Consider the following 72,089-nt stretch of genomic DNA (forward strand, 5'->3'; position numbering starts at 1 on the left):
TTTCAATGTTTACTGGGCAATATTTTTAGCGATTTTTCAATGTTTAACGATATTTGCAAAGCACATAAAAAGCACAAAATAATAAACCCAGATAAGCGGTAAAAAGTCTTCACTGGATGGATGTTTTGCTAAGTTACAGTCAAACCAGCAAAGTCTTAATTATCTCGGAAACTGGATGAGCTCCTATAATTATTTTGGTGACTCTAAAAAGCCCAAAAATAGTACGTAATTCCTCAATAATATTTGTCCGTGTTCGACCACAGTTTAAGAAGTGGATTTTTCAATGTTTACTGGGCAATATTTTTTTAGCGATTTTTCTATGTTTAACGGGCAAGATTTGCAAAGCACATAAAAAGCACAAAATAATAATTCCAGATGAGCAGTAAAAAGTCTTCACTGGATGGATGTTTTGCTAAGTTACAGTCAACCCAGCAAAGTCTTAATTATCTCGGAAACTGGATGAGCTCCTATAATTAATTAGGTGACTCTAAAAAGCCCAAAAATAGCACGTAATTCCTCAATACTATTTATCCGTGTTCGACCAAAGTTTAAGAAGTGGGTTAGCTAGCGTGGCGTCAAACGGTTTTTCAATGTTAACCGGGCAATATTTTTAAAGCCCATAAAAAGCACAAAAAAATAAGCTCAGAAAAGTAGTAAAAATACTTCATTGAATGAATGTTTTGCTAAGTTACGGTTAACTTAGCAAAGTCTTAATTATTTACCAAATGGTCGGAGCACAAAAAAAAACGAAAAGTGGCCGAAAATAGCACAGAATGAGCACAATAATACGAACAAATTGTTTCTCCATTTTTTCATTTTAGCGCCGCTAACTTGATTGAGCTAATTTGTGGTAGGGCAGGGAGACTTTGTTGCCGAATACTGTCTTTCATCCCAGTGGACGAGCATCGCGCTACAATCCGCATCAAAGCGAGATTCTTCAACATCTCGCTCATCTGCGTCCATGCTCTGGTGGATGGAAGAAAAGGGCGTGGCGTTCAAGAATCTCTTATATGGGCGCTTGGAAGACACTACGAGAGCCAAACTACGTACTCGCCTCCGCGTAGAAAAAATTGCAATCGCAATGGACAAACCAGCTTCTTTGGAACTCTCTGCGCTTTGAGACCACCATTCAACAAAACGTTATATGTGAGCCGTGAGCTTACATCTTCCGCTCAATACGCATCGCCGAGGAAGAAGCCGTTGGATTTCAGAGAGTCCGAAAGGGGAACTGGTGCGATGAGGAATGTCACGCAGCACAGTATTTTATTTTTTTTTTGGAAAAAATGGACAAAATCAAATATCTTGGGAAGGAGAAGGGATAGTGAAAAATAATATAATGGCAGTTTAAAGCTTTTGAGATGGAGAAATCAGGCATAATAGTCTCGCTGACCTTCAAACGTTTATTTTGGCTGTTATTGCGTCAAGGAATCCTTTTCCATGTTCGCAATAACCAAAAACCGCATTTTAAATTGTTTTTAAAAAGTTAATTTGTAACTGTTTTTAAGTAAAAAAAATCAAAAAAAAATTATAATTGCACTTTTAATAGTCATTATAAAGGTATAATTTAATGAAAAATTACCTGATCTCAAAATAGAAATTCAAAAGTATATTTTTTGAATTATTTTCTATTTTCGACCTAACACGATTTTTTCTAGTTTTTGCGATTATGGATATGGACTGCGTGATGCAAGAACAGCAAACATATGTACACACATATTTAGAAGCTTTAAAAAGTTCACTGCACACTGGTTTTAGGTCAAAATAATTTAAAAATGTGAAACTTTCAATTTCATTCAACGAGAAAATTTTTCCTGAATTTTTTTCAAAAAGTTTTAAAATGCCGTTACATTTATTTCGCTGTCTCATTCTAGAGGTATTTGATTTTGTACATTTTTTTTTTTCAAAATAGAACATTGTGCGGCGCTGCAGGGAATAAAGATGCCGCCTACAGGGCCACATTGCAAGCAGGGGGCAAGCGGAGCTGTGCGTGATTGTTATATAGAGCTGAAGAAGGAAGCGAGACGTGTTTGTCGTAATAATAAAGAAGGCGTCGAAAGATGAACCCGCCGAGCGTGGAGTTCGAAGCTACTTGCGAACGGTAACCAAGAGGACAACAATCGCCGCCTTGGGTAGTAACTGTAGCCTTGCCGTAGCACAGGGCTCACAGCGGCCGAACACTGAGTTCCCACACAATTTGAGACCACTGCGCTTGAATTGGTCTTCATGTCTTATCGGAAGAAAAGATGGCCCTCTAGAAAAAGTAACGCAATAGCCTATCGACCGACATACCTAAGGGCGCCCCAACTGGCGTACCTAATGGTAACCGTACTGGTGACGCATTGGACCTTATGTACTTTCACTGGTAAAGTGTCAGTGAAGAAAGATGGCTGCACTTAAATCCTCTGTTAATTTCGTTATTTTACGTTTGTGTTTAAAAAATTTACATTAATAAAATCAAAACTAAATAATCTGATAAAAAGTCGTTTTCGTTCAAAGAAAAATACGACATTATAAAACTACTGCAGCAAGGCGTGAAACAGAAGGAAATATGCAGAGAAATGAAAACTAACTAGTCAACTGTCTCTACGATTTGGAAAACAGCAAAGTTATGATGAGCAATTAAAAAAAATATATTCAAATGTAAAACAAAAGTAAAAACAACTTGAGCAGTGCTTAGGTATTATAATAGTTTACTTAAAAACGCGCTAATAACACCGTAGGCATGCTAAAATGCCACAAAAAAACGCCGAGACACGTAAACTTAATTGCCGATCTGTATACCATTTTTCTAGATCTGGTCATTTTCCCAAGATATTTTCATTTTAAGTTTGCATTGCGAATCAAAAATATTGTAATTTTAACGCGGAAAATGTTACTCATACGCCATGTACGATTACGTACACGGCCATGTACGAGTTCGCTCATGTACGTCATGGCGTATGAGTAACATTATTTCTAGCTTCTAACATTATTTAGCAACACAAATTATTGCACATTCTCATTTGGCCATCTACACTTGTATATTTACGAAAATGACCTGATCTGGAAAAATGGCAAACAGATCCATAATCTGTTGTGTCATTTCAAATATTGAGAGTTTTCCTTTAGTATAATTTGGCTATAAGCAATGCGGTTCTGATAGGTAAAGCAGAAGCAGAAGAGTTTGGCAGAAATCTTACAGCGATGGCTGGATGGATGACTAGACCAGCTGGTTGAAGTGGAAGCATATATCAATAACACCGATATAAATAATAAACAAAGTAAATTGGAGGACTTTTGCAATAATCAAGAAACATCACAAATTTTAAATTTTAGGTATGCAGTTTTATAGCCCATTAAATTTTAGTAGGTTAAAGTGCAAATTTCAAAATGTTTGAATGTTATTGTTAATTTTTGTACGAAGTTTGAAATGTGGATTTATGTGGTGCTGGTTAACCTTTGGAAAAAAAATTATAAACAAATGGAAAATAGCCAAAACTGGTCCAAATGTCACTTAACCTAATAGCCGACCACAATCGTATGTCTTCTGACGACCACAAACCCATATTCAGAACAGATAAATGTGCCACTGGAAATCGTTAATGTGAAATGTTGATGAAATGGTGAACCAAAATGTTCCAAATAAAAACATTTATTTTGGGCGAGACGAAGTTCGGCGGGTACGCTAGTGATAACTTATTGTTAGATATCCAAGAGAGAAAGATTCAATAAATAAATAAACACTAGTCCGCATGGCGTTAAAACGCCAAAATTGAAACCTATAAAAAATGTTCCAACTGATTCATTTAAAGTCATTTCTGAGTGCAGAGAAGTCTCGCATGGTGTCGGTTTTTCATTTCATAAAATTTCAAATCACTCTATACCGCTAAAAAGTGCTAACTTCAAAAAATAAAACCTCATTGCACATTATTGTTCCTGAGTTCTCATTTTGGAAATTCGAAATAACGCTGCAGGTCTGATGACCTTAAAAAGAATAAGTGGCAACCCCAATTAAAAATATTATCAAACTAATATTTTCCTTAAACTATTTCGTTTAACAGTAATAATTCGATATTTCATTAACTTGCGTATAAGTAGCAGCAATTCAACTTTTCAAACAGGTGGCAACCCGCTTTAAAATTATTTTCAAACTGAACTCTTTTTAGGCCTTTCGTCTGACATTGTCATATGTACTTCAATTAATTGATGAATTATGTGGCAACTCTCCTAAATACAGTTCGGAAATAAATTATTTTCATACTCATTTCTATTGATACCAACATTTTGACAATACATTTAACTTATTAAATAATTCGAATTAAATTTTTTCGATAGATGGCAAACCTCTTCAGACACCTTAAAAAATGTTAAATGTTCAAACTTAAGATTCCTTAACACTCGTTACTTTTTTTTACGTATTTTAAAATTGCATATAACTTGTGTGTAGTGAAACTAAATTCGACTTTCAAAACAGGCGGCAACCCTCTTCAAAACTATTTTCGAATCAAAATCATCTTAATTATGTGTCGTCTGACATTGTGATAAATATTTCAAGTAACTGATGAACTAAGTTGAATTTGAATTTTTAAACACGTGGCAGCCCTCCTCATTAAACCCTTTTAGATTGCCAGCCATCTTTTTTTATAGTTCTCTTAACTTTCGAAACATTCTGAATTTAACCTTTTAAACTGGTGGCAACCCTCTTCAAAATATTTTCAAACTACTACCTTCTTAAACCTCTGGCACCCACACTTATCAATTTACCTAATTCCTTTAATTTAAATAAACCTAGATTTTCTAAACATGTGGCATCCCTCCTACACGTATTTAAGATATAAAGCCTTTTTAAAACCAATTCGGTTGATACTCATATTGTAACAATTGATTTAACTTTTTAATAATTTTAGCTTAATTTCTTAACAGGTGGCAACTATTTTCAAAAAAGTGAAACCATATTGCAACTCTACAGTCCAGCAGTGAAATCCTGCAGTGTACATTTATTTATACATTTGCATTTCCTCATGCTATGTTTTATTTTTTAATAATTAAAAAAATCATAGCATGCAAATAATTGCCCTAAATAATTAAACAACAACTACCGGAAGTGCTTTATTATGAATTTTTAAGGCTCATAACTGATTCTGGTCATTGTTATCGACATTTCAAAACACTACGGGCACCCATTAACACCTTTGCATAATTAAACAAGCCAGATATTATGGCAAAACCAGAATTAAAATACATTTCAGTAATTTTGCCAATAATTATTTATGCAATATCAATAACAATTTGTTAATAATAAATTTCCGCCGCAAAGCACTCGCCGTCGCTGGCGCGCACGCAGTTCCACTCCAAAAAGCAAAAAGTACACTCAAATACATATACGTAAATTATGGAAATTTTAGACAATTTTCACAGATATTTTCAGGCGTACATTCGTATTGTACACAAACAAGTGTGCATGTGAGTGAGTATTACCGCTAGAATTGCATAGTTCGCAGTGCTTATTAAAATAATAAATATTCATGTGTATATGTATGTATGCATGTGTGTGCTTACTCCTGCTGAACGTATGCAAGGAATATTATTTCATTTTAACATTGAATTGCCATTTTGGCGTTGTTTAGTTGCATCCGACGCAGACGTTGCCAAATCGTGCGGAATTTATGCAAATCACTGAATAGTGACAGCAGCTGTGCGCTGGCAAACGAACTAAAAGTTGTAGTCCAACAACAAAAACACAAACAAATAGAAACAAAAGCTTGTAGCACAGCAACCAACCGTCAAAATAGTTTGCGCCTGCGGTTGCAAATATTGAAAATGCAAAATGGTCAACGCGGCGAGCCAACAAATGTTGCCACTTCATTTTATTGAAATCGAAATTGGGAGAAAACGTACATATGTACAAAGCTGTTGTTATTGCCAGAAGCAGCGGTGGTAAGCAACAATGCATTAGTCAGCAAGCAAGCATGCGCAATAGGGTGGTCCTAAAATAAACTCATTGCATTTTTTGGGGAACCTAAAATATATAAAATTTTGTAATATTAAAAAATCTATATACATATGTACATATAATAAAATTGTAACAGGCCTATGTCTGTGCATTATACATAGATGTTAAAGAAAAATTATTATGAGGTGTCTTTATTAGAGCAACAGAAGCCAAATCAACCATTTTTAGAGTTTTTGTCTGTCTGTATGTATGTTTGTATGCGCATCACTCGAAAAGTAATGTACGGAATCGAATGCGGTTTTCGCCGGTGCATTTGCAAAAGTCTAACTTAAAAAATAGAAAAATAACAGTTAGAGTGTTGCCACCTGTTTGAAAATTGCAGTTTAAGTAAATTGATAAGATGCCGTAAATATTACTAAATACATTTATATTTCTACAAAAAGAGGTTTACGAAGGCTTACAGCGAAAAATATTTTTGTGGAATGTTTCCACCTGTTGCAAAATTTTAACTTTGTTTAATTTATAAGATAAATTAAAGTTTTCAATATGGGTATCAAACTAAGAGGTTTAGGAAGGTGTACTGCCAAAAATATTTTTGGGGGGAGTGGCCACCAGTCTTAAAAATTTGATTCGATTACAGTTGTAAGATAAGGTAAATACTGAATTAAATCAGAAAGTGTATGATATGTAAACTTGAGTTATAAGAGTATAAATAAAATTTCCAGGATTATATAGCTTCGAAAATATATTAACTAACACCCCTTTTCATAAAAAATTAAGTATGTCAAAATTTGTTTGAAAATCTCACTTCACAAAGCTCTTCAAATCTATTTGAGTTTTTATGCATGAAGCCGTAAAAATTTTGAGATGAAGTAACAACAGAAAAATACTTTTAATAAAAAAACTGGGTATTATTATTGGAAATCTCCTGAAGAGAAACAGAGTTTGCCAGTCGAAAAATATTGAAATTAAAGAGCTCTATACCATTTTTACGAAAAAGTGTTTTTCGGTACATAAAATACATGAAAAACTTCATGGGCTTTAAGGCAGTCCTAAATATATTTTTTTCTTAAAACAAAAAAAATACCGGTATTTTTTATTCCATTTAGAAAAATCCTAGTGGTTGAGAGTTTAATACTTTAAACTTTTTTGAACCACCCTAGTGTGCAAACGCACACACATGTGCACATACATAGATACATATGTGTATGTGTATAAAATAATAACGACTGTTGTTCAGAGTTGCAGCTGGCGCAGTTATCGCCCGTCGCTGCTTTTTGGCAATATTGCCAAACAGTTGTTTTTGTGGTTCGATTTGAAAATGGCTAAAATGAAAGAAAATGGAATTTTGCTGTTGGAAATTAGAGAACCACTATAACTGTTATTGAATTTTTAAGTATTGAAAATGAAAATGAAAAAAAAAACATGAAACTAAGTATAGAGGTTCTGCTTTCCAATGCAATATACATACATATGTACATATGAAAAAAAATTAATTCATTAAAGCAATATGCACTTGGGTGGCAGGCTAAAATGTTGCAGATACCATTTGAAACCGGAAATTATTTTGAATATTTTTGGTAAACTTGAAATAAGTACTTTATTCAATGCCGAATATAGAAACAAATTTTGTTTTCAACAAATCTCTATTCAAGCTGCGGAGGTTGTATACGTATGTACATATGTATGTACGCATGTGTATAGAATTGAAATATACATAGATATATCTACATATGTACGTACATATGTATACCAAAGGATTGATGATTGTAAACAAATTTTGAGTATTTTGTTCTGAACAAATAAAAATATAAAGGAACTACATTTTCCAATTTGTTTGCTGAGATTTAAAACGAAAAGATATTTCTAAATACATACATATCTACATACATACGTATGTACATTAGACCGTATCACCTCACAAGCAAACAAAAAAAATTCATGGTATACCCTTGATTTTAAAGTATTTTTGCAAGGCAATTTATGGGCGATCTAAGCCTTTTTAAATTTTTCAGCGATACCTACATTTGGCAATAATTTTTTTTCTAATTTATTCCCGAATAATCAAATACTTCCTTAGCAAAAGTGTAATGATTTATAGAGAGCTTTAATTTACTGATATTAGTGTGGTAGCTTAGGGTGGTAGGAACTAGAAAGAGGTACTTGAGGTCAATGAAATTTGAAACACAAAAAGTTATGTCGCCGCAACAAGAACACTATTGTCTCGTGCTTTAAGATCCGACTGGAAATGCCGAGAAAACTTTAAGCTCAGTAGTAAACGGCGAACTCTATTTTTCTGGTACGGTCTAATGTGCATACATTGGAATTTATGTATGGGATTACTGTCGAAATTTCAATTCGATTTGTGACTGAAAAAATAAATCTAATAAATTTATACGTCATTTTACACAAGAACAACACCCATACACAGCACAGACACAAACAAGGAATAATTGCATAGAAAGCAATAATGTGATTTTAAAATTACGAATTGACATTACAATGTATTACATTGCGGTATTAATTTGATATTTTTCACGAAAAAATAAAACAAAACACGTAAATTTGTCATTTTTTGTGCCTAAAATTGACATTTTCGATTTTACATTTACAATTTTGCATAAATTTTTTTTTGCCAATGAATACAACCTTCGCTTATCTCCAAATATCCGGAACGTAATTAAAATTCGACAAACTTCGGAACTAATGTGATGTCTCGCTTACGTTTCCGAATCAGGAAATATGCTTTCTGAACCCGCGGACTTATAGTTCATTTCCACCAAGCCTGAACAGCAGTTTATGCTTATTGGAAAAAGGAGATTACAATTTGAAGGGGGTTATTGCTCTTATTAAGTACAAGCAAACCGAAAGCAAAAAGTATTTGCACTTTTCTAAGCTCTTAACTACAGTTAAGCTCTTGGTGGAAATGGGCTATTAAATAAGTTGAACCATTTCAAAGCCCATTCCCCTGAAGTAGCTGTAATAAAACCCTTTGACTTCTTTAATGTGAACGGTATTTGGATCTGTGCTCGTTATCACAATCGTTATTGTTATCTAAATCGTTTTAGTCATGCTATCGTTATTGTAATCGATGTAATCGTAAAAATAATTGTACTTGGTTAGTATTTGGAACAGGGACCGTAACAGTTATGATTTTTATAATAAAAATCATAATTTAAGCGCTATTTTAAAATTTTTATTTCTTCGATCATTTTTAATCGATGATTTTTTTCGATGATCTCTAATCGTTTTTTTTTTGTGATTTAATTTTTATTTTTTTTTGATCAAAAGTATTATAATCGAAAAAATAAAAATCATAAAATAACGATTAAAAATGATCGGAGAAATAAAAAATCCAAGTTTTGAAACGAAAAAATGAGATAAATAACGATAAAAATAAAAATTTGTATCCGTTATAATTGGGACTGCGTTTTTACAACAGAATAAAAATTTTTTCTTAAATAAGGAGGTCTGAAAATAACAGTTATAATATAATCGAATTTAAGAATAACGATTATTTTTAATAGAAAATATAAAAATTTTAAAGTAACTTTTAGGAATTATCGTAAAAATATAAATTAATGGTTACGATTTTGCAATTATTTTAAAATAAAAATCCTTCATAATAACAAATATCTTTTTGTTCCCTTATTTGTAATCGAAATCATAATCGAAATCGCACTTTTAGTTGCAACTGTGGTTGTAATTGTAATTGCAATTGAATTTGTAATTTTAATTCAATTGTAATTGTAATTATGATTGTAATAGTAATTGTAATTATATTTGTAATTGTAATTATAGTTGTAATTATAATTATATTTGTATGTAAGTGAAATTGTAATTGTAATTATAATTGCAACGGTAATTGTATTTGTAATTGCAATTGTAATTTTATTTGCAGTTGTAATTATAATTATAGTGTCAAATATAATTGTAGTTGTAATTGTATTTGTAATTGTAATTGTTGTTGTAATTGTATTTGTAATTCTAATTTGTGATTTTAATTGTAGTTGTAACTGCAATTACAATTGTAATTTTATTTAGTATTGTAATTATATTTGTATTTGTAAATGTAATTGTAATTTTAATTCCAGTTGTAATTATAATTGTTATTATAGTTGTAGCTGTAATTGCATTTGAGTAGTCCACTTGCAAAGTGCGCTATGTAAAATTGTTTCGATTTTTAGTTTTTGGTGGAGCAGTATTCATGTCCACTAACAACACAGTGCAAAATCTTTTTATTTTCTGAAAAAATTAGCATCAAATGTTAACTCTTCTTCCAAAAGTCGCTATCATACTTACTTATAAACTTTCAAAAGTATACATCCTCTGATGAACTTAGAAAACTGCTTTAGGTCGTATAGACTATTAATGTTATCTTATGTCATGTTATGTTATGTTCCAATTTTAGGCTCTTATTTATCAAAATTTTCAGGTAATAATAAAAAAGCTTCAATTTAAATGTTACTTGTTGTCGTAGTCGTTTTTTCAAATTTATGGCTTTCTATTATAAAATCACATAACGCTGTTTGCAAGTGGACTACTCATTTGTAATTGTAATTGTAATTTTAATTCTAGTTGTAATTATAATTGTAAGTGTAATTATATTTGTAGTTGTGATTGTAATTATAATTGTAATTGTGACTGTAATTGTTTTAGTTATTGTAATTGTGATCTTTGACATAGTTATTATCGGAATCGTAATCGTTGTGCAATCTTAATCGGTATCGATATCGTAATCGCGATAGTAATAAAAATCATAATCATTATTGGTATGGATATAATAGTTGTTATAGTAGATAATCATAGTCGTAATTAATTTCAAGTTTTTCAAGCTCCTTTGCTTAAAAATGCATTTGGTTCAAAGTGCAAAGTGCAAGGATAAATTCGCGTGCGAGCTACTGCATATTTAAAAACTACTTTAAATTGTATAAACTACCCTACACCTATTTTACTTTTTTCTCCATTCACTGCAAAGCGTAATATTGCAATTTATGGCAGTTTCATGGAACAATTTTCTGAAGTAGGGAAAGTAAGTAATACGTTGCTGCCTGCAACGTCACGCATGCAGCAGCAGCAGCTATGTTTATAAGTACGTCCCTACAAACCTACAATGGGCTTACAAGCCGGCTGCAGGGAGTAAAGTGAAGTGAAGCGAAAAGTTGACACGTAATGAGTGCAGAGTAAAGTGGCTTTTTAGTGTCAGGCAACAAACAAACGACAACGTTGTAGCTGCTGATGCTAAGCTAATGTGGTTGTTGTTGGATTTTGCTGCATATTGTAGGCATTTGACACATTTATGACACAATAGAAGTGCAAAGTAGGCAAATAAAAAAAAAAAAACGAATTGCACAAATATATCTACACATGTTTAAATGTATGACGTTAAGAACTACCAACAAACATATGTTTATACATATGTATGTATGCAGTGACAAGCTGCTGAATGACAGCAAACTTTTTTCAAAGCGTTGAAGGCATTGCAGCTTGCCTTTGCAAACAAATATCTACACATGTTAAAGTATATAACAACAACAACAGCTTGTGCTCATCTTCGCCAGACATACATATGTACTCTTATGTATGTTTGCTTGAAAGTTTCGTTTACAACTAAGCCTACTTATAGCTACATGCATATATATATATATAGCTAGCTTTATAGAAATATTCTCGGCATTTTGTGACCGACTTAATAAGCACTCAACATCTGACAGCAAGTGGAAAAAACTCATGCCTCATTACCAGCATAGCAGCGACAACGTCAGCAGCAGCTCCAGTAGTTACACCAGCAGCTCCAGCACCAGCAGCAGCCCAGCAACGTCAGCAAGCAAAGTCGTCAGTCATCGTTGACAGCAACAGCCAACATAAAAGTACTTAGTAAAGTGTACACGAGTATGAAAGAAAAGCGTAAATATAGTAAATTCAGTACATGATATGGTACATAAATGATTATGATGTTGTTGCTGCTGCTGCTGCTGCTGCTGCTGCTAATGATGATGATTATGACAACATAATACTCGAAAATATCAACATCAGTGCTGCATGACAACATAATTGGGGTCGTTGTGATGAGTCAAGTGGATATGGATGTGGGTTACAGTTAGTGAATAGGGGTGGTGAAACGAAAAGTAATAATTTCGTAAGCCGAAAACTAGGTGACTCGCGCGCGTAAAAGTAAACGTGTTTTGTATGAATTTTTGAATGTAGTATTTAGACGGGTAGCAAAGCAGACAAATACTATGGTGGAATTTTGGTGTGAAAATTTTGAACTATAAAAAAATCCGAATGAGTCTGCTTGGGACGCGCTACGAAAGTGAAGACTCTCTTGATTCAATGCTTAATCGTTCCCTAATTCTAATAGTTGTATCTTTACATCTACTGAACTAAAAACGTAACATAATACCGGGTTGATTGGTCAAATCACAAATCATGGAAACAATTTTATTTGTAATTTAATTAAATTCAGAAATATATTTGAATAACTTTTACCGGCGGGTTTCACCCCGCATTTTTATTCTGAAAAGTTTGGTCGCTTACAACTATGCAATTATAAAATCTCTCTTTGAAGTTGAGGTGAGGTGAGTTGAGGTCAGCTGAGATGAGTTGAACTGAAGTCGAAATGAGTTGAAATGAAATGGCCTGAGCTACGGTGAAGTTAGGTGAGTTCAGTGAAGGTAAGTTAAGGTGAGCTTAGGTTAGTTGGCGTGGGTTGAGATGAAGTTAAGGTGAGGTGAGTTGAAGTAAATTGAAGCTGGTTGAGGTTAGTTAAAATGAGTTAAGGAAAGTAGAGTTGAGTAAAGGTGATGTTAGTGGAATTGTGTTGAGATAAACTGAAGTAAGCTGAGCAACATAATATGGCATAACATATCTTAATATCTGAAATGAGGCTAGCTCCTGCAAAGATTAAGATGGAAATATTGTAACAGATGGCCAGAGTGCACTTGAGATATGGAGAAAACCCTTCTCACCGATTTTGAATGGCGACACAGGTGGCGCGTTTGAAGAAGAAGAACCAAACCAACGTATAGGGACGAAGCTCACGTCCCTTTACTCGACCAAGATGAGATGAGAACAGCAATAAGGTGGCTGAAGAACAACAAGGCACTCAGAGCCGACGGTATACCGGCTGAGCTGCTCAAAGACCGTGGCGAGGAGTTGGTGAGGCGCGTGTATCAATTTTTAAGCAGAATTTGGTCTGGTAAATACATACATGCTCATAAACTGGAATCTCAGTGTACTTTGTCCACTCCACAGGAAGGGAGATCCCGCCGTTTGGGCCAACTATCGCGGAATAGCCTTATTAATATTATATTAATTATTTTATAATCAGCTAAAAGGTAAGACAAATTTCAAAAATCTTGAAATTTTCATAGACTATAACTTACAAGTTCGGCGTAGTTCGGCTGTGACAAAGCATACAGGATGAGCGTACATACTCATAGAATAGACTTAAAAAATAAAATGTTGCCCATTTTTTGTCCAAAGGCATCTATTTTAAACTTAAATGATATATTCAACGAGGAGCTTTATAAAATTTGCTTGAGTGAGATAAAAATGTAAAGCCATAATTTAAGATATATCAACTTGAAATTCGGCATGCGTGCTAATAAAAACAGAGGCTTCAACATGGATATGGAAAACTTGTTTCAACTAGCGTAAAAGGGACTAGTTTCGAACTATCCCAAAAAAAGACTCAGTCTATAAAGGGTGTCCCAGTGATAACTGCTTTTCTTTTGGAAGGTGGTGGAGGAGGTCTATACGAACAAAAAATTGGATGGGAGGTGGGGTCTAAAATGCAACCCTGGGGAGCTATAGGATTAAGAAAGTGATCGAAAGTAGTTCTAGAAAAAAATCTCACGCCTAAACGAAAAACCCAAATAAAAAACAACCAAAGGAGCTTTTTTAGCGAATGATATCAGCTTAAAAAAAATATTTCGGGAGTGTTTTTTTGTATAGTTTTTAAGGATATCTGTGCATTATAAAGTCAAAACTTCAAGAATTTTTGACTCTTGTTTTACTTTGGCGGCAATTTTGGTATAAAAAAGTAGAACCTTTACCTCTACCTATACTTTTAAATATTTTTCTTTTTTTTTAATTTATCATGAAGTTCTCTAAAAATTTACCAAGCGGATGTCATACGAATTTTTGGGGTTTACTCCGGAAAAAATATATCTTAATGCAACTTATTCTCAAACCTAATGGTTTTACTAGTCTTTTTAGGGATAGTTCAGCACTAGTCCCTTTTGACACTAGTTGGAACTAATTGTTCATAACTATATTGAAGCTTATGTTCTTCTCCAAAATCAGGTGATAGCTCCAAAACTTTGGTTAAAATTTGGTCCAAATTGGGAAGGACCTCTCAGCCAAATTGGGAAGGACCTCTAAGATCGGGTGAACAACTGGCGCAAAAGGAGAAGGGCGATTGGATAAACTTTGTGGTCTTGGCCCGAACCGACACACGGTTGAAGTGTCAAATAAGTGCCAGATAAAAAGAAGAATATATCGTAATCCTCAGTTTATCTTTGCATATTTATCTTAATCTCTATCTCGCAATTAACTCGACTTACGCATTATGTTAAAAAAATAGTACACTACTCACTAAATACAGTGATTATTTATTAACCACCAAATTTGTTTCGTTTCATCAATAATTTTTGGACTATATTTACATACGAACACACAAGTGTACATAGAATATGCATAGAAATTTCCATTCCATTCAGTCGTTAACCTTTCCAAATGTGACTATTTAGTACGCATTAATATTACCACTACTCCCATTTGCTGCAGCTATATACTCGTATTGATTGTTGGTAAACATAACCCTAAATTAGCTTAACAATACATTACATTAGACGATTGCGAGCAATCAAAGCAGTAAATCAATAAAGTAATTTCCCCCCCCCACCAATTGAAATGTCGCTCATACGTCATGTAGGCCATGAAGTATTTACCACAAGTGATTGTCAGCAAGGCGATGAGCATTTTGGCAGATACTTACATACATACGTATTGGTAGCGTATGTGGAAAGTATTAAAATGTATGTATATGCATGTATGTGCTTGTTTGTAGAACTAATTGGCTGATTGTCTGTTTGCTTGCCAGTATCTTATTAACAATAGATTATGTTAAGTGTAAATAAATTATTCCAGACTACTAAGTGCAGACCAAAATTGTAAACGAAGTTTTCATTCACAGTGAAAGACTGCACATACATATACGTATGTATGTATAAAGAAATATTAAATACATCTCCATTAAATATTTAAATAAAGCTGGTTATTTGTGTAGTAGTTGTAATAATGTTTCCTCCCATTTTTTTATTGCCTCCAAAGTAATATTTTGGGTCTAGAATTCTTTGTTATTTTTATAAATGACATATGTACATACAGTTGTCCACAAAATAATAGGAGTGCGATATTTTGACCAGTTTTGGCTATTTGTCTTTTGTTTATTTAATGTTTTTTTTTTTTTTATAAAAGCCTAGCTGGCTATACAACAAACACCATATAAATTCAGATTTTACTCTTTGTATAAAAATTATAAAAATTTTGCAATTTTTCAACCAAATTTCAAACTTTTTAATCAGAATCTTTAGAAAAAATTCTGGTATGCAGTTTTGTAGCACATTCAATTCTAGTCTGAAGAAGTGCAAGTTTCAAGCGGCTAAAAAATTCCGTTGATTTTTGAGAATTTTTTTGGTTAAAGGTGTTTCACGTTTTTTCCATACAAAGTATGTCGACAATTTTCTTTTATATGGAGGGCACTGCCAGCAAAAAAATTGCCAAAAATCAACGGAATTTTTTAGCCGCTTGAAACTTGCACTTCTTCAGACTAGAATTGAATGTGCTACAAAACTGCATACCAGAATTTTTTCTAAAGATTCTGATTAAAAAGTTTGAAATTTGGGTGAAAAATTGCAAAATTTTTATAATTTTTATACAAAGTTTAAAATCTGAATTTATATGGTGTTTGTTGTATAGCCAGCTAGGCTTTTATAAAAAAATAATAAACATTAAATAAACAAAAGACAAATAGCCAAAACTGGTCAAAATATCGCACTCCTATTATTTTGTGGACAACTGTATGTATCTGATTGCTTCACTAACTCTACATTTCTTCTATACAAATGCGGATGACTTGAAAATCTATACCACTTGTTCAAAATATACTAGCATATGAGAGACGTTACGATACTAGCATATGAGAGACGTTACGAGCATGGATCGGAAACCCGGCCTTTCCGACTATGCCCAACAGCTCGTTCGTAGTACGGAGCGGAAACTAGAGCTTTCCGCCCGTTTCACAGCAACATAATTATGAAAAGAACATGGATCGGAAACTCGGCCTTTCCGACCATGGTAAACGCCTTTATTGACGCAGAGCGGAAACTAGGCCTTTCCGCCTGCTGAACATAAAGATAGACTGGAGACTAGGCCTCGCCAGCTATCCAACCCGAGGCTATAATGTACGTATAATTAATTAATTAATTGTACAATAAATTAATATGTATAAATGTATAAAGTATGTTTTTGAAAATAAGTAAAAATTAGTAAAGAAAATAAGAAAAATGTTAATGTATAGTATTAGTAGAAGAGCAATCAATTAAATTAAATAAGTTAATAATGTAATTGACAAGATTTTTTATAGATCTTAAAGACTGTCAATAAATAAATAAATAAAATAAACCCTCAGACTGCATTAAGTTGCAGTCAAATCTCAATAATGTTACAACGACACAATGTTTTCCGACATAATCAATTACAACTAAATTTTGGTAAATGCTTTCGTCTAACCTTCTCAAGGTCTAGTTCCATAGTCATTACTACCGACCTCATCGGTGGCTCTCGACTAACCACTCTCAATGAAATTTCCGATCTCGGTGTGATTTTCAACTGCATATAAATTTCTGTTTCATACAGCCAGTTTCACGAAAGAAATTTATGTGAAAGATTATATTTTTTTTTAAATTGAATTCGATATGAAAATTGACAGAAGGGGAAACATCATTGACCACTTAAATTGCTGGTGAAACCGGCAGATGGTCACATTAATTGCATCATCGCAAAAGCCTATTCGGTGCTTGCCTTCATTCACCGTTTTAGTTGAGATTTCACTGACCCATACACACTAACATTATTGTATACATACATACACATACTTCTCTTGTGCGGTCCAAACTGGAATATTCACTATTTTTATTTAGGCCATATTATGACTGTCATATTAATCGACTTAAACGTATTCAAAAGGTATTTGTTCGCTTTTCTTTCCATATAGTGCACGAGTTTTTGCTAATTACTTTAAATAAGTAGTGAGATTGACTCTCCATTCCTTCTTGAGCGTAACAACACTGGTTTGCAAAAAAAATGTATTATGGATGCCACTATCCAATTCCTTTGTAGAATTGCTCGGTGATTCCGAAAATAAAGCTAATTTTTTTTCTAAGAATAAGTTTTTGAGATAATTGCAATTTACCGCTGTTCAGCTTTAAAAAAATGAAAGCTTACAGAATTCTCCATAAATTGTCTATATGGAGCTTTTCGACAAACGTAACAGTTTCTGAGAAATAAATTAGTCATTCCAGATTTTTTGTTTTTTTTTGATCGGAAAAATGAAAAAATTTTAATTTTAACGGTGAAAAAGTTTAAGTTTTAACAGTGGAAAACAGATTCTGTGTAAATTTTTTATATTTATATTAAAGCCTGTTCTGTCACAAAAAAATTAAGCTACCAATGAAGAAAATCAATGGATAAATAAGAAAGGAATGAGTGGTCAAATGAAAATGCGCAAAGATTTTTTTTTATGAAAAAACAGCAGGAAAGACTGTTACGCATACGCCATGTACACCTCTGTGTAAAACTCTTTTCTACTCATATTTCATACGAAAAATCCTTTCGCATTTTCATTTCGCCACTTATTCCTTTCTTATTGATTTTCTTCATTGGTAGTTTCAGTTTTTTTGTAACAGAACAGACAACACAAATGCCAAATAAAACAGAATTTATTATTTTTAAAGTTTTTTTTTTGATTTTTGAATTTTTTTCATCCAAAAAAGCAAAAAATCTGGAATGATTAATTAATTTATCAGAAACTATTAGGCCCATCGCAAATCTATGTATACACGTTTTATGGAGAATTTAGTTGGATTTCATTTGTCGTAATTCTTATTGTTCTTGAAATAGGTGTGATTAACTGGAACCACTTGTTTTTTTAGGCTGAATAACAGTGAATTGAAAATATCTCGAAAACCTATCCATAGGTAAGAAATTAACTTGATTTTCGGAATCACCGAGCAATTCTTCTTAGGAATTAGATAGTGGGATCCGGTGATCAAAAAAAAACAAAAATTTGTGATCCAGCGTAATTTTCATATTCCTCATCGAATCTTTGGGAAGCAAGACACTTTTTTCTTGGAACAAGTCAGAAATCTTATGCTAAAGCGCCAATAATTTCCGCCTTGAAAGAATTCAATTTGCTCTTAAATTCTCTAGCTAAATATTGATCTCGCTGCTTCTATAAATTATACAATTTTAAAGTTGTACTAAATGAATATTTCACATAATGTATAGCTGTATTAAGCATATTTGTTCTACATAACTACATATTCTGTAAGAAATGTTATATATCTAGATTATAAAAAATAAATAGGTAGCAATTTAGATGTTTCTTTTTGGCCTGAAGAAAAAAATGCAAACTTTACCGGCACATTGGAAATCTATTATCTTTGCATTTACACAAAAACTTAGAGTATTACTGGTCTCTCCAACTGTAAATTACATTGTCGCAGACCAAATGATATTATAATAAAATCTGCAATACGCAGCAACCTTACAAGCACTCAATATTGATTACTTTTTCGACAAATTCGAATCCACCTTACGGAATTTGCACTTCTGTCGTAGCCTCTACTCTTACTTTCACTCAGCAATAAATCCCTGTGTCAACGACGCCCACATTTACAGCCTTGACCGAAGCATATTTGTATAGAAAGTTTACAACACAAATCTCATTTCCACATCAAATCAAATTCTCATATGTCAATTTCCATTTGCATTGCAAGTGCTTACATATTAGAAGTGGGACATTGTATGCGAGAGAACAGAACAACTCTTAAATAAAATTTGCAGCTGCATATTTGTAAGCGACAAAGCAGGCCACACGCAAAAGAGGAGGTAACACTCATACAAATATGTATTTGAGTGCATTAGAGAATGTTTAGAAACACATATATGTATGTACATACATATGTATATAAGTATATGCATATGAGGACTTATATGCAAATGATTGCACTGATTGCAGTATGAAAGATGTCAAAAGGAATGTAACTTGTAACTACATTTATGTTTCCCCCCAAAAAAAACAAAAAAAAACGAAAACAATAACAAAAACAAGTAATTTTTAGCAAAAAAAAAACGACTTCAACTCTCATATAAAAAAAATATATATATACATATATATCTCATGATCCGCTGATCGGATCTTAACCAGATTAGTATGGGACTACCTTTCCGATGCAAAAATAATTATCGAAATCGGTTGACGTCGTCCAAAGTTATGCGGTAACATATGTACATAAAAAAAAAAAAAAAAAAAAAAATATTCCGACGATCTGATAACCTCCTCCTTTTTTGGAAGTCGGTTAAAAAACAGTGAAACCAAAAACCAGCATGCACCTGAAAGCACTCTTAGAGAGAGTGTGTCACGGAGTAAGAATGAGTAGTGGGTGGGTGGCGATAGATCTGCTTCTATGGCTGCTCCTACGTGAAAGCACATGAAAATTGCAATAATTATAAAGAGATGTGGAAAAGTGCATTTGCATTTGCATTGCAGTAAGCGAATGTGGGCTGCTGGTGGCATAAACTGAACTGAATGAAATTTGCCTTTGCATACATATGTATTTAGTATACAAATGCATGTATGTTGAGATAACCCTGCAAAAAATTGTGCGACTAATCTCTAAAGAGAGTATTCCGAGATTACTCTCTATCGGGTACAGTTGGGCATTAATTAGTCGCAACTATTTAGTCTCATACGGGTACTAATGGAGATCAATTAGTCTCGACTCATCCCTTGCGGGTACGATTGTATGCAGTACATAAAACTTAAAAATTTTTACAAAACAAGTTTATTTTTTTAAAAGAATTTATAACCAAATGAAAGGCAATTAAATTACCTTTATTTTAAAATGTGTTACCATTCATGATTCTCAAACATTTCTTTTAAACAAGTCTTGGCTAACAACTTTGTGTTTTACACTCGCATATGGCAGTACACAAAACTTTAAAATTTTTATAACAAAAGTGAATTTATTTAAAATAATTTATATATAAAAGAAAAGTAATTAGCATTAACAACAAGAATTTTTAACCATTTACAAGAAAAAAAGCCTTGGCTTACAACTATGTGAACTTCGTACTCGCATAAGGCAATACACAAAACATGGATTTCTTTGTGAAAAAAGTTAATTTTTTTGAAAGAATTTATAACAAACATAAAAGTAAATTAAATTAAATTAAAGTGTTGTTAAGCCAGGGAAATTTCCCTTTTGTGGAGCTATTTACAAATGAAGGGGACATTTCATCGACATAATATTTTCATGCATACATCCTTCAAAGAGATGACGTAACCAATGTCGATAATGAATTATTAATTATACGAATATGTAAAAAACTTTGGAAGCCTGAATTTGAATACTTACATACCTATGTATATGAAGCGATATTTATAATTAATACAACTGAAATCAGAAACATTAATCAGTTCTCTTGCGACAATACTCTATGAAAATATGAGCTAAAAAAATAACGTAAAAAGATACTTATTTTTTAAGTTAATAGCAATTATTGTTAAATGAAGGATTTAGTTGATTTATTTGTATCCACTGCCATACAGGGAAATTTTGTTCCCATAGTTGCAAAACTAGAAATTCGAAACTATCGATGGTTATATTGTTAGTATCGATTGTTTTCCCCTACTGTTATTCCATTTCTGTTATATCGATTATTATTGCAAAAGAGTAAACAGAAAAAACACGTTGATAACAATATTTTTAATTAAATACAAGCCTACAAGTTGGGAAGCCTTTTTTTACAATGATTTATAGATTATGCATACATATTATACTATCGAATTTCATAAAAAAGTCGAAGTTTCTTTTCAATATAATCTTTGACAGCTGATTGTAAGAAATATATTAGGGGTCTTCACGCCGAGCTTGGTACTCGGTAAATAGCTGATCGCTAATTTTTCCTAATGTATTTTGTTTGTGTAAAAAAGAGCAACACCTTTAAAACAACCTCTTTTGAAAAATAAATAGGAAATGTATATTATTTGGAAAAAGAAATTATTTGCTTTTACCAGAAAAGTTTTTTATAAGCCAAAGTTCAATGAAAATTGTGGTGAAAATCGAAATTGTGGCGAATACTGCGGCAACGCGAAGCGAAAAACAAGAAAATGGTAGAATGTTCGACGAAAGAGGTAAATAGAATATTCGACAGCAAGAAATGTCAAGTGGAAGAATTCCGCGATACGTCGCAAAAAAATTGTTTAAATTATCTCTGAATTGGCATCAATACTTTTCTAAACGGTGAGTAGTTTCTGAGATTTGGAATTTTAGCAATTCTTCCGATTAATGCTATGAGCAAGTGACCAAGAAGCTGTGGTGTCTGCGGCTGCGCCACTTGCTAGAAGTGAACACATTGCAGAAGAGGCGAGTGGTGATACACCAGGTTGTTCGTCAGCCATACCCTTTCGTTCCAGTTTTGCACACTTGTATATAGTTGCATATTTAACAACTCCTTTTTTTATTATATTTAGTTTTTATAATTTTATTAATGATTACTATTTTTTCCCCAATTCTATAAAAAAGTACTCAACCAGAAACGCGACACCGGGGGCTAAAAATGCAAAACAGCCAAAATGTAAGTTTATGTTTTTTTTTTTAATAATAATTTTGAAATATTTTGAAAAATCCAAGTTCTTTTAGATACGACTGACTTGAGCGCATCGAGGAAAAATGAAATCGAATTAACTATAGGTAAACAAATGTTTTTTATATTATTTTATTATAGAATAGTATATATTTGAAAAGGCTTACAGTTACGAGTTGTCAATGTTTAACCATCAATATAGTACATCCCTCATTCGCTCAATTTATTTCCCTTAGAATCAAGTCGCATAAGCAGTGCACGGCAAATCAGCGCATCGAACGAGTACACTATAGGTAAAAGTATGGTTCTATATCTAAAACAAAATTTAATTCTTAATTTTGTTGCATTGTTTAGAATCACGGCGCGTAAGCGTAGCAGCCACGATAGAAACTCACGCAGGTAAACATTGGAAAATAAATAAATAAATAAATAAAAACCTTCTTTCTATAGAACCACCGCAAAACGTGTACGAAGTGGTGTGCTGCAGTCACTGCTCCACGTTCGAAAAAAAGCTCGAAAAACTTGAGGGCACCATTGAGGAGCTTCGGCGGGTGGTAGAATCCCAAAATGCCGCACTAATGGACGCTATCGCAACACAGAAGGTCGGGCAACAGAGCAACTAGTTCGGCAGGAGTTAGAAAATGCACCAGTTGTAAAATATTTTCCATTAAATAATCTGGAAGAACTAGCACAACTGGAAAGCAAACTCTCTGCTGCTAACCGAGATATTTTCGTATGTAATTTAAAAAATTTTATTATTAATTTTGTTTTTGGCCGGCAAAGGCAACAGTTATTAAATTTTGACGAACTTAAGTCCGGGTTTCAATAAAACACACAATTTTAATTACATTTCAGTCTGAAGTCGAAATTTATAGAGAAAAGAAAAAACAAAATTAATGTATTACGTAAAATCATGTTTTAACCGCACACTGGGTGAGAATTTTTAAAACGGCTCACTTTTTTCAGTGATGTGGAAATTAAAAATTTTTATTTGTAAATAGCTAGTCCTAAAGGGTTGATAAAGTGTTTTTTCAAAATATTTTTTGGTTTCTTTGAATATTTATTTGAGAAAAACTAGTTTATTAAACGGCTTCCTGAATAACTGATGAGCTTTTTTTTAAATAATATATTTAAGGTCAGCGAACATTTTTTATAACGTTTGTAACTTTTTTGTTGTAAACAAATTTAATTTTTTTAATGACTTTAATCACATTTGTTTAAAACAAATATGTATAAAATCGTTATGATTTTTTTTGCTAGCTTTAAATATATTATTCTAAGTTCATCTTTTTTTATAAAATCCTTAAAATTTCAAATCGTTTAGTGTACTAGTTTTTCGTAAATTTATATTCAAAGAAATAATAACAAAGTTTTTTAAATTGAAGGTAAAACTATTTTGAAAAACGACTTCATCAGCCGTCTTCAAGATGATTAGAATTAACTATTAAAAAATATATATAAATTTCGACATCCCGGAAAAAATTATCCGTTTTACGAATTCTCACCCTTCGCCTTGGTTTCCATCCACATAAAATGCTCTAAGCCTGAACTTACAAACTATGAATTTAAGTTTCTTTCCGTTTTTCTTCGTTGAAGAATATATTTACTACCTTACACTAATGTTATTTATGTTAAGTTTTTGCTATTGATATTAAAATGATATAAAACTTGATGAACTTTAACTACTTTGATATATTTCTGTGGACTTTTAACAAAACAGCTTTTGCGATTTTTGGAAAGTTTATCATCAGATTAAAAGATAATTAACTTCCGTTTAAAAATTTTTAGTTTTTGTTAAGCTATTTTAATTTTAAACTATACCCAAGACTAATAACTAATTGGAATATTGTAAGAGAACTCAAAAATATTGCTTTAAACAGAAAGTGACATAACAGATAAGTTGTTTTTTCAAATGTCTACAGATTTATTTTTTGCTATAAAAGGGAATTTATCCATGGGCATAAAAAGCGACTAATCTACTTTTGTACCCGTGCGGCTATAGAAGCGACTAATCTACATTTATACCCGTTCTGGTATAAAAAGGGTACAATTAGTCTCTCCATAGGACATGCTCGAACAAATGCGATCAATTCGTTCCATACAAAGAGACGAAAAATAGTAGTAGTCGCATGTTCCTCGGCGATTGATCCCGGATGCATCCGGGATTGGTCGCATTTTTTGCAGGGAAGTATGTACTTGTATATCACTGAACGCAAGCACACTTGCAAGCAGATAAACATGTTTATGTGCTTTTCTGTTTGCCAACTGCTGCTGCTGCCACTAAAATTTGTGGTCAACAGCAACAACTGAGTGCAACACAAAAATATATATATGTATATGCATATGCAGCTGCCAGCAATAGAGCAACAGGTGTTTGTTCTACTTGTGGCAGGTCATGCGCTCATTTTGTATTCATTGCTGTTGGTAACGCCAGCACATACATATGTATGTATGTATGTATGTATGTATGTATGCATTTACCTAAATACTGCTGATGATCATCACGATGAAGATGATGTACTAGTTTTTGTTACTGCTGTAACTGCTGTTACTGCAGCAATAACAATTTGCAATTGGGCGTTGGTAATGTAGCGCAAAGAAGCTGAAAATGAAAGTTACGTGATAGTGTAATGAAATAAAAAATGTGCTAAGCAATTTGCTATGGCGCAGTAGAAGAGTTCAAATGAAGGCAATCAGGATGATTTGGGTGTCATTTGGTCACTGCGTGATTGTTTGGTAGAAAAAAAAAATATCAGTTGAAAAGAAGTGTTTGGTTGGGGCGATTTGCTTTATTAGTAACAGGAAATAAATTTGATAGGATGACAGTTTTTTCTGCCACTTCTTGACCGGCGGTCAATAGACGTTTCTCTTCTGTTCCAACTGACCTTATGTAAGAGTATTGTATACTTATGGTCTTATTCATAAACAATAATTAAAAAAAAAAAAATTAAAAATTTTATTTATTTCCATTTAAGTAATATAGGTTCTAAATATGAGAAAAATCTGACTATAAATACGGATTTTCCAAATATCTCGACTCCTGCACCATCTATCGGGCAAAATTTTTTCTGGAGTTATTCCTTTTCATGTACATAACCAATTTAAAGAATCACACGTTTCATGTCTTCCTTTATTAAAAATTAAAAATTTAAATTTTGCCGAGATTTTGTAATTAGATTTCCTAAAAAGGTTTTGAGTATGTAGTTTTGTAGCCAGTTGAATTCTAGTAGAATAAAGTACAAGTTTCAAATGGCTAAAAATTATGGTTGATTTTTTAGAATTAAAAAAAAACAAGTAAGAAAGTCTAAGTTCGGGCGGAGCCGAACATTAAATACCCGGCGCAAGTATTAAATATGTTTTTTCACCTTTCCGAAACCTTCCGCTAGATGGTAAGCCGGGGTGTATCAATTTTGAGTAAATTAGCGTCCTTAAATTTCGAAATATTGCAGTTTCAAGCATATCTGAAATTTACCGTTATATGAGAAGCGGCCGTTATTTTAGTCCGATTTCAATAATTTTCAACGTTTTGCTTATATGTGGCAAGCACAATAACCACACCGAGTTTGGTACAAATTGGTAGAACGGTTACCGATATACATATATGTGATCATAAGTGGGCGGTGCCATGCCCATTTTCCAAAATTTTACCATAAACGTATTTCTTGGTAAAGAATTGTTGCAAGTATCAATTTTGAATAAATTAGCTTCAATATTTACTGATTTATCGAAGATTTTGTATTTCTCTAAATTACCGTTATATGGGATGTGGGCGTGGTTATTGTCCGATTTTAAAAAGTTTCAGCCATTTGGTATGCTGTACCAGGGCCAACAACTGTGCCAAGTTTGGAAGAAATTGGTGCAGCGGTTACGAAGATATACACATGTAACCATAAGTGGGCGTGGCTACGCCCATTTTCCAAAAATTTATAATATTCTTATTTTTCGTCGAAAAATTATTGTAAATATCAATTTTGAGCGAATAATCTCCAGTAGTTACTAAAATATCGCAGTTTTCGTATTTCTGAAAATTACCGTTATATGGGAAGTAGGCGTGGTTATTGAGCGATTTTAAAAATTTTCGGCCATTTAGTATGTTGTGCGAAGGCCAACAACTGTGCCAAGCTTGGAAGAAATTGGTGCAGCGGTTACCAAGATATACGCATATAACCATAAGTGGGCGTGGCTACGCCCATTTTCCAAAAATTTATAATATTCTTATTTTTCGTCTAAAACTTATTATAAATATCAATTTTGAGTGAATTATCTTTAGTAGTTACTAAAATATCGCAGTTTTCGTATTTCTGGAAATTACCGTTATATGGGAAGTGGGCGTGGTTAAAGTCCGATTTCGCCCATTTTCAATACCAACCTACCTTGGATTAAGGGAAACCTACATACCAAATTTCGTTAAGATATCTCAATTTTTGCTCGAGTTATCGTGTACACGGACAGACGGACAGACGGACAGACGGACAGACGGACAGACGGACGGACAGACAGACATGGCTTAATCGATTTCTTTTTTCATCCTGATCATTTATGTATACATTTGTCTATATCTATCTCGATTCGTTTTGGCTGTTACAAACAACCGTTATGTGAACAAAATTAATATACCCTTGTGCACAAGTGCGCTCGGGTATAAAAACTCGAAATTTTTACGAAAGTTCTTGAATATTGCAAAAAGTTGAAAACTTGCATTTACACGGGTTTTGTTAAAGAATGAACTATATTTGTATAAAAAAAAAATAACCAAAATAAAAAACAAAAATAATATGTTAAAATTTGGCAAAAAGTGGAGCGTCTATAATTTCTTTTACCACTATATGCATTTTTTGTATATTTGGTTGGACATACACATATTCACATTGTACTAAAGGTATGTATATAACAAAAATAAAAAATAATTTCCTTTTTTTTGCTTTTTTTGAAAGCTCATTTTGCCTTTTTTCAAGTTTTTAGCGCCTTAAAATCCTAACCCTTTACATAAGTAATATACATTCAGCATATGAAGCATTTCGGACCAAAAATACGGCTTTTTAAAATATCTCGACACCTGCGTCACCTAGCGGATTAATTCCTCTTTCATATTGCATTGTCATCGGGTTCTTAGCTAAGTCTTAAGCTTCACGTATCGTTAAAAATCACGCTTGTTAAAAATTGAATGTAAGAATTGATTGTACACAGGTGAAATCTAAAAGAGATTTTAAAAATAAAGTAGCTTTAAAAAGCTTTATAAAGAGATAGGAATATTTATTGTACTTTTCGGGATTCATCGTGTTTTATTTTTCGTCACTTTTTCGGGAAGTTTCGGGAATTTATCTGGATTTTTCGGAATTTTAATTGGCGAGGCTTTCCGGCTTGTTTATGTATACTTTTTTGGGATATTTTCAGATTTCTTCAAAGTTTTTCGAAATTTTTCGGCATTTTTTCGGAGTTTTTTTTTAGTAAGTTTCAGTTCTAACAACAATCTACATCTTAACTTTACCTTGTGAATGCATACTCGGTGGGGTTTTTTGCTAAAGACTATTTTTTCTGGAAATATTTTAGCAGGGTTTGCAAACTGAATTTTCAAGTTTTATTTTGAAAATTTTTAAAAATGCTTATAATTTAAAATTATAAAATATTTACTTAGTTTTTATAAAAACATGATTAGTCAGTTTAAGACGAAATAGCTTTCTTAAGAATTACATACATACATCCAGAAAAAAAAAATTGTACAAAAATGTTGAATATTAAAATCAGGTATTGTTTCAGATGCTTTTAACGGATTGCTTTCCTTTAATAGAATAGGAAATATCTCCAGTGGACATTTTCTCAAAACTAGAATCTGTACAATGTTTCCATACACGAAGTTCAAGCGTTAGACAATTTTCCGCTTGGCTTGACGAATGATTAGCAGTCTTGATAAATTTTGATAGGGTATATCGAAGAGTAAAGTAAAAAGTGTTGAAAATAACACCAAAGTTACAACAACTCCGATGAATTCGAACGACTGTAAGAGAAAATGAAAAACAAGTAAATCAAAAATAAAATAAAACAACGATTGATTCGAGTCCTTCATACTCACCAAATTCAAAGGATTGGCATACAAATGCGATTGGCTAAAACCTGTCAACGCAGATATGAAAATTGGATTCAACATAAACATTGCATAAACAACTTTGTTAAATTTCTGAAATACAGTGGACTCGAAGAAACGAAAAAACCAACGTATTTGGCCATACGCGTTACATACAATTAAAATACTACACGCCAAGCTGAAGATAATCCGCTCCAATAGCAAAATTGAAGTGGCTGCCAGCGGTGAAAGATTCGTATAGGGTGGCTTCAATATACAACCGATCACTACTAGCGGCAGTAAATAGCCAAAAAAACCCTGAATACTTTTACTCAAAGCAAATGGTAGTCGTCGCTGCTCTACGAACCACCAGCCAGCAATGCTGCCGCAAATGTAAGCCAAAATGCGTGACAAAGGATTGATGTAGATTTCTGTCAAATAGGTAAACGTGGATTCGAGTGTGTGATCGAAGTTCAATTTGAGGCCGATGACGTAGGTGTACAAAATATTGGCGATGACGAGCGTGCCAAGACAGAGTTTGGTACGTCGCGGGTGTCTGAAGAAGAAAGTAGAATACGAATAGTTCAAATTTGTTATTGCATACTTTAGTACAAACGAAAAAAAAAAACAAAGTTACTTACTTGGCATATGAGAAGAGCAAAACTGTGGCCAATAATGAAAATTGCATGTCGCATGCCAGCGACCAGGTCCACATACCACAAGCATCATTGAGATCGTAGAAATTTTGTATAAATAATACATTTCGCCACCAATATTTTGCGCAATTCACTTGAATTTTGTGCTCGATGTGGAATAAAGTGGTGTTTTCGGACATTGCCGCACCAATGTCAGACATGGCGATGACTAGGAAATACATGGGAGCCAGTCTGGGAAGCAAATAAAAATGGTTAGGTCTTAGGGTACAAATATTTCTACGTTTGGCATTAAATGTGGGCATGCAGCAATGTCGAAAGACTAGATAAATCTAGCAATTACTATGTTGGTACTCAAAACTTCTCAACTCAATTTTATTAAGGCCACATTTGATTTTATGGTACAATGCAAGTTGGTTTTTATTTTTAACAAGAATAGGCTTAGCACCATTTATTTTTAGGGGATGAACACATTTCACCTAATGGACAATACCAGATCTAGTTGCCAACTTCCACCCGGGGATCCTTGCCCATCTTAGGGTACAAGTGTTTTTAGTGTTAGTGTTTTTTTTTTTTAATTTAAGTATATGGTACTCAACAATTCTACATTTTGATAAAGCTACACCTAATTCACTATTATACGAGTTGTAATCAAATACGAAAAAAATTCCAACTTACTTTTATATGGGAAAAAATCTGAGTTATTTCTTCTGTACCGGGTGGGACAAAAAAAAGAACCTCCTTTTTGGAACAGATATATTTTATGGAAACTCTGCGAATTTATTTCACTTTTCCGTCTGAACTGGATGTCTTATATTAAAAAAAAAGAACCACGAATACTAACAAAGTAAAATCTACGACAAATATTATTGTTTTATTATGAAAAAAAACCGAAATTCCTCTGTAACGGGTGGGACACGTACGAATTTTTATATGAAACGGAGCTTTTAGTGTGGTCCATATTTAAGATTATTTATTAGAAAATATGTATAAGAAGCCAAGTAGAGGTTCAATTCACATTTTATCTTAAATTTTTACTTAAATTTTTTCTGAAAATTCTGAATGACGAGTTTAAAAGCTTTGGTGTAATTGTTAAAGTTTATTTAACTTTTATAATTTTTGTACGAAGATTGAAGCGTGGATTTATATGGGCTGGTTGTGTAATGTGCTAGAATTTTATAAAAAATTATAAACAATAAAACAAACAAAAGAAAAAAACCTAAACTGTTCAAAATGTCACTTTTACACAGTTTTTAAATTTGAATCTAAATAAAAAAAAAAAAAAAAATTGTCGAAATTATCTGCGTTTTGGTTAAGTACATTTATTTTGCATGAAATACGTAAAATCAACATGAAGAGATTCCGGGCATGCGTAGTTCGTTCCTAGTAGAAATAGTTACAAACCGGTTCTTGTGTATACGCTCGTATACAAAAAGATCTGACACTTCTAATCAGATTTGTAAGAAAAATTCCAAATATGTAGTTATATAGCCCATTCAATTTCAATATGACAAAGTGCAAGTTTGAAGTAGATATTTGGTATTTTTTTACGCAGGTTCTTCCATAAAAAGTATGTTCGACAATTATTTTTTGTATAGAGAAAATGAGCAGCACCTTCCTCTAAAAAAATTGCCAAAAATCAACGCGATTTTCTAAAATTTAATGGTTTATATAACTGCATGCTTATTTGTATAGGAGCGTATACACAATAAACAATTCGACATATTTTTGGGGTTACCGATGAGAGTTAACTTAATCAGCTGATCACAAGGGTATATAGGTAGTGGGCGAGTCCACGTCTTCCAATCAAACAAACAAATAAAAGCCTGTAAACCCACCTCTGACAACTGTGCGACCCGTAGCTGTCACGGGAGGGACATGCTTTACTGTTTAAATATTCTTATCGAACTATGTAGAAACGAAAATGCAATTATGGTAAACATTATAAAATAAAAAGGCCCGCCATTGAAATTTTAGTTACTTCCCTTACATTTTTATATTCTCTAAAATTTATATGTAATACGTAACGCAACAAAGAAGTGAGTTATTTTAAACTTTCAGACATATTGCCATGCTTTGTGATCGTCAAGACGAATGTAAAAAAAAATATTTTTAAAACAGTTTTTCAAAAACCCGCATTTTTTATTGGTTTTTATAGAGAAATAAACAAGGATTACGATGGTATGATTTTAAATCAGGGCTGCAAACCACTCCAAAAAACGGGGCGGTTCGGTTCAGTGGTTCGAACCAATTAGAAAAGGCTTCTACCGGTCCAAGAACCGGTTCATGAGTATTTCTGAAACGCGATTTGGTTCGGTTTAAATGGTTCAATTGTTTAAATGCTAAAGGATGCTAATATTACAAAAATATGATAAATCTACGTACATACATATATAAAAATAAAAAGCTTTTTTTTGAGATAAAATTCAAATATCAACATGTATAGAGGTGGAAATTATTTCTTTATTTAATGTTTATTGTTTAAAGTATCTTCTATTAAAATAAAATAGATCGAAGTTTAAAAATTTATGCAAAAGTTACGAAAATTTTTCAAAGCTTCATCTAACTTGCAAACTTTTTAATAAGAAATTCTAGAAAACAATTTTTAAGTTTTAAGTTCATTTTTGGCAACTTTTTCATGGACTTTCATACATACATGTATGTATCTTCGACACGTTTTTTGTATAAAAAAATTAGTACTACACTCAACAAAAAATTATTTAAAATCAACGCGAAATTAAAAAAATTTTAACAAAATCTTGGCTTAATGTTGAAACCCTCATTTTCAGTAGGTGGAGCTTACTCTAGGCCTTAACCTCATATGTACATGTATACCTCTGGCAAAAATAATATGAGTGCGATATTTGACTATTTTTCTGTCGTTTCTTTAATGATCATTATTTTGTTTATAAATGTATAGCTCCTTATATAACAAAAACCATATCCAAATATCAAGCTTTGTACGACAATTAGAAAAAATCTACAAACTTCAACAAAATTTCATTGTGGTTTATATTTTTTAATCAGAAATAAAAAATCCTAAAACCAACTCCGATTTTTGCTCTTTTTTGCTGGCGGTGATATGCAGTTTCTTCCATATAAAAACATTTCAAGCATTTTTTATATGGGCGAAATTAAAACTCATACAGATGCCATTTACAGATGCAGTTTTACCTTAGGGTTGCATTTTTAGACAAAGTTGTGTATAACAAAACTTGAAAAATGCTTTAGTGGATTTTGAACCGAACCGAACCATTTTTAGGATGTGGTTTTCGGTTCGGTTTAAACATTTCAAAATAAAAATGGTTCGGTCGAAGCCCGAAAAAAGCGACGGCTCGGTTCAAAAACCGGTTTGTAGCCCTGTTTTAAACCCCTAATTTACTGGTCTTCACTATCAGCCAGCTTCACCAAATTATTTATGTTTAGTTTTCGAATTTTTGGTTTCACCAATCAATTTTTAATTTTGATTTTAGTGACCTATGCTCTTCACTTAAATAAAAATTAAATCAGAATAACCACACTCAGAGGTGTTACACGTTTAATCACCTGATCATTGTGTATCTGCTGATTACTTGTATACCAGCCCTGCTTTTACAACACAGCGTGCCAAAGCTTTCAAAAGCTCTCAGTACAAATGAAAGCTTTCGCTAGCCTAGTCTGTTTTACAACCACTTTTTACTCACTTAAATAAATAGTTTATTGAAACTGAAAATTATTTAAATGAGAATTAAATACAAAACTAAATTAAAGTTAATTTCCACTTAAATAGTTTGGTGAAACTGGCTGTGAGTGAATCAACTTAAATTTTTATATTTTTTTGTTTCAATTTTTATATTTTTTTTATCAAAAACCTTAACCTCAATTACATTGTGCTTGAAGAAAAAAATAAACTTTGAAGTTGTTCCAAAAACACCACACTAAAAAATTATTCAGGGTATTCATCTAAATGCCTAAATGTGTAAATCTCGTAAATAAACCGGTTTTCCACACAAAATTAAGCAAGTTTACGAGGTTTACGTGCTTACGAGGCATTTACGCATTTAGATGACTTGTCCTATTATTTTTTATTGTTTATTTATTTTTTATGCTGATTTTTTTTGTGTATTTTTTGATTTTCTCTCGCTTATTTTTTTAACCAAAAACTTTTATAAAAAAGTGAATAGAGGCTAACAGCCAGTTTCACCAAATTATTTAAGCGAAAATTACTTTAATTTTCGAATTTTTGGTTTCACCAATCAATTTTTAATTTTGATTTTAGTGACCTATGCTCTTCATTTAAATAAAAATTAAATCAGAATAACCACACTCAGAGGTGTTACACGTTTAATCACCTGATCATTGTGTATCTGCTGCTTACTTGTATACCAGCCCTGCTTTTACAACACAGCGTGCCAAAGCTTTCAAAAGCTCTCAGTACATAGGAAAACTTTCGCTGGCCTAGTCTGTTTTACAACCACTTTTTACTCACTTAAATAAATAGTTTATTGAAACTGAAAATTATTTAAATGAGAATTAAATACAAAATTAAATTAAAGTTAATTTCCACTTAAAAAGTTTGGTGAAACTGGCTGTAAGAACGGATATTGTATTTTATAATTTTGAGCATTCTTGGCTGTAAAGTTTGCAACCAACTCCAGTAAAGATCAGAAAATGTTTTGTTTTTTAAGCCCTTATTTTGAAAAAAAATAAAAGATCTCTCGAAAAGCAGATCCACTTATTGGCATGTGACAACGTTAAAAATAATAATAATAATAAAAATAGTCAAAAGTTATAAACAAAGTTGTACAATATATCGCACAAATGCTGGCAAAGGGCTAAAGATTCAACTTACCTCAAATAGCGATGAAATAAATGGGCTCCAATTAATTTTAAATTTTGTACGAAATTGTTCTTATGTATCACCTCCAATAATTTCGCGTTCCGAAAATGATTGTATGCTTGCAGGAAGCCGCTTTTGCAAGAGTTTTAAATATAAAATTAAAATATTTTAGTCTTAAATACTCGCAATAATTTGTAGTACCTGAGCACAAAGAATATATCCACGAATATATCTACATTTCCGATCTGCACTTGATAGTTGAAAAGCGTCAACTTGTTTCTTGTACCATTGCAGAGAAAAACCAAGTAATGATAGAGGATGACGCATAGAGTGCTACCAAAACGCAAACCATTCAGAGCGGCAAATGTGTGAGCCGATTTAGGCGGCGCAAAGATGTGCTGCCAATTCGCTGCGATATCAAAACAGGTTATAAAGCTTTTCTCCTCAAACTGTTGCTGAATAACTGCTTGTGAGTTGGAGTCCACTGTGGAGTGCGAAAAATTACTAGAAGGATTGCCTATGGCAGCTGACGTTTCAGTTGTCTTTTTCTTGAGTGCTTTGGTACATTCCGACCTTCTGCTAGACACAGCAACAGCTGTTAGACCGATTGTCACAACTAAAAAAGCGCAGCATATATAGAACGACGGTCGCATGAAGATTGCCGCCTGCCAATGCAGATCCTTCATGTAGTCATACTGTAAATGCATTTCGAACAGCTCATTGCCAGCGAATAGTCCTCTACTCAAGTAGGTTTGCATGAGGCGGCGAACATCGTGCTCAGCGCAAGCGCTTGGAAAACAAAGGCCTACATGAACGCGGGGAGCAAAACCAGCCATATGCGGATCTACCTGCCAGCTCAAGTTGTGACGCAAGTAGACAACGCGAAAGTCGGTTTCAAAGGGCGCTACAGAGGTAAGAAGCGCCTGGTTCATTTGATGCGGCAAATAAGCGGACATTTGCATGTGCACTTCATGTCCGACAGCGTTGCAGACCTCTCGATTACCCAGCCAGAAGTTGTGACCGAATGTGAAGCCTGGCTCGAGAGTGGCTGAGGCGTCGAACACTGTGAAATGAATGGAAATTAAAAAAAAGTATATTTTCTTTATAGGGAAACTCTGGCTATGATAGTTGGAGGTATGTATTTTGTAAGGCAATTGAAAGACAGAAAGATAGTTTGAAAGGATTTTGTTTATTCTGGCACGAAAGCCTTAGAACAAAAAGCTCCCTTGCCAACTTGCATGGTGAAAAGCTCTTTCGACAGAAATCACAATAGCCGCAATGGTCCAGTAAGCAAAACACTGACGTACTCTTCGAGAGATCCGGGGTTCGAATCCTAGGGCAGCGGAACTTTTTTGAATTTTTTTGATACAATTTTTTTCTGTTAGCACATTTTTTTAAACTTTGTACCACTATGTGTTTGTTGGAAAAGATGATGTAAATAAAATTTAAAATAAATTTTTAGGTTATGCATTAAAAAAAAATATATATTTTTTTATTTGATTTAATGTTTACAAATTTATTTTATTAAGTTTTTTCGTTATTTTTTAATAAAATTTTTTTCTTTTTGAATTAATTTTCTTTTAATTTATAATATTATATATACATATACTACATATATATATATTTTTTTTTAGTTTATTTTTTTACTTTAATTTTCCTTCCTTTTTTTATTCACTCTTCCTTTCATTTTTAAACTTTATTGTTACACATTTTTTAATATCTTTTAATTTTTAGGAACTAAAATTAATTAAATTTTCTTCTGATTTTTAGATTTCAACTGTTTAACAAATTTTTTTTTGTTAATTTAATTTTTTTCTTTCTTTAATTTAAATTACTTATTTTTTACTTAAATTTTCTTTAATTTCAAGATTTTATTGTTATAAAAAAACATTTTTTATAATTACATTCACTTTTTATAAACTTATTTCATTTAGTTTTTATCTTTTAATTTTTTTCTTCTCTTTTTAATTTTCTTTTGATTTTTAGTTTTATTGTTTTAAAAAGAAACATATTTAATTTAAGTTCTAGCAAAGTTATTGCTAAAGGACAAACAGAACAACGCTTAGACCTTTTAGTTGGCAGATCATTCAGTTAGTATTTCAAAAGACAGAAAAGAGATTTCAAAAAAGACTGTGGTGAATTGAAAGAGCGTTGCCCAAATTGCCCTGTTAATCTTGGAAAACACTCACTTTTCAATGCCCATGCCTGTTTGTTGATCACCCCATGCTGGAATAGTTGCAAGTGGGCGTGGCAGCGCTGTTCAATCAATTGGTCATTACTCACAGTTGATAAGCCGTATAAGATGGATGTGCGTTGAAAAGTTTCATGTAAATTGTGCTGGGTCATCGACACTGGCTGTGATGTATTTGCTTTGAAAATGCCATTTGCGACGGCGAGCGCGATTATTTCGCACACAAATAATATTTTTACTTTCAGCTTATGCATTTTGTTTGGAACTTCACTGCCACTTCACCACTAATTCGCACACACGAAATAATAGCAATTTATATATTGACGGCTTTCTTAAAAGCTTAGCTTTAAATTAAGCTTGTAAACTTTGAATATGCAAAATATGCAATTCCACGCAAAAGCTTAAATTTTCGGCCCTGATTATCACAAATAATTTATGAAATTTTTAGTTCTTATATATTTTTTCATATATATTTTACCTTAAGTATTTATGACACTCGCACTACCACTTTGTCTCACTATCTCGCGCAAACAAAGCATCACTCATTGCGTGCATCGTTTTTAATCACATTTTTATGAGGTGCATTTAATCTTCGGCAAAGTTGCTGCTGTTTGAACTTTAACACCTTAAAGCTAGCATTAGTGTGTATTAGGGTGTGTCACAAACTTTTAGAATTTTTTTATGGAACCTCCAAAGTTTCAGCATAGTTAGCTTAGCTTTGCTTGGACTAGCGTCGCTTGGTCGCTCTTTATTTCTTTCTCACCATTTGAGCGAATGCCATTTTTACTCAGAAATAATCGAACAGGTTTATTAGGTGACTCATTTCAAGTCAAGTTATATGAAGCTAAATATGCACAACTGCGTCTTAAATAAAATCGGATTTATCCTAAGTTGGAACTTTATTATCCTATCACATGCAGTGGAGAGCTCAAAGACAAAACATTAAGTAATTTGTGGCACACCCTAGTGCGTAGATAAACAAAATTCACAACTCTTATAAGGAAAAATTCACAACTTTTATACGGAAAAATTCGCAAAAGACCGCCAGCAAAAACATGATTAAACATTTATTATATTAAAATTTGACAGGCTATGAAACTGCATAACTGAAAAATTTTCGAAAATTCAGACTAAAAAGTTTGAAATTCCGTTACATTTTTTCTAAGTTTAGTATAAAGTTTGAAACTTTGATTATGTGATTTTGGGTAAGGCATGAACAGTAAATTATTTAACAAAAAAATTTTAACATAATAAAAATTAAAAAAAATATTACCATGTAAACGGAAGTTTCAGCACTGTGTGTGTTAGATTCTGGAAAATATAATATAGAACGATAGAAAAATAACAGGGTTACCCACACCGTTTTGGTAAACTATTAGTTGGTATTCGCTAAAACTTTAAACTGTGAACATCCTTTTTGGCTTATTTGTATTTGCTTCGAATACCTTTGATGAAATATTAACGCATGAGAATGGAAATTCTTAAAATGCACCAAATGAGAGCGAGAAATGTAGGACTACTCACACCCACGCTTGTTACGCTGGTGAGAATATTCCTGTCATGAGAACTTACGAGAATTCTTATATGAGAGCGAATACCCACTGTCATTGCTCATTATACGGTGACAATGAGAGTGAGAGTCTATTCTCATGAGAATTATTCTCATCGTTTACGAGAACCTTAAGCCAATAAACCCATGGGACTGAAAACTTATTTGAAAAAAAATTTAAAAAATAAACGTTTGTTTAAAGTGAAAGAGCTCTGAAACAAACATCATTCCAATAGAACATTAAATGTTTATCATAGAAGGCATATGTCATGTTATTTAAGATTTCATTATATCATTTCATTGGCCGTCCTGTGTGGAACGTCAATATTACTTAAAGAAATTAATATTTTTCCGTTTAATAATTAATTCAATTGACTATATATGACTCGTCTATCCAATATTTTAAGTAGGGCTAAATGACACCAATGTACAAAGTTTCATGATGATCGTCTCAATAGATAAAGCGTGAAAGCGTAACAAACAAACAAACTCACTTTCGGATTTATAATACTAATTAAGGAAGTAAGGATGTCTAAGATATGGCATCTAGTATAACTGTACAAAATATTTTCAAGCCAATACTTTCCTTTAATGCTCTGGGTACGACTTTATCGACACTATCTGTGCTAACGTTGATAACAACACGTTTGTTATCGGCGTTTTGCTCGTCGCTCTACTGTGTTCGCTGCCTAAGCAACAGAGACCAAGAAACCCCTTTTATCAGTTGGTGGTCACTTGTTGTGTCACTCGTACATCTAGCGAAACGTTGGTGTCCTTGTCGTGGGGCTAGATCTTAAGTGGTGACATGGGGCCCTTAGGGGTTTCCATGTCGGCATGAACTAACAGGGATGCTCCGCATGGGAACCTGTGTAGGACATTTGCTTACGCAGTTTCCGATGTGGAGATTACCGTACCAACGAGCCCAGGGGGGTTCCGCATTGCGAGGCTACGGGTGTCACAATCCCGGGTACCCTAGTCAAAGGCTACCAATCCTGAGTCGGTCAGAAGCTCAATTGGTAGAAGAGTCTACGACTTTCGGAATACATACCTAAGACTTTAAAAGAGGAACCGCGGGCGAACAGATGCCCCTGGAGTGTGTTCGCTGGCTAGATAAGCAAAGCCAGTGAGACGAACAAGGTCGAAAGACAGGCCAGATGCACATGTAAAATCATATAGCTAGGAAGTGCTGCAAGGAAGAATGTGGCTCGTCAAGCTGCTTGAGTAGGTGTAGAAAACCTGAAAAGGAGCAAGTCCATGCCTATTGTACACCCGGGCTGGAATTTGTTCCCCAGTAAGGCTAGTAGGACCTGCGAGGGTAGCGAGATGAGCAGAATGAATCAAGTGAGTCAAGTGACTTGAAGAAGGGTTAAAAGTCGATTTTCACTCCGGATAGGGACACCGGGGTGAAATGAGATTAGTAAGTCTTGTGAGAGCAGCGAGACGAGCTGGATGATAATGCTGAAAACTGTTGTAACTGTGGAAAATGTGGAGAAAGGGTTGAAAACACGGTGTAAATATTTGAGGTAAACCGTGGATTGGTGAATATGTGATAAAAGCAGACCTTCTTAGTTGTATGGTTGAGCATGTGTATTCTGGTATGTTTAGTAGGTTGCGTGACTCGAGCTGGTCAAGCAAGTCTGGCTGGTAAGCACTACTCCAGTCTGTTCACTGAGGTATGGCCCTTCGGGGAGTATCGCGGTGGCTGTGGTTTAATACCAAAGGCGGTAGAACTCAAAAAGGGTTCGATGTGGAGTTGCAGTGCAACCGGGTGCCGGGACCCAAAGAACGGCAGAGACTTTAGGTAGGTTTCGGCCTCACCAAGGTGGTTAGTGTGTCCTCCCACACTGCCTTTGGAATTGAAATGCTTGCATTTCAGGGCAATGATTAAGGCAAAAATTAAGCCGTTGTGCCAAATGCGGGTACCGTGATTAAAGCCTTTTGGCAGGTAATCACGTAAAGCCTATATGCATCTGTGTCACTCGTACGTCTTATCACACTCTCTGTGTTTTTGTTACAATTTTTTGTTCTATGTTCGAATGGTCTCACTTACATCTATGTGCATACGCCTTTAGATAACCCTCTTCCCATGAAAAGTATGTCGCTAAAAAAAATATTATAAAGGTAAGAAGAAGTTAATGATACTTTTTGCTTTTTTAATTTTAGAGCTGGAAAATAAATCGTAATTTTCGGAATTTTTAGAAACTTTTCAAGATTTTCTCCGGACTTTTTCGGGACTCTTCATGTTTTACTTTTCGGCTTTTTTTCAAATACTTTGGAATTTTTTTGGGATTTTTGTTTTTAATTTTTTTTCAGGAAATCTTCGCATTACATTTTTCGGGTTGCTTCTTCTCTGACAATATCAGGAAATGCTTTGTGATTTTCGGTATTTTTAGAAAGTCTTGAAGATTTTCTTGGGAATTCTTGCGGGGTTATTCGTGCTTTAATTTTCGGGATATTTTTTAAGAATTTTGGGAATTCTCAGGATTGCTTTTGTTTACGATGAAGCCAAAAATGCCAAGTACTTAGGTTTGAATGCAGTACTTCGTTAGGTAAAAGTAACTAAATACTTAACTACTTACTACACCACAAATACTTAACTACTTACAATATGCATTGCTGACTTTGGAAAAGCTATTTTAATCGCTTTTACAATGACTAATCAACTTTAAGTTTGTCTGGTAGCCTTTAGATTATAGCCACATACATACATATAACGATGGTCCTCTGCAATATCTACACAACTCAATATTTAATATTTTTCAGTAGAGTCAATTATTTTATTATTTTCAGTCATTCTGTAGGAAAAATTTGTAAGCTTTCAAACTATGACTTTTTTCTAAAAACTACTAAATTTCTTACTGAAACTATGTAATCAACAACGGCACAATACGAAAGTGTCGTTATTTCACATAAAAGCATCACTAACCTATCGAGAGTTTTCGACTTATGCCAATATTCACGATAAATGTGAGACATGTGCCACTGTTCAGTAGTAAGGGTTCCCTACTTCGGTTTGTGACAAATGGCAAAACTGCGCCCCTGTCGTTTTGGTAACAACTAAGCCTATGTCGATTTGCCACAGAAAAATATGACTATTTATATACCTAATCCGCTATGTAACTCAAAAACATGAAATTTTGAGTTGTGCTGTCATTGCAGGATACCATTGATATGTATACATACCTGTTTACTGCTAATAGCTGTTGCTTATTTTGTTATTGTTTAAGCAAATATGAATATTCAGTTTTTAAATATTAAAAAAGAACCATTGTAATCGAATTGATATTGAAATTGAAGTTGGCTAACAAGTTTTTGGATGTACATAGATATCTACATGTGCTTAAGTAAAGTGCTTCTAGTTAGCTGAAGCAAAAAAAAATTAAATTTGTGACACTTAACCCTAGAATACCAATATAATTGTGTGTCACTTAATAAATACTCATATTCATTTTAGAAAAAATACAAAATTTCTATATGAATTTAAAACCTTTCATTTATTTAAGAAAATAAATCAAAAAATTCAATTCATAAATTTTATATTAACAAAACAAAATTCATATTAAGTTGGAACACATTTTTCATCGTTGTTTTAGGGATAATTTAAAAATATAATAAAAACATTGCAGTACAGACGAATTGAAGCAATTCATATTAAATTATAAAGGCTGCCCTATTTTTAAATTAAACAAACAATTTTTAAGCAAAAAAAAAACCGACTTCAATTCTGATATAAAAATTTAAGCTCACCGTTAATTTCTTCGCGATCCAATGATCCGATCTAAACCAATTATAGAAATCGGTTAACGCGGTCCAAAATTAGGCGGTAACCTACATAAAAAAAATATATATATTCCGACGAATTGATTACCAACTCCTTTTTTGAAGTCTGTTAAAAAGATGTGAGTACCAGATACTCATGAAGTTTGATGCGTAAACATCTGCTTATGGCTTAACAAAGCATTAGGCGATCCAGTTACATGCATAAGTAAGTAGGTTAGTTTAGAAATTAAATATGCATTTCATTGTATTCCTTTAGTCGGAACCAGTTCTCGAATTCTTTTTCGAGAATAGTTCAGGATTATTTCAAGATCATTTCGTTACTAGTTTCCAGCTACCCCTACATGATGCTGAACTACTCCCAAAAATGTCCTGAAATAGTTCTGAATTGGTTCTGAAATTATCTCGAACATGTCATGCAATGGTCCCGAACTGGTCTCTCACTACTGCCGGAATTGACCTGAACTTGACCCGAAATAAACCCAACCTAGTTCCAAAATACTCCTGAATTAGTTACAAATGGTCTTGCAGTAGTCCCGAAATTGTCCTGAAATAATCGTGGACTAGTGCCGAAATGGTCATGAAATATTTAGTCCTGACCAGCTCCCGAAATGATGCTGTAATAATCCTGTACAGGCTCCGAAACGGTCGGAAAAGTCTGGAACTGGTCTCGAAATAATCCTGAACAAGAGTTGAAAGATTCCGAAATGGTCCTTTATTCGACCCAAAATGATCCCGAACTAGTTGCAAAATAGTTCTGAGCTAATCCCAAATTGAGCCAGAACTATGCGCGAAATGTTCCTGAACTAGGATCGAAATGAGCCAGAACTGATTCGGATATAATCCCGAACTAGTCCCGAAATATTCCTGAAATGATCCCGAATTAGTACTGAACTAGTCCCGAAATGCTCTTGAACAGTTCCCCAAAAAGTATCGAAATGTTCCTGGAATAGTTCTGAACAGGTCAGGAATCGGTTGCGAAATGGTCCTTAACAAATCGTGAACCAGTCCCGAAATGCTCCTTAAACTAGTCCAGAAATGTTCATTTTTACACACAAAAACCATTACAGATTTTCCGCTGAGTTAACGCAAATCTTACCCATACCGAGAGCTAAGGCGTTTTCAAATCAAAAAGAAATTAAAGACTTACATAAATATTTTATTATAATGACTTGTGTATGAAAGTCACAAAAATTTTTTATTTTGTCAAAAACGCCGGTAATCCAGTAGCTCGTACAGCGCTTATCTCAGTTGGAATGAAAGCTTGCTTTCTTCCTTAAAAGCGATTGTGAAGTATGTATCGCGAAAAAACCAAAATCGTTGCGCAAACTTTAGTATCCTAGGGTTAATTAATACTTTTAATAAACCACAATTACACTAAACAAACTCAGTCAATAAAAAATTATAAATTACATAAAAACAAGAAATAATCAGCTTTTCAGACTTTTCAAAGCTAACGACCTGCACCACGCTGATCAATTTGCTATGAAAATGCAGCAAACAATAACAAAAACAAACAACAAAAAAAAGTGAGCAAAATAAAAGCAATCAAATGCGCAATAACGAAGTAGAGTTGCTCGATGAACTTCTATTCATTCAATGTTGTGGTTGAGCGTCGAAGACTGAGCGGGGGAAAATGTCGACTACTACGACTACCGTCAACTGCTTCAACCTGAGTGGATTAATCTTCCCATAGCATCGCAGCGACCCCGGCAAATTGTTGCTATTACCGAACAAATGAAAAACAAATACCAAAAAAAAAATGCAAACTTTTAGTTATTTAAATGTGTTGGTGTTTTGTTTTTGGTTTTACCAAATTGAAAATTGAGTAAAAGTGTTGCGTGGCTTAAAATTGTTTACTCTGCGTCGATGTGGATTTGAGAGGAAATACAAAGAAGCGAAAAGTAAATTTTATTTTGAAGTTTATATGTAAGTATAAAATAAAGTTAGCTTAGCGTGAATAATGACACAATTCGTAGCGAAACTGAGGTAGATACGGTTACTATACATACGGTGGCGAGAATGTAAATATGGAAAAGGCATTTTAGCAAGTTTTGACTACTTCTCTTTGTTTAAAAAAATGTTCATTATTTTTTTTTGAAAATATAGCTTACTATCTAAAAAAAAACATGGCAATCAAAATTTTCAGATTATCTATGAAAATTCGACGAATTTTAACAAATGTTGATAAAAATTTTAAACTTTTTAAATAGATTTTTTAGAATTTTTCTGAGCATGCATTTTTGTAGGCCATTAAATTTTAGTAAAAAGTGCAAGTTTAAAGTAGCTGAGACTTACCGTTGATTTTTGGGAATTTTTTGTTTGCACATTTTCTTTCATACAAAGTATGTTCGACAATTTTTTTGTATTGAGAAAATGAGCAACACCTTCTCAAAAAAAAAAAACAAAAAAAAAAATTGTCAAAACTCAACTGTAAGTCCAAGCTGCATAAAATTTGCACTTTAAATTAAATGGGCTACAAAATAGCACACTCAGAATGTTTCCAAGAAATCTCTGTATGTAATTAAAAAGCTCAAAATCTTATGAAATTCGTTTAATTTTTGTACTAGGTTTGAAATTTTGACTTACACGGTTTTTTTTTTAGATAACGAGCCACACTTTCATAAAAAAGTAATAAATATTTAAAATCGAAAGAAGAAATAGCCAAAGAATGCTAAAATATCTCTTTCCTATTTATATTTTCGCCACTGTATATATTTAATTGGACTAAACCGGTGATTTCAAAAGTGGTCCAGGGTCCACGGTAGACTCGACTAGTTGTAAGTGGGAGTCCACGAATATTTATCTGGTAGGCAGATAATACACTACAAAAAATTAAGGAGCAAAAAAAAACATCCAAAATTTTCGGTGATTTTGACAGGCTGCATTTCAGTGAAAAATGGTCATATTGAGACTTAAAAAATCAATTTGAAGCTTTAATTTTCAGATTTTTTGGCTAAACATTTTTAGGAGCTACGGTTCTTATGTAATCCTGACAGAAAGCGCGAAAAAATAATTTTGCAAATCTTTTGTTTTTGTTTGGTCCACGGGTTTGAAAATATATATTTTTTTTCAGTTAGGCCAGCATATGGTTTCGATAGCCTCTTTAGTTAGTTTTAATTTTTTTCTTTTTAAATCTCCCTTAATATTTTGAGAAGTGTACTTTAAATATACAGAGATCGCAAAAATTCCTCATGGAGAAATAAAAGTTCCAACTTCCTCCTCACTTCAACTCTATTTAAGAGCAACAATTTTGATTTCCTCTTTTGTGAAATAAAACAGAAAGAGCGCTGTACAACTAAATTTATCGCAGTTTTTTCGCCACTATATTTACATCATGCTCCCGTGCCACTCAAAATATTACCCCTCATAAAAGAGCGTCATGTCTCTTTTGCTTATCTAGTTTTCATTACTCATTAATTTTAATCGTTGATATATGTACTTATTATAACAGGTTTTGTTCCAAATTTTTGCACTTGTGCCAAAGCCTGTTCTGTTACAAAAAAAAAAAAACCAAATTACTAATGAAGAAAATCGATGAATAAATAATAAATTATGAGTGGTCAAATGAAATTCTCCATAAACCATATATACATCACTTTCCGATAGGACTTATAGTTTCTGACAAATTAATTAGTCATTCGAGTTTTTTTTTTATTTTTTAGTGAAAATATGAAAAAAATCAAACATTAACAGCGTGGTACTCAGGCGTACGTGGCGTATGAGTAATTTGAGGTCATTTGAAAGTCAAATTTGTTGTCGCTGAATTCGAATACAGAGATTCTTCAAGGTCATCTAGAGGTCATATATAGGTCAAATTCAGAAGAATTGTATTGAATTTTCAGGTTTATTCAATGAATTTTTCTCTACTTGACCTTCAAATGACCTCGAACCTGACGTGAAAGAGGCTAACAGACCTCGGTTTCGCATTCAGGGCGTCGAATAACATAGGGATATAGAGGTTTGGTTCAATATGCAGATTTTATTTTGTCAATCTGTGTAATTAATACAAAAAATTTTTCATGAAAATAATTGTGAATATTATATTAGAACAAATTGTATACTTTGATTTGTCGCCTAGTGTATATTGGCAAATTTATCAATAAATATGTCGATAAAGAACATTTTGAAATACGTCTTTATATATATTTTGAAATGGATAATTTCTTAAAATTTTGAAAAGCAATATCGATACATATGTCGCTATCGCCGAGTAATATATCGAAAACCTTATCGATAAATTTGAATATATATAAAACTATAGATGGTTAAATTTATCGATACATACGTATGTTTATCCAACATTTTTATACCCGAGCGCACTTGTGCACAAGGGTATTATAACTTTGTTCACATAACGGTTGTTTGTAACAGGCAAAACGAATCGAGATAGATATAGACAAATGTATACATAAATGATCAGAATGAAAAGAGAAATCGATTAAGCGGTGACTGTCTGTCCGTCCGTCCGTCCGTCCGCCCGTCCGTCCGTCCGTCTGTGCACACGATAACTCGAGTAAAAATTGAGATATATTAACGAAACTTGGTACATGCACTTCTTTTGGGCGTAGGACGGACGGTATTGAAAATGGGCGAAATCGGACAATAACCACGCCTACCTCCCATATAACGGTAATTTTCAGAAATACGAAAACTGCGATATTTTAGTAACTACTGAAGATAATTGACTCAAAATGACATTTAGAATAACTTTTAGACGAAAAATAAGAAAATAAAAATTTTTTGGAAAATGGGCGTAGCCACGCCCACTTATAGTTACATGTGTATATCTTGGTAACCGCTGCACCAATTTCTTCCAAACTTTGCACAGTTGTTGGCCTTGACATCACCTACGAAATGACCGAACATTTTTAAAATCGGACTATAACCACGCCCACATCCCATATAACGGTAATTTAGAGAAATACGAAATCTTCGATAAATCAGTAAATATTAAAGCTAATTTATTCAAAATTGATGCTTGCAACAATTATTTAACAAGAAGTACGTTTATGATAAAATTTTGGAAAATGGGCGTGGCACCGCCCACTTATGATCACATATATGTATCTCGCTAACCGTTATAGCAATTTGTACCAAACTCGGTGTGGTTATTGTGCTTGCCACACAAAGGCAAACTCTTGAAAATTGTTGAAATCGGACTAAAATTACGGCCGCTTTTCATATAACGGTAAATTTCAGAAATGCTTGAAATTTCAATATTTCGAAATTTAAGGACGCTAATTTACTTAAAATTTATACACCCGGCTTAACATGTAGCGGTAGCTTTCGAAAAGGTGTAAAACATATATTTAATACTTGCGCCGGGTATTTAATGTTCGGCTCCGCCCGAACTTAGACTTTCTTACTTGTTTTTAATCGATAAGAGAAAGTGTTGGCAAGTAAATTGTTCACAATATTCTAAAATTGATGTCTTCCTGAAATTTGTTATAAGCTATCGACAAATACATACAGTGATCCACAAAATAATAGGAGTGCGTTGTTTTGGTCAGTTTTTGCTATTTGTCTTTTGTTTATTTAATGTTTATTATTTTTATACAAAAGTCAAGCTGGGTATACAACAAACAACGAATAAATTCAGATTTCAACCTTTGTACAAAAATTATTAAAATTCTGTAAATTTTCACCAAAATATCAAACTTTTTAATCAGAATCTTCAGAGAAAATTCTGGTTTTATAGCCCATTCAATTCTAGTTTCAAGCTGCTAAAAAATTCCGTTGATTTTTGGCAATTTTTTTTGCTGGCACTGTCCCCATATAAAAGAAAATTGTCGAACATACTTTGTATGGAAAAAACGTGAAACACCTTCAACTGAAAAAATTCTCAAAAATCAACGGAATTTTCTAGCAGCTTGAAATTTGCACTTCTTCAGACTAGAATTGAATGGGCTACAAAACTGCATACCAACATATTTTCTAAAGATTCTGGTTAAATAGTTTGAAATTTTGGTGAAAATTTGCAGAATTTTTATAATTTTTGTACAAACTTGAAAATGTAAATTTATATGGTGTTTGTTGTATTACCAGCTAGGCTTTTACAAAAAAATACGAAACATTAAATAAACTAAAGACAAATAGCCAAAACAGGTTAAAATATCCCACTCCTATTATTTTGTGGACAACTGTATGTCGATAACTTCGTCGAGTAAAATATCGAAGACATTACCGGTAAATATGGAAGGATAATTGGAAACTTTTGTTAGTGAATTCGAATTCGTTATCGATAAATATAGTTATAAATTTACCGATACTAATATTTGATTTTATTTAAGAGCTGGTTTATTAAGGCTCGTTCCTGCCCAAAAGAATTTTTTACCATTTTTTAATGGCTGGATATTTTTCAGCAAATATTAGTAAGTGTTTATTTTATCATTTAATTACCGTTGTAAATAAAAGCGGTTATGCAGCAATTGGTCCATTGCTGGAAAATTGCAAAATCCATTTCTACAAGAAACTACCAACGCAATGGACAAGGCATAAAATACGTACATATGTACTTAAAGGACACTTGTTTTCATGTCACGGCCGAGCAAATTACTTCCAACATATCCAGAGCTACACACAGGCACACTCATTTAATTACATGCATCTGTATGAGTATCTACGCATATACACTCATACATATGTATGTATGTATCTGGCTTAAGCAATATCTACAAAATTAATTTATTCCATTTCTGTTGACATTGCCGCCAACAACAACAACAACAACAACCCGAGCTGCATCCAAACACGTATGCATATGTAGGCCTATAAAGTACAAATATGAATCCGTAAATACTGCCACTGCTTATCCTCGAGAAAAAGATGGCCACAAAGAGTGAGTGAGTACAAGAAAAAGGCAACAAAGGCAACGAACAAGCGACAGAAAATTGCAAATTTCGTATTGACATGCCGCAGTGGACAAGGATTCATACGCATACGGCAATGATAAGAACAACAACAGATATGTAGTTACAAAAATAAGGGAATGCAATGAGCGATCACGCATATAGATGTATGTACATTAGAGAGTACCACCTTAGAAGCAAACAAAAAATTTGTTCTTTTGGTCGAACCTTGGGGTTGCCTTTTTAGATTTTTCGGTGACACCTACACACATTCGGCAATACATTTGTTTTAGTTGTTCTACTGGCATAATCGAAATATGTACTTAGTCAGCTAAAGTTTAATGATTTGTAGCGAGCTTTAATTTACCGACAATAAGATGGTTCGTTAGGATGATAAGAACTGAGATTTGGTGGGTAAAGTACAGGGTACTTGAAATCAATAAAGTTTCGAACAAAAAAAAATGTATCCTCGAGACAAGATATATTATACTTTGAGATCCGACTCTAAATGCCAAAGATATGACGAAAAATGTAAAAAGGCAAGCCCCAGGTTCGGCCAAAAAAAGTACTTTGGAATTTTTTTGTTTGTAAGGGCTAACTTACATATACATATACATTAGGGTGATGGCACACCGCTCAATGGATGTGTTTATTTTATTGTTTTCATTCTACTCGACTATTACTGTGGGTATGTGGTAAACATTTTGAAAAGTAGGGTTGCCAGATATTTAAAAATTTTAAATTATTTAAAGGCTCAATAAAATAATTAAGTTTCTTTATAAAACTAAATGCAGTTGAAGAGATTTAGAATTTTTTTACGGGGTTGCCACATTTCTAAACATACAACAACGGTTATAAAAAATTTAAGCTTATTCAATACCACAATATGGGTATCTATCAATGGAAGGGTTTATGCACTCCCAGAAAAGGTTTTTGAAAATACATACTTTAATTCACATATAGTTTTGGATAGGATTGCCATTTGTCTATAATAAAAAATTTATTAAATCATGCTACATGCGGTTAAGTAAAATATGAGTTTTAAACAAAAGGTGTTAAAATAAAGCTTTAACCCATACATATTTCTGGAAAGAGTTGGCACCTATCTAAAAAATTTAAATCAGTGCGATATATCGTCAATGGGTGCCAACCCTATTTAAAAACATGTTAGTCCAAAGCTTATGCGTACACCTTTTGTGTGATACTAATATTGTGGTATTAAATAAGCTTACATTTTTAATAATAATTGTTCTAATTTTTTAGAAAGGGGGCAAACTCGTTCAAAAATATTTTTAAATATCTTCAAAGGCTTTTAGTTTTGATATATTTTTAATTATTTTGTATATTTTAATTATTATTTTTATTATTTTGATAATATTTTTAAATTTTCAAATATCTGGCAACCTCATTTTCCAAAATTTTTTACCACAAACATTCAGAAAACATCGAGTAGAATGCAAAAAAGAATTGAATACATACATTGAGCTGTTCGCACGTCATGTGGTTTTGAAAACATGAAATAACTAATTTTTGTATATAACATATAGCATTATCGGTTGTTAAAATACACTAAGTAAAATGTTTAAGTTAAATAACCATATTAGTGTTATTTTTTGCAGACTTCTGAAGGGAAATAGTCTTATTTGATCAAAAAAATATTTATTTCTAACGATTTTATAGCAATTTCACGAAAAAAATTTATTTTTCCCATATAAAATACATGGGAAACTTTAAAGCACCAGCGGCACGGGTATATATTAATCGATTTCAAAATAAGAAAATACGTGTCTCCTTATTTTTAATATTCTTCAGACCTTCAGATGAAAAAAAATTTGGACCACCATAATCTACATATGTATGTACGTATGTATGCCTTCATGGCCTACAAATTAAGTTTGCCCTAAGTTTGGTTGTACACAATTTTCGGTCTGCCCGGTAGACCAAGTGAGCTGGAGTGGCACAGTGGTAACCGCATTAGCAAATGCCTTACAGCTAGCCGCTGATGCGGGACATATAGCTATGGACATATGTATGTACATCCATTCGTGAACACACTATACATACACAAACCCATTTGTGTACATAAAAGGAAATTTGGCTCCTCATTTGCCTGCTCGAATCGATTCCAAGGCCGTCATCAATGTCAGCACTGACAGCTCGAAAAATTGGTATTCTAACGTTCACTCGTGTGATGTGGCCTGTTTGTTTGTGTGTTTGTTGTGCCTGCGTGCGTGCTTGCTTGAATTAAAGGCCTAAATGCAGCATGTGGCACGTTGCATGTTGCACATTGCAATGTCATTATGAGGATTCTTGGTTTTCCCTGGGCAGCTATGCCTATGGCCGCATGCGCTTGGTGGCGATTGTTGGTCATTCAAATTACCAATGCAACGCTGTATCTATGTGTAGTTTGCTTCGTCGTATGATTGGAATGAATTCTGTGGACGTTGTGGTCGTAGATCAAATTGAGTTGTTGTTGATGGTGGTGTTGGATTGCTTTTTTCGCTTGACGTCAAATACATATGTATGTATATGCATATGTATGTGAGCTGGAGAGATTTGTGTTTTTTTTTGAGAATTTAGGCTGTTTAATGGGTACAAAGCTGGTTAATGAATGTCAAGGAAGCTGATGATATATTCTTACATAAGCTCTAAAAAAGCTATGCTCTTTCATTCTAATAGCTAAGTAGGTAGTAGTGGCTGCCGCCTGGAGCGTGGCCCCCTCCTGAACCACTCCGTGGCACTGATGAATCTCTTGTCAAAAATAACGGCCAGAAATTTGGCTTTTTAAGCAAGACTTAACCCAATGCCGTTTAGCTACAGTGGAGTTATCGAAGTAAATTCATACCACTCTGTTTGAGTTTACGCATAGGCCACAGCGGGTGGATACATTCCTAAACGTTCGCTACATCTGCTAGTATAGCGTTTGCGAAAACTTTCCCCTGATTGCGATTGCAAATTCATTCGCTTATGTAACGACTTTTATTGATTGATCGTGATTGAAAAAGTATATCATGCGCCATTTCCTGGTGGCCCCCTGAGCCCCTTGAGTTGATAACCAGTTTGAGAGAGTTGTGAAAAAGTATGAAGTCCGCCATGCTGAGGCGACGGACATTTTGTATTTAAAATTGTACTGAATATACATAATTGGATTGTCATTAGAACTAATGCTGTGTACCAAATAGGTCAAAGGCAGGGGGGAATTTCAATTACTAGATTTGACCCCACACGCGGGTGAGAGGTATTGGGTTAAAATATTCCACAAAAATGTGCGCCATTAAATTTTTCTATAGACCTTTAAGGACAATATCAATATTAAATGAAGTCTTAAGCAGCATTTTTATGAGACGATTTAATTAGCGATTCAAACGCGATTTAAACAAAATCGCCAGTGTAAAGTGTGTTTCAAATTTCTAGAAAGCGATAAAATCGCTTTCAAATTTTCAGGCGATGCTGAATCGCTTACAAAGCCGCCTCATGTAAATGCTGCTTTGTACGAGATTTTTCAAATAATTTATATCATCTCGCATACACTGTACAAGTAAAGTAAAACTAGTAAACCCGCGTGGCGTTAAGACGCCAAAATTGAATTTAACATTTTTAATATTCAAAACCTAACAAATACTCGCGATTTTAACCAGAGTTATAAGCGATCCAGTGCGGAATTTCATTTAAATCCGCATTGCCGTTTCTGAGTAAATATAATTCCCGAATGATTCTGTTTCTATAATTTCAAATCATCCTGTACCGAAAGAAAAGTTCTAATTTCAAAATTCAATTTGATTTTGAAAATTGGTAGCAACCCTCCTTGATACCCATTTTGTAATAAATGATTTAAGGCTTTGAATAATTTGAATTTGAATTTTTTAAAAGGTGGCAACTCTTTTCGAAAAGGTCTAACCTTATTGCACATCTACAGCCCAAGCGTTTTAAATTGGCAACTAATTTTTGACCGGGACAAAAAATTTCTCGCTGTACGGCCAATATACTATCTAGAATTCTTCCACTTTCACAATTGACATATCGTAATCGTGTCTTTTGATTTGTAAACATCTTAGCTCTCGGTATGGGTAAAATTTGCGTTAACCCAGCAGAAAATTGGTAATTGACTTTGTGTAACTTAACAGAAAATTTGTCTCTGGAACAGGTCTATTTTAGTTTCGAGAGTAGTTTAGGATTACTTCGGGACTAGTTAGGGATCATTTCGGAATCGCTTCGGGACCTGTTCAGGACTATTTCAGGACCATTTCGAGACTAGCGCGTGATAATTTCGCGACCTGTACGGGGCCAATTAGGTGATATTCCTCGCCCATTTAAAGATAATTTTGGGACTAGTTCTGGACAATTTGGAGTCTAGTTCAGGAGTACATATTTCAGGAAAATTTCGAGCCTGGTTTGTGATCATTTTGGAATGGTTTCGGGACCTCTTAAGGACTACTTCAGCACCATTTCGGGACTAGCTCGGGATACTTTCGGAACCTCTTCAGAAACTGTACAGAATCATTTCGGCACTAGTCCGTGCCCATTTAAAGTCAATTTTGGGACTAGTTCTGGACCAATTTCGAGTTTAGGAATACATATTTTAGGAACATTTCGGGTATAGTTCGGGTTAATTTTAAGACTAGTAGCGGGCCAAGACGGGACTGTTTCGGGATGGCGTTGGGACTAGTAAGGGACAATTTCAGGACCGTATCGGGACAGACAAGATCACGACTCTTCAGAATCGCTTCAGGACTACTTCAGAACAATTTTGGGACGAGTTCGGGATTATTTCGGTATAATTGAAAACTACTCACTTAATGATCCAGAAATAGTACTGAACTATTCTCGAAGTGGCTAAGAAAAAGTCGTGTAGTGGTCCCGACAAAATGAATCAAATGAAATTAAATTAATTTCTATGCTAACCTATTTATGTACATATGTAACTGAATCGCCCACTGTATTGCTATTCCTAAGCCCTGTGTATGGCTATATAATATGCTAATAATTATAATTTTGGCCATGGTTTACAAATCAAATTTTCTGTGAACTTGGTACGCACGCCTTTTTCCATTCTTCTGATTTTGTTGCACAGTGTTATAATCAAAAAAAATTTTACCTTACACCTGCTGTAGTTTTATTGTCAAACATTATTGAAATTCGTTTTTGTAACATTCAACTTTTGTTATTTAATTTTGTGAAAATTTTTAAATTTTGTAAACTTTATCTCTTTATTTTTTTCGCAAGCTTCGTTTGCCCACAACTTGAAAATGTTGCCAACGTCTTCGAATGTAACAGCCGGAGATGGAGATAAATGTGAAAGCCAGAACAATTTGAAAATAGCAAATGACGATGAACCCACCACCTCATCAAGCGCCGCTAATTCTGTTGCTCCTAGTTCTACTCAATTACCGAGCAGCACAAACTCTATGGCTTCCCAATACTCCAATACCAGTTTCTATGATGGTCGTATGGTGACACCACCAGATATGCCTTCCGACGAAGAGCTGAGTTGCTACAATCCGAATCAACCGCGCTACTGTCTTTGCAATCAAATTTCTTATGGTAACATGATTGCTTGCGACAATGACACTTGTCCATATGAATGGTTTCACTTTTCATGCGTTGGTATTAGGCGCGCGCCAAAGGGAAAGTGGTATTGTCCACTTTGTATGGCATCGATGCGGCGTAGTGGCAAGCGAAAGCGGCAATACGCTTAGTGCTGAGGAGGGTGGCAAGTGATTGATGGAAGAGAATGGAATTTGGCGATCTGTTTTTTTGTGTATTTGGTATTTAGAAATGAGCAGTCTATTTTGAATAACTATTTAACCGGATTTTTAAATAAAATGTGCTTATTAAAGGATTAGTTTTCATATCGGCTTTATGATAAATATTTTTTTACCATTCGGCCCGCGGGATTTATTTCCTTTGCGAAAGAGCAATAATGGCCGCGTGCTTTATTTCCCAAAGAAAAGGAAATAACGCCCGCGTGATTTATTTCATAAAAACGGAAATAAAGCCCGTGAGTAGTATTTTCTCTGGCCTTATTTTACTGAAACATTCCAATTATGTATACAGGCATATATTTGCATCAAAATGGAACGTATTTTAAACGAATTGCTCTCTATTTTTGCATACAGTGTAGTGTTGCGTTAAATTCCCTTCTGCAGTATACGCATATAATCGAACGGTATTTTGGCAAATAACTGATAAGTGAATTATTGGAAATTAAATGTAAATTGTTACTGTTTTATTAGCCTTCAATGCGATGCGCATATAGCTTCTCAGCGTCTTAGGTTTTTCAGTGGTGGCGGGCAAACGCGGACGGCCGCGGCAAAAGTCTTTCGTAAGACAACCGCCAATTCTGGCAAATATCTTGAAAGTACTTTTCTGACTTTCGAAAGACTAATTGGAAGATTTGCTAACGAGGAGATCTTAGCGGTTTTCTGTTTGTCTTTTAACAATAAGTTTTCTAAAATATATTTTCTTTTTAAAACAATAAAGACTTAAAATTAAAAGAAAATTGAATTGACAACGGAAAAAAATAAAAATTAAATGAAATTAAAATTGTTTTTAACACTTAAGTCTAAAAATTAAAAAACAAAAAAAATTAAATTAAATTAAAAAAGAAAAAACCAAATGAAATTAAATAAATGTTTTACTTTTCCAAACCTATATATGTATATCTAAAATTTAAAAGAAAATAAAATTTAGCAAATGGAATAATGTGTTTCTAAAAGTTTAATCAAATAAAGAAATTATCTTTATAAAGCAATAAAATCTAAACTTATTAATAAAAAAAAAAAATAAAAAAGACAATTTAAAAGACATTAAAGTAACAATACTAAAAAAAAGGAAAAACCAAATAAGTTCATAAAAATTAAATGAAATAAAAAAATATTTTTCTTTATTATGTATGTCCTCCACTCTACTACTTGTAAACTAAATTTACACAAACTTTTTATTTTCAAAAAATAATAAAATCTAAAAATTAAAAGAAAAATAAATTAAAAAATGAGAAAAAATAAGTTTCAACATAGTGTAATAAACAAAGTGAAATCAAGATATAATATACTTATTTTCGATAAGCTTATTTGACAACAGTTTTGTCATTGCATTAACCCATTTACCAGTAGCAATATTTTAAATGTATTTGAAATTTAACAATTTTTTATTGTAATCCCAATAATTATTTGTTTTAGAAAATAAAGAGCAACAAACAAAAGATTGCATAAAAATACCAGACACTTGCTGTTTGTGCAGAAGTTCCCACAAAAAAGAGGAAGGTATGTTTATTGTGCCGAAAGATGATACACAGAAAAGGGAATCGATGAATGCGTGTGGTGTTCAACTGACTGCTTCATCCAAGGTTTGCGCCCTGCACTTCAAATCGAGTGAAATTATTCAAATGCCAAGAGATGCCTGATGCAGTTCCATCATCTCAACTTGCATGCCTTATTACGTGATATTTAACTTTTGTTTCTTGATTGGCTTAGTAAACGTCTAAGCGATTTTGTGCAAATTCCTTAAAGCGCCCCAGTTATTTTTCTTTTCATATTACTGGTTACTGAACTCTTACTCTATTCGCCTGTTTTAAAACCGGTATGGACATATGGAATACAATTATGGGGCGCTGCAGCAACCTCTAGTATACATTTTCCCAAGGTTCCAATTAAAAAATCTTTAAATTATTGTGAACGCCCCGTTTTATGTCACAAACAATCAAATACACCATGACCGTGATCCCTACTGGTTAAGTTAGGATAGGTTAGATTGGTTGACTCGCGCAGAGCGCGGAGCACACGTGATCTGGAAAAGCCCGTTTTGATACCACTGGCCGAAGCCATTTGTTTATTTCCCTCCATTAGTAATTGAGCCACTGAGTGCGCTTGGCCAGGGGGGGACAATGACAGAGATAATGTTCCATGTTCTCCACCTCTTCCTCGTCTCTGCAACTGCGACATAAATCGTTGGTGGGGTATCCTAACCTTTTTCCGTGTGTGCCCCATCAGACCGTGTGTGGTGATTACCCCGAATAGTAATCTGAGAGAGGAGCGCTTCAGCCGAGTGCGAGCTGTGGATCGCTTTACATCAATCTGTGGGCATATATGCCTCGTAGTATGGCAGGTGGTTTTCACAGCCCATGTGGTATTTACTTCCTCGATGAGTTCCGCCTTTAGTCTGTGTTTGCAGTAGGTTAAAGGTATGCCCGCATTCTGAGCAGAATTGACTTCAGATATTTCCGTCACCTTTTCCTTGTCAGCTCGTCGGCTAAACTGTGTCCAGGCATCTATACAACAGTTAAGGAGCATTTTGATACCAGCAGTTTGAGAGTCTTCCTGCATTCTATGGCTACTTTGAACGTTGTTTCGTTAGATTTGAGAGATTTGATAGCAGCCTGGCTGTCAGAATAAATAGCGATAGGCCGTCATAGAGGGGCGGAAGCTATGAGCCGAGCCGCCTCAATTATGGCGTTTATCTCTGCTTGAAGAACGTTACAATAATTGTCCGGTAAGCAAAAATTGAGATTTAGCGCGAGTTCATTACAGTGAATGCCGCTACCCAATCGTTTCTTAAGCTTGTAACCATCTGTATATACATATAGCCGCAGACCCTAAATTTAAGTCTGTGGCTCCTTCACATTCGTTCCTCTCTGGGATTTTTATGGAGAATTTGTTGTCCAAACAGAGTAGAGGTGTGGTATAATCTACCTGTCGTAGATTATGCGCTAGAGTTTGGAGTACTTTTGCGTGGAAGAATCTGAGCTCCCTTCACGACTGTATCGTATTTAACCTGGCTGCACTGCAGCTGGCCCGAAATTTGCCGTAGAGATGCACAGGTGGAAAACTTAATATTATTTAAAAAGATTTGGTGGGTGTAGTGGGCAGTGCTCCCATAACGAGCATGGCAGCCGTCCTCTGCACTCGTTCCACGTTGGCTCTGGAGAAAGTGTACGGTCTTATCACAGCTGTGTACATCCAGTATACTATCTGTGGTTTAATTCCTAATTTTTGACTTATAGGCGCCTTACTGGCATACAGGACGGTACTTGCCGTCCTTGCAGCGGTCTTCAATGTTTCACTTTCAGTAAAGTTTCTTGTCTATAAAAAATCCAAGGTATTTAAGCTCGGTTGAGAGAGTCAGTACATATGTATGCATTTTTCGAATGCACTTCTGCGCGGTTAAAAGTGATCAAGAATTGCTTCAATAAAAATCAAATATAAAGTTATTTTGTTTCAAGCATTTTGCTTTGAATTCGACTAAGTGGAAATTATATTCTGGATGTTCCATTGCATCAAAACATTACTGGCTCTTGTACTAAGTAATCAACCTTTGCCAGTTGTACTTTCATACACAAAATAATTCCAACCGCATTTAAAATAACAATTTGCATACAAACATACGGAAAAGTTAAATAAATTCCAAATGTATTCAAGTAAATTCCCAATAATAATTTTACTCAACTGGAAAAATCCTCAAATCGGCTTTGCAATTGCAGCCACTGTTGCTTTTTCATTAACTAACAGCCTTTTCGAATTATTGTTTCAAGCGAAAAGTTTAATACCAGTTCTTATAGTTAGATACATATATACAGACATACATACTTAGCAACAAATGAGAACAATACGCAAAAGCAACAACAATGCATAAATGATTTCTTTCATTTCTCCAAAAGCTCTCAGGAAAAGTACTTTGTGCTTTGTTTCGTTTTTGGTTTTACCGTTGTTGTAAATTTCGGGCAAAATCTTATGGCAACCATTTTGTTGTCAATTTTACATATTGCCTGCGCTCCGCTCCGCTGCTGCATGCTGCGAATTTATTATTGTTGCCATGGTTTTGTTTCTGCTTATTATTTGCTTGTTGGCTTGCAGTATTTTGTTCTTCGTTTTTTTTTTTTTTCAAATTTTCTTCTCACTCGATAAGTTGTAATCCTTTGCAAAAGTTCAAGCGCTCTGCTGCTGATGTTGCAATATTTCTCATTCTTCATATCTGCACTCCTCCTACTTTTTTCATCATTGTTTCTTTTGTGTGGCAGTTAGTCATTGTTTACACATGAAGTGCTTTTGTTGGCATGCATTTTGCGCTGTTGTTGTTGTTGTTATTTTTGTATACTTTAGCTCTTCATTCAGTTCGCCATCAGATTTGCTTTTCTGCATTTTATTTGTGGCGCGCGCACACACACGCCGGAGTTGCCTGATTTGTTTTTTTGTTTGTTTGTAGTTTTGAGCTTTTGAGCTCTCCTTTTTCATACGCACACACATGTATGCACATGCACACACACCGATGTGCACACACTCACGTATTCTTGTGGCAAATGCTTTCACTGTTTTGAGCTGTTGCATGGTCGAGTGTTGCAACAATGCAATTTGCATATGGCAAACCAGTTGCAGCTGCTAAATTTGTGGCAACCTGCTATGCGGTATGTGTTTGTTGCATGTACATATGTATGCATACGGTTGTGTGCGTATTGGCATGCGTTGGCAGATTGCTTTGTGGCTGCTTGCAATTTGCTGTTTTGCGGTTGACGCGCAAGTAAGAAAACAATTTTCTAAGAATACGACCACAAATGCATTAGTGTGCGGGTTGTTGTGTGTTTCTTATTAATATGCAGATATTATACTCAGGCGGAATTGAGTTTTCAACAAATTAGCTAGCATTTATATAATTTGTGGATGTTGGAGAAAAAAGGATTCGAGATGCCTAAGAACATGCATACAAACATATATGCTAAGTAATGTTTAAATTTTCATCTATGTATGTATACTTAAGAACCTTCCAGAAACTGTCCAGGACTTTGCGGAATTTGTGTTGAAAATTTTCGGAGTATTTTACCTTTTTCTCCAGAGACTTCAATACATTTTTTGTTTTGTTTTCTATTCTTTCCGTAGCTTTTCAGAATTCTTCAGAAACTTAACGGAACTTTTAGGAAAGACCGTAAAATTTTTCGGAGTATTGTGTGATATTTCGCAAATTTTCAAAAATTGTTTTGGACTTTTCAGAATGCTTCAGATGCTGTTTGGAATTATCTTTGCAAGGTGTAGGAGTATTCAGGAGTTATTGAGAAATATTTTTGGAGTTTTAAATGATTTTCTTTTAAATTTTTCCGAATATTCGAAAATTTTCGTAAACTTTGTGTGGATTTACCGGCCTTTTATCGGCGGCTCGTTGGAGTAGCGGTTCGGAGCATTCTCCGACTTTTCGGAATTTTTCAGAAACCTTTTATTTTTTTTAGGATTTTCTCGCAATTTTTCGGAGAGTTAGAAAGTTTTCGGAATTATTCAGAAACCGTTCGTAAACTTTGAAACATCTTCCACGATTTTTGGGAATATTTTAGAGACTGCCCGAGACTTAGCATTATTCCCTTTGCCTATTTTTTTTTTAGAACGGGGTTTTGGAGCACTTTGAGATTTTTCAGAATTTTTAAGAAACTTTCCGGAACTTTTTAGAATTGTAGGTGTGTCGGAGTGTCGGAATATTCAGTAACTTTTCGGAATTATTGAGAAATTTTTCGGAATAATTAACGTTTTCAGAATCTTTTCGGAAACTTTGAGACACCTTTTCAAATTATCCTGGATTTATTTGTTGCTCGTAGGAGTATTCTAACATTTGTCGTAATGTTTCAGAGTTTTCGTTTTTCTTTTTGGCAATTTTTCCGAGTGGGATTTCGGAGCATTCTCCGACTTTCCGAAATTTTTCATAAACCTTTCAGAATTTTTTAGGATTTAATTTCCAATTTTTCGGAGTAGCCGACAGTCTTCGGAATTCTACAGAAACTTTTCTGGAACGTTGATAGGCCTTTCCAGATTTTACGGGATTTAAATATTTCAGAAAATGCAGTTTTTTAGGATTGTCTTTGCGAATTTTTCGGAGTATTCGGCAGTTTTCGGAAGTCTTCAGATACTTTTAGGAAACTTTGAGACAGCTTTTCATATTTTAAGAGATGTTAATATTTTAGAAAATGCGTTGGCCTTTTTTGAATTCTTATTTGGAATTTTTAAGAGAATTCGAAATTTTTCTAAATTCTATAGAAACTTTTCGGATATTTTCGAGATTTTTTCTGCAATTTTTGAGACTCAAAGCTTTTTTTGCAATATTCTTGGAAGCTTTTCAGAGTATACCGCGATTTTTTGAGACGTTTTAGAAAGTGGCTGGAATTTTCGGTGTAGTTTATGGGAGTACTATGGGTTCGGAAGGTTTCAGAAAGTGTTAGGTATTTTATTGGCGAGGCTTTGGACCATTCCGGTATTTTTCGGAACTTCGCAGGAACCGCTCGGGATTGCTTTTGGAATTTTCTTTTCAGATTTTCGGATTAGTCCAATTTTTTCTGTATATTTTCGAAAGGTTATAGACATCTTTCTATATTATTGAGATATTTCGGAGTTATGCAGAAAATTTTCGGAGTTTTTCGAGATTTACATTGCATCTTTTCAGAGTGTTACGGTATTTTTCGTAATACTTCGGTGTTTTTTGGGTTTTACTTCAAGATATTTACGAGTGTTCAGAGATTTTTTTGATTTTTTTCACGAATTGCTTTTCGGGATATTTCACAAACTGTTTGGTGCTTTTCAGGATTTATTTTTAGGTTTTTATTAGTGTTCATGGATTTTTTCGATTGTTTTAGAAACTGTTTGGCTTTTTTCGAGTTTCGGTTTTTCGAGACCTTCCGGACCTTCGTGGGAATTCTTGACGTCGTGCGGCACCATTCCAAATTGTCGGATTTTTTTTAAATATTTTGTGACCTTTGAGGGGTTACTTATAACCTTTAGAAAATTTTCTTTCGGAAACTTTTCAAACATTACCGGGACTTTCTAACAGGGTACGGAGAATTATTGAAATATTATTTGTATTCACAAATAATTCTTTACAGCAAACATTTGGCTCGAATTGAACGCTTTTTAAAATTCTCTATTATAAAAAATTCTTTTTATCATTCGAGCTAGAGAGCACAAGCGCAACCACTTTGAGCAAATAAAAATACGAACAAATTAAAAATGTCTGTCATATAACTACGAGATATTCAACATAAAAAACAAAAATTCGTTCGCAAATGATTCAAATTCATTCTTTCTTCTATTCATTCGCAATATGCGAGTAAACGTGAAAAGGAACATTTGTTGATCTATGCTCAGCTCTTTTCAAAATAGAATTTTGCTTTCATACGGAGAAGTGTATTTTCTTATACGTTATTTTGAAAGTTGTATATAATTTAAAATTACCGAAATTTGGCTATATCTCGAAAACTGTTCTACTATCTTAATATCTGACTTCATACCTGGGTTCAGCGGAAATTGTTAAATATGAAATGATGGTCAAATGCCAGAGCTCAGAACTTTTTTGAAAATTTGTTATCTAGTGTACATAATTATGGGTGAGTTCCTAGTTGCATGTTGTTTTGTATTGCTGCGAAATGTATACACAATATTATACAAATCCAAAGGAGCATGCAACTTGGAACTCGCCCTATACATATGTAAATATGTAGATGTTTGAAATAATTTTAATTTATAATATCAAGGCATATTTAACAAGGTAGAAGTGACCACTAGCTCGAACTCTCTTGTAGCTAGTTATAATGTCAAAAAACCGTAAACAAACAAATTAACCCTATGAGGTGCGCGTGATATGTTTGCTACAAATTAGCATCAATTGAACCTCATCATGGTGAAATTATACCAGGTGTAGTAATAAGAGCGAGATGAAAGATTTGACCCTATCTTATTTGAAAATTTGCCTTTAAAAATTTATATATGTAAGATAGCCGCGTGTCAGGAAAATAAAGCGAGAAAGCTTTTTTATTACTTCACCTGCTTATAATTTCACCAGGGAAATGCATCAACATAAATGTATATCAGTGTAAATCTAGGTCCTGACGCGGTTGTGTGCGCATAACATTGTAAGAAAATTTTCTTACTCAGTTCTGAAATTCCTTGGCTTCAGGCAACCAAGTCTTCTAACTGCGCAACTAGGCGTCTTAAAGTATCGCACCACTTTCCACACAATGCAACGCTCGTAGTTCCTGCTCCTTTTCATTTTTGTATATGTATGTATCTATAAATGCATGTGGTCGAAAAACAAAAAAAAATTGCACACAATTCAAAACTATCTCAAAGCACAATTGAATTTTTAATGAAAATTAGAAAATGCCAACTTGAAAAGGATTAAAAGTTATTCATCATTTGACATTATAGTCGGTGTTCAAAAGAGAGAAATGTCAAAATCATTTCTACCTTGTTTAATATGCCTTGTATAATACTGTGCTTTGGAAACAAGGGAATTAAAATAAATAAATTTTCTTCAACTTATATTTACATACATACATCGCTAAATAGTGATAAATTCGGGCAAATGTTTGCGGAAGAGAGCGAATGAGTCAGGTTATATTCATTCGTATATAACAAATGAAAATAAATACATTTGAAGTTAATGAGAATGCAAACAAAATTAAAAAATACATTCTTCCGAATAAAACCAAAAAAAAAGAAAACAATCGTAGCCAGGCAACGAAAACAAATGGTTGTTATAAAATTCGTTCATAGATCGCAAATACAAATGAAATGAATTAATTTTAATCATTTGAAAACGAATTTTTCTGAACCCTGATTTCTAATATATATTTTTCTAATTTTCGGGGTTATTTATTTTTATTTTTCGGGATACTTATCTATTTCGAATTTCGTCCGGTACGGTTGGAAATTTTAGGGATATTGTCAGGTCTTTTCGGGGCTCTTTCGATTTCTTAGGATTTATTACGTTTTATTTCACGTTTAACGGTTTGAACGGAGTAAGAATTTTTCATGATACTTGCTGATTTGTTTTTTTTTTTTAATTTAGATATATTTATTGATATTTTATTGAGATTTTTTTTCAGAACCGTGTGGGAGTTAGAATTATTTCAGGACGTTTTGGGATTATTTGAACCTAAATGACTTTTTTCAGACCTCCTTCTGGTTTTGTAGTTGACATTTGAAGATTTTTCGGGAGTTCTTTTGAAATCTTTCGGGATTTTTCAGAAATGTTTGCAAGTTTTCGGGATTATTTCAGGACTTTTGGGATCATTCCGACACTTTTCTGTATATTTTCGGAATGTTTTGAATTTTTTCCAAATTTTTTTGGAATTATTTCGGGCTGATTGAGATTTTTTAGAAATGTTGAAGATTTTTTTCGAGAATTTCCTGGATTTTCTCTTCGCGGTATATTTCTCTGGATTTTTTATAATTTATTTCAGAATTCTCGCTTGTAAATTTCGGTTTTCTAGTCAATTTTTGTCGTTCAACCAAAATCGACCCATATAAATGGCAATTCAATGAATGCTTTGTTTAGTCAAATTTCCATTCGACAGAAATCGACCCGTGTAAAGCCTGCTTAAAGGGTAGAAAAAGAAAATCGGCCATCTTTTTTTCAAATTTCAAATATAAAGGCTGAATTTCTTTATTCATTCTGAACGTTTGGAATAAACTTTTTTGTTTACTTATTCTTTAGAACGTTCCTGATGATATGTTAACGTATATTTCAAACGCATTCTGTTTATTCCGGCTGTGAAATGGGATTATCCGGAATGTATAAAGAAACGCAGCCAAAATAAAAAATATTCCAATGATATTTTTCCACGGAAAAGCTTTCATTGAAAAAAGTTAATCTCAAAAGTAATAAAAACAAACTTATTTAAGTAAAGGCAAAAAGCAGCCAAAACGGAAATCGAAATGTTCGAGTGTTTCTTTCAGCTAATCCTGCTTTTGCATATCGTATTGCTGCCAACTTATTTCTATCTTTCATGGAAATTCAATTTTTGGCGAAATCGCGGACTACGCACTGCCTTGCCGTTGACAATATTCGGCTCTTTTCCCAGCATTTTAACGCGAAATAGAAATTTGATTTATGAAATCGATGCGATTTACGGGTAGACGATTAATCATTTGTAATACTTATTTGCAAACGCAATTCCAACTTTTTGCTGCATCTTTCACTCACAGGCGCTACAAGCATCGCAGTCGCATGGTGGGCATTTATTTCGTGCGTCAGCCTCAAATCCTCGTGGTTGACATGCGTTTGGCACACGAAGTGCTCGACGTGAATTTCCGTGCCTTTGAGGTGACAGCGGCGAGTAACTGGATGCGGCAACGCAAGGGGAATAAATTGGACAAATTAGCCAAGTACAGTGCAATGTGGAGCACAGGCGAGCGGTGGCAAAAAAATCGCAGTGTTGCATGCGCGTCGTTGACACTTTGTCGCGTGAGTGAACGAATATTTAAATACAAAGAAATGTTTGGAAAGGAAATAAGTGATAAATTTAATATTACAAATTACAGCTAAAGCGCTACTATGAAGTGTGGCTGGGAAGCAACAGACATTTGGTGCAATGTTTACAGCAAAAGTGTGGTGGCGCCAAACCGGAAGTTGTGGACACTAACGATGTGAGTTTGTGTCATTGATTTGCTAACTGATCTAACTCCTTTGAATTCCTGCCAACAGCTCGTTAAACGCTATGTTGCCGATGCACTCTGTCTCTTCATTTGGGGTGTGGATGCGGGTACTTTGACGCAGGCGAAGAAGAAGAATACGTTTCTCGCAATGACGCAACATATCGTCAAGCAGACGCGCAGCCTAAACAGCTACTCCTTCTTGTCAGCTGTTATGCCACTGGTTTCGAAACTCTGGCCGTTTCGTTTGGTTTCTAAAACGGTGGATAATTACTTTGTGCAATTCACCGCCGATGCGCTCGAGTGCCATAAGGAGTCGCGCAATCCCAGCGACGTGCGTACACTCCTCAGCTATTTGTATGAACAGCGGCACACAGGACGCATGAGTGGTGAAGCGATGACGGGACATTGCATGGCTATGCTGGCCGATGGTTTTGAGGAGATTTGCAGTACGCTGATTTACACATTTTATTATGTGAGTAAAATGAGAGCAATGGAAGACAAAAACACCAGTAATTCACATTCACTTTCAGTTGGCAAAAGAGCTGCGCGTGCAAGCTAAACTGCGCGCTGAATTGTTGCAAGCGCAACGGCATGAAAATTTCACCGAATTCTCTTTTGAAGCTTTGATGTCACTCAGCTATCTCGATCATTGCATTTTTGGTGAGATTATGATCCATCTCTTTATCGCCCTACTCAAATTCGTTTTACTTATTCGTTAAAATTTCAACATAGAAACCCTGCGCCTGAGTCCCACAGTACCTTATTGTCGGCGCATTTGCACCACTGCTAATGTGGTGCAGCTCTCGAAGTGCAAGTCCGTGCAAGTCGATGATGGCATGGTGCTCTGTGTACCGGTTTTTTCATACCATCACGATCCCTTTATCTTCTGTGAGCCAAATTCATTTATACCAGAACGTTTCGAAAATGTTGCGCCGAAGGAGTTGATGGAGCGACGAGTTTTTCTTCCATTCGGCGCTGGACCGAGAAGTTGTTTAGGTAATTTCCGTATATGTATGCATGTGCGTATTTTTTAGCATATTTTATGTGAAAGATTTTTAGTTTCAGTAGTCGAAAGAAATGCGATACGATTCCAAACACGGTAAAAGAATAATCGAAAAACGATATTGAATTGCATTGGTTTCGGTTTAAGCTTCTTTATAACAGCTATCGTAAAATATTTATCGATATACGATTTGGGAATATATCGATATATCGACTAGTGTTTCTAAAATGAAGCGATTAATTTAAAGACAAATTGATCTACAAATTAAATATAATAAAAAACTAAAATCGATGTATACTGGCCAAAAGAAATCGATATCGGTTACCACATATCGACAAAAAAAATTTTTAATTTATCGAAATGTGTGTAATGATAGTAACATCGAATAATTTAGCGACAAATCTACCGATAATTATACATATAAAAAAATCTATAAATCGATACGATTTAAAAATAATGGATTATTAAAATAATGTTTTCAGATGAATTTAAAGGTAAATAAATGGTTAAATGTATGACAAAAACGATTAATGCACGCTTTCCAATATCAAACGGTATTTCAATTTTTATATCGATAAATGCACGTAAATTTTGTATACCGATAATTGTGAAATTACCGAAATGTATCTCGTTAATCGCACTTAATTTTTTCTTAAACAGCGATTAATTTAATGCTAAATTAAAATATATATATATAACAAAACATAATCGATTTATGCACTCCTTCTGTCAGTAATTAAATTTCGATAAAAGTTTCTATGATTACTCGTGACCATAAATAAATATTGAAGTTAAGATAGTTGCATCGATAAACTTGTACACAAACTAATTAATTAGAACCTTAAAACAGCTCCACTGATTAATTTTTCGATAAATAAATCGATAAAAATTTAAATATAGATTCCCAATTGGATATCGATAAAATTTTATGATTATGATGGCCATAGTGATCGATATCGATTATTAGTTATCGATAAAAAATTTTAATTCGTTGGTATAAACAACTAAATCGATAAATAAAGTAAACAAAATAACGAGTAATTCATCAAAAAATATTTATCGATAAATTCACATAATTTTAAAACGGCATATTCGATGAATATATAAATATCAGCAATATTATCTCCTTACACACAGCGATAACTAATGTTATAACGAATATCAGCAGGATATTCGTATAATGCCAAATTTCCACTAGGCTTAAATTAAAAAAAAAAATGTGCACCATTTATGAAATTCTATGTGGGAACAAACACAATGGGCCATATGAATAAAAACTAGGTAATTGATTTTTCTTAAAATATCAGACCATTTACTCGATTTATTCAAATTAATTTAAGTAAAAGGTCTAAAATTTTGACAAAAAGCAATTGCTTAGTTTTTATTCATAATTTGACTTTTTATAGAAATGTTCTCTGTCAATAAATTTTTTTGGCCTTTAATGATTATGGGAAATCTGTCCATAGATAATTGTGAAACAATCTTTTCTATTTTATTTGAATGAGTACATACATATGTATGTATAAATAAATATTGTACAATGTCTTACTTTCAGGCAAGGATATGGCTATGGTGATCATAAAATTGGCTGTCGTATCCGTAGTATCACAATTTTCCATAAATACTTGCGCACAGACACAAAATGGCAATAACCGTGAAGCAGATTCATTTCTACTCAATTTAAATGAGAAAGTTATGCTGGAGTTTAAACAACTATGAACTTAGTTAAATTTATTAGTTACATACGTATATTTAAATCATTTAATTTACTGCATTGATTTGGAGCAAATTTAGCATTTAATAAATTGTTTTTTCCCTATTAAGTTTTATGTTACTTTTATTGTAAAATAGTTCGAAAACACTGCCTTGGGTACCCTGCAAACCAAAGTTCCCGAAATCTTAAGGAAATCGTTAGGAGTATCTCATTTCTGTAACGATTTTTTTACGAATTTTCAAAGAAAATTATATGAAGTGGTTGACACGAACTCGTAAAGAAATTTCTGTACGAAAAATAAAGAAAATTCTGGAAAAATTCTAAAAGATATTCTTCACATAGCACCATTATTTTCGTTGCTTCACAGATTTTCTTCCGAAATTTCGTAAAAGAATGGAAGTGTGCGTAATTTATTTCATTTTAGAATATTCGGCAAAAACTATTAAATCTTAACGAATTTTTAAAGTTTCTTTACAATGCAGAATACTCTGAAAAAATGGTTTGCAGTGTAGAAGAATTTGATTTGAGTGTGGATATTTGCATTTCCTAGGAGACTCGATTGTAAGCATCCAGATCCGACTCTGAAAGCAGCGCGGAGGGACAATGCACCATCGCAACAAATCGAAAGCGCCACACGAAAGAAAGCGACAGCAATCGGCTCGAGGGCAAGACAACCTCGCCATTATGTATACAACAGCGTGGAAGCTCGCGTAGCAGGCTTAAGATCATTGGAACCTCACCAAAGCGACAAAACCAACAGCAATACACTACCATCGCAGAACTGACGGCAGAGGATCCACGCCACCACGCGTACAGCACTTTGCGGGTACGAGGGATAGAAATGAAGTTCGCCAGACCCTACCTCACCGAAAACAAGATCACCCATATGAGAGAAAAAAGAGGTTTGACAGGCAGAAGACCTGGTGTCATCGCACGCACTAATGCACAGAGGAAAGGGACAGGCTTTTCTTTTTTAAATTAAATTTTCTTCAAACTTGTAGATTTTATTATTTATAAAAGGAAGATATTTTTCGATTTCATTTAAAATTTAGAAATTTTATTTATATATATTTAGCCTTTTTTAATTTTATTTCGTTTGCTTTTGTTAATTTCATTTTCTTTAAGTATATATATATTTTTTTAAATTAATTTCATTTTTAGGATCTTATTTTATTATTTGTTTTTTTTATAAACTATGTTTTTTTTTATTTTTTTTAAGTCTTGTTTTTTTAATTTTGTTATATTTTTTGTTTCTCCTTTTTTATATATTTTTTGTTTCAAATTTAATTTTTAGATTTTATTGTTATAAAAAGAAAAACAACTTTTTTGAATTTTGATATCTATTTTGTGTATTTAATTTTATTAAAAAAAACTCATTGCTTAAGGCGAACAGCATAACTCTAAGACCACCTCGTTAGCAGACCTTTCAATCAGTTTTTTGAAAGACATTAAAGGGCTTTCAAGATACTTGCTAGAATTGACAATTGTCTAAGAAAGACTGTGGGGAGTTGAAAGACGGTTGACAGAATTTGCAATTGTCATTCGAAAGACTGTGATGAGTTAAGAGACAGTTGCCAGAATTGTCTTGTTAGTGTAGTCACTTAGAGCAGCCTTGTACCCTTCCCAATGATGTGACCTGTGACCAGGGAACTTTACGCTTCATCAGCGAGAAACAGGACTCTTATAAAAGGATTCCAGTGGAACTCTGTTGATTCCTTGCCTCCTAAAGTCATCGATTGAGTTTATGCAAGTTTTTTTTTGTCGGAACCAACACTGTATTCGTGTTTTCTGTTAATCTGACTTAAATAAATCTATAGAATCTTGGGCATTGAAGAGCTCAAGCATTCGTCGCACAACACATCACTGCCAAAAGTCGCATATCCTTGCGAATATTGGGGCAGAAGCGCAAAAGTGTTAAGACGCCTGATACAGTCAAGTACTTGCGCCAACGTGAAGTAACCAGTCAGAAATTCCACATGTTGCTGTGGTTTCATGTGCTCAATGAAAGCAAATACAAACCTATACCTTCTGAAATTGAGCGAAATACGAATTTTGCCTCCCTACAGCTCCTCCTCTCGAAGCCTTTTGTTTATTTTTGAGCGAAATATGCATTCACACTCCTCTGACTTAAGCTTCGATGGGCGAAGGTTATAACTCGTTGCGGACCAAGGAATGCTTAGTGAGAGCAACCTGCAGCCAAATTGTCAGATGTCCGGGATGAAGAAAGTTGGCAGCGAGTGTAATCCTGCACTCACAAAATTTTTGAAAAGGTCCATGCTTGTTTTTCGCCGGCAAAAGCCTTTGCTAAGCGAAACTTTATTATAATTTTTACAACTCAAGCTGTGCTAGTATATCTCTTGAAAACTGTTCCAATTTCTAAATATCCGATTTAATATTTGGTTTCAGATGCAAGTTAAATTTACAGTGGAAGTAAAAAAAATTTCATAATAACCAAAGTTTCGTAAACTACGCATACAGATATGCTTTCTGTTCAAGAGCTCATAAAAAGCTCAAATTAATTTTTGTACCATGGTTTTTCCTTTATTTAACAATATTTAAATTCATTTTCATACAAATAAAGTATTAAATTTAGTGCACTTGAATAATTTCTGTTATTTTAAATCCTCCTAGCTGACCGTTGAAGAGTTAATTGCACGACTTTTTATGTGCAACAATGTTAATGAGATGTTGCAAGGTTATATAATGCGCATAAAATATAATACACATAAGTACGTTTGGGAAAACAAAGCGCTGCAGTGCTATCACAAAAGTAACAGTAACCCAGCAGTGCATGTAGATTGGTTTAGTCAGTTTTGTTTTTGGTTATTGAAGCACTAATTATATATTGCTTTTTTTGATATAGAAAAGTAATTCAAAATTTACGTTTTTGGAAATTTCATCATACAATTAAAAAGCTTGACAACGATCATATATTATATAATAAAATTATAGTTTAAAAAACTAAAACCTCGCTATTATAATTTCCATTCGTACTGTCATCAGGTATGTAACTTGAGAATAGAAATCGCTGCATCTTTTAGGCGCATCAATATTACATACTTACATCCCGAGCTAATAAAAGGGAGGTAAAAATGGCGAATATTTGTGTCTTTCAAATATATATTTGTAAATTAGGGTGGTCCTTAATTTTTCACTCGTAAAATTTTCGCGGGGCAGCCCGTAATATGATTCCCTACCTTAAAAAAATCAATCCATATTTTTTAAACTATTTTTTTTTTTTAAATTTTAGAGGTCGCAACCATAGATCTAACTTTCGGGACAAGACCTTGAATGGCCACTGTAATTATGAATCCGCCATATAAGCTATACTAACTACACGAATATAAATGCTCATTTAAAAATTTGTAAAAAATTATAAAAATGCAAAAAACATTAACCAAAATTTCAAACTTTCCTTCCTTCCTTTTCCTTTCCTCCTAAATCCTTCAGCTTTCAAATCCTTCAACTCTTTTATTGCTTTTATTCTACTCAAGAAGGACCGTTCAGGAATCAATTCTTAAAAATTTTAAGAAATATGTACAATAGACTGCATCACCAAAAAAAACAGTTGCGGTTTTCCGCCAGCATTACCAAATTTATTATATTTTAAAATGTCCACCAAAATATTTCGGAAAAATATTAAGATTTACGTGAGCTGGACTGATTTGAAAATACCTTCAAAAATGGAGTTTTTTATGAATAAAAATAATTTCTTAAAAAACTTTTTGAAAAAATCTGCATAAAAATATTTTTAAAAAATTAAAAAAAATTTTTAACAGTCTAATGTATGTACATACATACATATGCAAAATTCATATTTTTCCCAGAAACAATTTACTAGATAAAGTATCAAAACAAAAATATCTAAATCCTCTTATTTAAGGCCAAATTAGAGTTGCCATAACCATTACGCCTAAGCCATAACGTAGCAAAATACTTCAGAGCTGCTTATGGTTATAGAGAAAAACTAAAATAAAATAGATATCTACCATTAGGGTTATGGCTCTGGTGTTATAATTTGTATGTATTTGTATGGCTATGGTATGGCACCACTAATTCAGCCTTTACTTGGCAATTCGACAATCATTCATCTTTTTTGTTTTGTTTTTAAAGCCATCACTTCGTTAGATGCAAATTCCCAATGCATTTGTGATTTATGACCTAAACGAGTTGTATATTTCATTAACAAAAACAGAAAAGGCACACTGGGGTATGCATGCATACATGCATCATAAGCAGTATCTATGTATGCATGTGTGTGTCCGTTATTTATCTGCAACGATAGTTGTTTTTCATATCATCATGCCCTTTGGCCACAAATACCGTTGCCATGACTGATTGGCCGCTTAATTGATGCGCGTGTTGAGTGCAGGTGACACTGCAAAAACAAAAGTAAAACAAAAACACATACACACAAAAACAACATTGTGGTTGGTTATGACATGTGCTGTGTGTTGTAAATTTATGTACATATATATATGTTGTCGTTCGACTTTTTGCCACGTGTTGCATTTAATCATATTTGGCCGATAGGAGGAAGCCTGTGGGCGATTGCCATCGATTTGCATGCATACTCGTACATATGTATCCAATACTCGCGTGCAATAAGGTCTGTGTGAATGCATGTAAATAGGTAGGTATGTGTTTGTTGCATTGGTAGCTTTTAAAACAAGCATTGGTTATTGAAATTTTGTATGTGTATATGTGGATTAAAAGCTGACGGGGTGGTGATGTAAAATTTACAAAGGGCTCGCCAAGCCGCAGAAGAGCTTATGGCGTAAAAAATAAAATATGGATGTGTTGTAATCATTTAAAAAAATATGTATGTTTGTGAAAATTACTATCGGCAAAAATTGATAATTTCTTACGTTACATTACAGTACGTAAAGCAGTGGAGGCTAATAACCTTAAAAAACGAAGTTTCTACGATCTAACTATTCTCATAATAATTATTTGGGACTTCTATTTTTTTCCTCTCCCGGGACATTTCTTTAAAGATGGAAATGATTTTACGTCTTAATAGTAATAAGAATCAAAAATTTTGTACGCCCAAGTATGATAGACATTTTATTTTATTATATTATATATTGTTTATAAATAAATTATATTTTTACAAATCATATGTTTTGAGTCATATGTTTTTGAGAAAAATACACCGTAGTAATTTTAAAATTTCAAAATTACATTTCTCGACTGAAAAATAAGA

General features: G+C 33.5%; 2 protein-coding genes across 2 annotated transcripts; one reads left to right on the forward strand and one right to left on the reverse strand.

Annotated features, from left to right (window-relative positions):
• Positions 1–27,539: 27,539 nt before the first annotated feature.
• On the reverse strand, positions 27,540–35,882 carry LOC118741680 (nose resistant to fluoxetine protein 6-like). The gene is made up of 6 exons (XM_036473655.1): positions 35,591–35,882; positions 33,603–34,464; positions 33,414–33,533; positions 28,571–28,816; positions 27,939–28,485; positions 27,540–27,863 (listed from the first exon to the last, which is right to left on the reverse strand). Exons 1-6 carry the CDS (start codon positions 35,844–35,846, stop codon positions 27,732–27,734), a joined length of 2,163 nt encoding a protein of 720 aa, XP_036329548.1. The 5' UTR covers positions 35,847–35,882; the 3' UTR covers positions 27,540–27,731.
• Positions 35,883–63,446: 27,564 nt separating this feature from the next.
• LOC118741681 (probable cytochrome P450 309a2) lies at positions 63,447–66,888 on the forward strand. The gene is made up of 7 exons (XM_036473656.1): positions 63,447–63,643; positions 63,717–63,975; positions 64,053–64,157; positions 64,216–64,638; positions 64,697–64,826; positions 64,899–65,162; positions 66,725–66,888. The coding sequence occupies exons 1-7, from the start codon at positions 63,447–63,449 to the stop codon at positions 66,886–66,888; spliced, it is 1,542 nt and encodes a 513-aa protein (XP_036329549.1).
• The last annotated feature ends 5,201 nt before the right edge of the window (positions 66,889–72,089 follow it).

The sequence above is a fragment of the Rhagoletis pomonella genome, unplaced genomic scaffold, assembly GCF_013731165.1.
Source record: "Rhagoletis pomonella isolate Grant_MI unplaced genomic scaffold, Rhpom_1.0 Rhpom_scaffold_00006, whole genome shotgun sequence".
In the NCBI taxonomy this organism is placed as follows: Eukaryota; Metazoa; Arthropoda; class Insecta; order Diptera; family Tephritidae; genus Rhagoletis; species Rhagoletis pomonella.

Excerpts from the sequence above, each read along its gene's own strand:
- LOC118741680 (XM_036473655.1), bottom strand. The coding sequence starts at position 35,846 with ATGCATAAGCTGAAAGTAAAAATATTATTTGTGTGCGAAATAATCGCG. Across the intron at positions 34,465-35,590 it reads ACAGGCATGGGCATTGAAAA|TGTTCGACGCCTCAGCCACT; the intron begins GTGAGTGTTTTC and ends TTCATTTCACAG. Across the intron at positions 28,486-28,570 it reads TTGCTCTTCTCATATGCCAA|ACACCCGCGACGTACCAAAC; the intron begins GTAAGTAACTTT and ends TTTCTTCTTCAG.
- LOC118741681 (XM_036473656.1), top strand. The coding sequence starts at position 63,447 with ATGTTCGAGTGTTTCTTTCAGCTAATCCTGCTTTTGCATATCGTATTG. Across the intron at positions 63,976-64,052 it reads CGTCGTTGACACTTTGTCGC|CTAAAGCGCTACTATGAAGT; the intron begins GTGAGTGAACGA and ends TACAAATTACAG. Across the intron at positions 64,827-64,898 it reads TCTCGATCATTGCATTTTTG|AAACCCTGCGCCTGAGTCCC; the intron begins GTGAGATTATGA and ends ATTTCAACATAG.